The sequence below is a fragment of the Prionailurus bengalensis genome, chromosome C1 (genome assembly GCF_016509475.1).
Source record: "Prionailurus bengalensis isolate Pbe53 chromosome C1, Fcat_Pben_1.1_paternal_pri, whole genome shotgun sequence".
Taxonomy (NCBI): Eukaryota; Metazoa; Chordata; class Mammalia; order Carnivora; family Felidae; genus Prionailurus; species Prionailurus bengalensis.
In genome coordinates this window covers 184,018,086-184,090,174 of record NC_057345.1, presented here as the reverse complement: position 1 = coordinate 184,090,174, position 72,089 = coordinate 184,018,086, and the positions used below count along the sequence as shown (strand labels likewise).

The window sequence follows — 72,089 nt, the reverse complement described above, 5'->3', positions numbered from 1 at the left end:
AACTGTTATTAAGAATAATATATAAGTTGCATATTAATAAGCCTGACTAAAGAAATTAAAACTTCCCACAAAGAATACTCCAGGACTAGATTATTTCAGTGGTAAATTATATTGAACTTTCAATTCTATTGAACTTTGAGTAATACCAATGTTGTACAGCTCTTGCAGAAAGTGAAAGAGAAGATGCCACTTTCCAAATCATTTTATGAGGCAACTAATAATAGCCTAAAAGCAAAGCATGACACAGAAATTACTGACCGGCATTCCTTTTTAACACGGATGTGAGCATCCTCAACAAAATGCTAGCAAATCAAATCCAGCAATATATAAAAAGTTCTCAGGAATATAGCAAGACCAGAGAACACAAGGTCAATCAACATACAAAAAAAAATTTGTATACATTAAAAGCGTTGGGGATACCTGGCTGGCTCAGTCAATAGAGCATGTGACTCTTGATCTCAGAGTTGTGAGTTCAAGCCCCATGTTGGGTGTAGAGATTACTTAAAAAAAATAAAATCTTAAAAAAAAAAGGGTCAAGCAATTATAAAATAATTTTAATAAAATGCCATTTATATATCATAAAAATAAGATATAGAGGAATAAATTAAAATATGTATGAGACCTCTATACCAACAGCTACAAAATATTGCTTAGAGAAAAATTTAAAACACTAATATAAAGAGAAATATAGTATTCAATGATTGGAAGACTCGCTATTTTTAAGATGTCATTTTCCTCCAAAATGATATGTAGATTAAATGCATTCTCAATCAAAATACCAGCAGGCTTTTTTTTTTTAATCTACAAGCTGATTCTAAAATTTATATGGAAAAACAATTTTGAATAGTCACCACAATTTTAAAAAAGAATCACACTACTTGATTTCAAGACTTACTGTAAATCTACACAAATCAAGGCAGTTTGGTGTCGGGGAGAGGATAAATACAACAGTGGAACAGAACATTTTTATTGTCAATTGATTTTGGCGAAGGTGCCAAAACACTAATGGGGGGAAGAGTCTTTTCAACATATAGTGCTAGAATAAATGGACAGTTACCTGGGAGGAAAAAATAAACGTGGATCCTTCCTCACATCACACACAAAAGTAATCTGAGGTGAATCATAAATATAAATGTAAAAACTAAACTTAAAAGCTTCTAGAAGAAAATATAAGAATAATTTGTGACATGATAGAAAGCAAAAGTGCTTAGACAGTAAAGAAAGCAACATGATTTAAAATTTGGCAAATTATACTTCATCACAATTAAAGTCTTCTCATCAAAAGATATCATTAACAAAATATACTGAACCACCTGGATGATTCAGTCAGTTAAGTGTCTGACTCTTGATTTTGGCTTGGGTCATGGTCTCACGGTTGGTGAGTTCGAACCCCGTATCAGGCTCTGTGCTGACAGTGTGGAGCCTGCTTAGGATTGTGTCTCCCTCTCTCTCTGTCCCTCCCCTCCCTGCTCACTCTCTATCTCTCTCTCAAAATAAAAATAAACTTTAAAAAAAAGCAGAAAAAGAAAGAAAATATACAGGCAAACCACAGGCAGAGAAACATACTTCTGATAATGGGATTGTTCTCAGAATATGTAAAATACTTATGTAACTCTATCATAGAACCTCAAATAACCCAATTTTTACAAGTGGAATTTTTTTTAAAGTCATCAGGAAATATTTTAGCAGAAACTTAGAATGTCCTCACTGCCACTTGGGAGCACATTATTGTGGGAGGATTAAGGTGAAATCATCTCTGATGCCAAGATTTCGGGTAGATTATCTCAGGGCCAGACTTCCCCAATGAATGCACGTTTGAAGGGAGGAGGAAAAGTTTTGCTATTCAATTTTGCTTAAAATAACTGGATGATATCTTATGCATCTAGAGTACTAATAAAAAGCTCCCAGAATACTAGGAACTAAACATTTGGAGGGTGGGGAGCTGTTTGGGTTTTTTTTTTTTTTTTTGGAGGGAAGAGAGTTTGTTGATTTTTAAAAAACAGAACAACAGTTCACTGGTTCTATTTCAGAGCTCACAATTGATGAATAGCACCAAGAAGAGAATCATTTGCCCATTATGCCCCAAAACATCCAAAGATATGCTCATCTAAATTGTCCTCTATTTTTCCCTTCTCTGAAACTACTCTCTTTATCATGTGAAATATATGCCTGGAAATTTAGGTCATATTTTAAGAATGACTTTTCTTCCAAATACTTACCTAATTTTATTAATGGGTTAAAATATGTGGTCCATTACAAAATCATGTGACTCATGGATAGGGTCTTATCTAATTTAATGGTCTAAGATGGATCCTTATTTTCATTCCTTCTGTATCAAAAAAAAAAAAAACCCACAACATCTAGTTTTATTCACATAAAACTCAGGTTCCTAATAAACCTTTCAATCCAAATCTATTTTGTATTGTGAATTGGATGACAAGAAGCTCCACCTTTCTCAAAAGGGAATAAAGAATTTAGATCCAGCTTCTATGTCTGTCCATGTTCAATGTATTCAGGAGAAGCTAACACAGTTATAGTGAGTTATTGGGTCTTCCTCCTTCATGATTGGCCCGACATCCTAACACCTCTTGTATTAGTTTTCCTGTGGCTACTGCCACAGACTGCTAGACGTAGGTAGCCTAAAACAACAAAAAATTATGCTGTCACAGTTCTGGAGGCAAGAAGTCTGAAATCACTATCAGTGAACCAAAATCAAGGTGTGGACAGGGCCACACCTCTGGAGGCCCTGGAGGAGGCCCTCCACCTCCGGAGGAGTCTTCCTCTGGAGACTGTAGGGAAGAATCAGTTACTTTCTTCTTTGAGCTTCTGGTGGTTGCATGCATCCTTGGATTGTGGTCTCAACTCCAGAACAATATTTCCTTTTTCTTTTTTTTTTTTTTTTTGCAACAGGTAGATTGAATATTAAGTTATACTTTACTGGTCCTTTGAATATTCAAGTCAAATCAATAAATATCTATTGGTCAGCTATAGTTATCTCTTCCCTTTTCATTAAAATATGACAAGTTATAAATCTTTAGATTAACAATACAAATAGAAATGTAACAAAGCTTAAATTTCAAAAGAACATTATAATAAGCTAAGCTTCAGTTTTACCTAAAGAATTATTAATTCCATAAATATCTGTGATATGTTTGCCTACTGTATATCAAGCATTATGCCAGTGATAAAGACTGAAGAAGCTATGATAAAAAAGACTTGGTGCCTCCTTCAAGGAGCTTAGCCTTGGGAACAGTAAAACATGTGGAAGCAAATCTAGTCATTCTAATTCAACAAAGTAAGAGCTGTTGAAGTGACTAAGTGGTTTCTTTTTCTAAGAAGAAGTAACATTTGAGGTGAATCTTGAAGGTCAGGGATAAGTTCTGAGGGTATGCAAGGGTTAGAGAAGGCATTCCAAGCAGAACCAAAAGCCAAGTTCAAAGGCACTGAAATAGAAGTATGGATGATGTTCCCTGGAAAGATCACATGGCTGGAATGGTAGGATTGGGATATATTGAGGGCCTTTGCATAATGGTCAAGAGCTTAGAGTTTATCTTATGAGCATCAAGAAGCCACTAAAGGCGGCTGTGATCTTGTAAGCTTTTACTTATCAGTGTGACCTTGTTTTTCTGTTGCCTCTGCTCCAGGGTCAGTTGCAAAGCCAAAGATACTGCCAGCAACTTCAGACTCTCTGCTGCAAAAGCAGACTGACTACAGAAAAGCTATTTGCAAAGTCCTAAGGAATTGTTTAGCTTTCTATATTTTAGGAAAATTCCTTTACTCCTTTATTATGACCTTGGAGATACTGGCCTGGAATGACAGGGAAATCCAGATTGAGAGAATTTGGTTTATATCGCAGGCACTGTGTGAATCTAGATATCTGCTTTCCTGCTGTTTCTCCAAGTTGGCTTCAGATCAAGCATCATTATCATGATTTTTACCTTTTGTTGCCTCCATTCCTTCATCTTAAAGGAGAAGTAGCTTGAACTTAGGGTAGGATTGAAAAGTATGCTCTGGTTGGCCCTTTGTGACTAGCATTTGTTTCTCAGGAAGGCTGGTGCCAGGGAGGAAGATGGCCAGAGGAGGGACCATGGCAGAAGGGAAGGCTGCTGCTGAAGCCCCAGTAGGTGACAAGAAACACCTGATGAAAGCAGAGTTCCTGAGGCCAGGCAGCAAAAGCAATGCTCTTAAGGAAGGATTGCCACCCCACTTGGCCTTTGTCCCCTTCCTTTATTGATCCAGGCTCCTAGAATTGGCTCATACTCTGGTCTTTCAGAGATAAAAGCAGGGGTGCCTAGGTGGCTGTTCGTTAAGCGTCTGGCTCTTGATTTCAGCTCAGGTCATAGCTCATTGTTTGCAAGTTTGAGCCCCGAGCTGGGCTGTGTGCTGACATACTTGTGCTCTTGCCCTCTCTCAAAATAAATAAACTTTAAAAAAAAAAGGAAGTAAAAACAACTGTAACTTATTTCAAACAGAGGAAGATTTTTTGTCTTCTTAAGCATATGCATTTAACATTTTTTTAAATCTTTGAGAAAGAGAGAGACAAGCAGAGTGCAAGCAGGGGAGGGGCAGAGAGAGAGGGAGACACAGAATCTGAAGCAGGCTCCAGGCTCTGAGCTGTCAGCAGAGAGCCTGACACAGGGCTCGAACTCACCAACTGCGAGATCGTGACCTGAGCTGAAGTCAGATGCTTAACTGACTGAGACACCCAGACACCCCACCCCTTTGACATTCTAAAAGCATTTAAAAACAAAGTAAAGGATAGCAAAGAATTAAAGAGATTTCTGCATGGTGAATGACTAGAGAATTCTGAAGGTCAACTTGATAGAATCAGAGATATTTTATACAATGTCACTAATGCCAGAACGAGACAAAGGGTTAATCGTATTGTGGAGGTGTTGGAGTGTGGAGAATGTCACGGATTTTTTAAAACTAATTTTGTCACCCCTATCTGAATGGAGGAGGGAAGGAGTCCAATTTCATTGGTTTCTGGGCCTTCCCACACCTCTCCAAGGTCTCACAGGATCTGGAAATGATCTCACAGGCCTCCAGGATGAGAGGTGAGGCTTTCTTGTCCCATACAGCATGGGCACTGTGGCTCCCCTGAGCACACTTCTTCGCTTCTGTTCTGTGTCTGGCAAGAGGCCTGTGCTTCTTCTCCCCTCTTCTCTTTGGTCTTCCTTCAAACTGAAATCTGCCCACTGCCAGAAAAAATAGTCATGATTGCTATGAGCAGAAGCTGCCTGGTTTACTCTATTAATCACATGAGCAACCTTTTCACTATCTTTGAAGTTCTCATCATTAGTGAGGAAGCAGTCAATAGACAATAATTTTCCCTTTCCCTGATTCAGAGTGGGGAAAAGAAAAGGAGATTAAATTCTTGTCCCTGTTCATGATACAGCTAAACAGCTATGTCAGCTCTGTCTTTTTCTACCTATTAGAGACCAGAAGGACTTGAAAGGGTTGTATAGTCCAACAGAGATCATCTTAAAACCTCCCGTGCCTCCTGCAATATCCTCTTTGTTTAGCATCCTTTCCTTATCCGTCCTGTCACGTTGAATTTATAATCTAAGTTTATAATTTAATCAGCGCATGTTTATTGGATTTCTTTTATGTGTGTAGCCCTGTGCTGAGTATGCTGTTTTCTCCTCAATTTATAATAGAGAAATGCCAGTAAAGGTCTGCATTCAGATGCCTCTGGGTGTGGAAGAGTCTTTTGCCTAGAATATTCCAACTGCCAACTTTTATAAATGCCCTGTTTATTGACGAGTCCAAATGGGATCATTTAGACCTGAAACTAATAGTTTGGGAACCTAACCTCCCTCTCTCTAACTCTCTCTTTCTCTCTCTGTCTCTCAAAATAAATAAATAGCTTATTGGGAAAAAAAAAAGGAAGAAGAAGAAGTAAAAACAGCAGTAACATGTTACAAACAGAGGAAGGTCTTTTTTCTTCTTAAAACTACCCAGGGTTTTTTCTCCTCTCCCAACTGAATTCATTGAACAAATACTTGCAAAATATCTACTTAGTGTTATGCTAATACATTCTGGAGAAAATGTCATCATTAGCTTAATCAATAATACATTCTGCTCTTAAAGCAAATATTTAGGGGCATCTGGGTGGCTCAGTCGGTTAAGCATCCAACTCTTGATTTCAGCTCAGGTCATGATGACATGCTTCATGAGATTGAGCCCCCCATCAGGCTCGGCGCCAACAGCCCCAAGTCTCCTTGGGATTCTCTCTCTCCCTCTGTCTCTGCCCCTTCCCTGCCCATGCTCTCTCTCAAAGTAAATAAACTTTAAATAGCTATAAAAATAAAACAAATTTAAAATTAATAAACAATTAAAAACACTAGTTTTTTTTGATGGGCTCTTTTAATTTTTTTTTAATGTTTATTTATTTTTGAGACAGAGAGAGACAGAGCATGAACAGGGGAGGGGCAGAGAGAGAGGGAGACACAGAATCTGAAACAGGCTCCAGGCTCCAAGCTGTCAGCACAGAGCCCGACGCGGGGCTCGAACTCACAGACCGCGAGATCATGACCTGAGCCGAAGTCAGACGCTTAACCGACCAAGCCACCCAGGCGCCCCTTACTTTTTTTTTTTTAATTTACATCCAAATTAGTTAGCATATAGTGCAATGATGATTTCAGGAGTAGATTCCTTAGTGCCCCTTACCCATTTAGCCTATCTCTCCTTCCACAACCCCTCCAGCAACCCTCAATTTGTTCTCCATATTTAAGAGTCTCTATGTTTTGTCCCCCTCCCTGTTGTTATATTATTTTTGTTTCCCTTCCCTTATGTTCATCTGTTTTGTCTCCTAAAGTCCTCATATGAGTGAAGTCATATGACATTTGTCTTTCTCTGCCTGACTAATTTCACTTAGCATAATACCCTCCAGTTCCATCCACGTAGTTGCAAATGACAAGATTTCATTCTTTTTGATTGCCGAGTAATACCCCATTGTATATATATACCACATCTTCTTTATCCATTCATCCATCGCTGGACGTTTGGGCTCTTTCCATACTATGGCTATTGTTGATAGTGCTGCTATAAACATGGGGGTGCATGTGTCCCTTCGAAACAGCACACCTGTATCCCTTGGATAAATACCTAGTAGTGCAATTGCTGGGCCATAGGGTAGTTCTATTTTTCATTCTTTGAGGAAACTCCATACTGTTTTCCAGAGTGGCTGCACCAGCTTGCATTCCCACCAACAATGCAAAAGAGATCCTCTTTCTCCGCATCCTTGCCAACGTCTGTTGTTGCCTGAGTTGTTAATGTTAGCCATTCTGACAGGCATAAGGTGGTATCTCATTGTGGTTTTGATTTGTATTTCCCTGATGATGAGTGAAGTTGAGCATGTTTTCATGTGTCAGTTGGCCATCTGGATGTCTTCCTTGGAGAAGTGTCTATTCATGTCTTTTACCCATTTCTTCACTGGATTATTTGCTTTTTGGGTGTTGAGTTTGATAAGTTCTGTATAGATTTTGGATACCTACCCTTTATCTGATGTGTCGTTTGCAAATATCTTCTCCCATTCTGTCAGTTGCCTTTTAGTTTTGCTGATTGTTTCCTTCGCTGTGCAGAAGCTTTTTATTTTGATGAGGTCCCAGTAGTTCATTTTTGCTTTTGTTTCCCTTGCCTCCAGAGACGTGTTGAGTAAGAAGTTGCTGCGGCCAAGATCAAAGAGGTTTTTGCCTGCTTTCTCCTCAAGGATTTTGATGGTTTCCTGTCTTACACTGAGGTCTTTCATCCATTTTGAGTTTATTTTTGTGTATGGTGTAAGAAAGCGGTCCAGGCTCATTCTTCTGCATGTCGCTGTCCAGTTTTCCCAGCACCACTTGCTGAAGAGACTGTCTTTATTCCATTGGATATTCTTTCCTGCTTTGTCCAAGATTAGTTGGCCATACGTTTGTGGGTCCATTTCTGGGTTCTCTATTCTGTTCCATTGATCGGAGTGTCTGTCCTTGTGCCAGTGCCATACTGTCTTGATGATTACAGCTTTGTGGCATAGCTTGAAGTCTGGGATTGTGATGCCTCCTGCTTTGGTTTTCTTTTTCAAGATTGCTTTGGCTAGTCGGGGTCTTTTCTGGTTCCATACAAATTTTAGGATTATTTGTTCTAGCTCTGTGAAGAATGCTGGTGTTACTTTGATAGGGATTGCATTGAATATGTAGATTGTTTTGGGTAGTATCAACATTTTAACAATAATTATCTTCCTACCCAGGAGCATGGAATCTTTTTCCATTTTTTTTGTGTGTCTTCTTCAATTTCTTTCATAAGCTTTCTACAGTTTTCAGGGTATAGATTTTTCACCTCTTTGGTTAGATTTATTCCTAGGTATTTTATGGTTTTTGGTGCAATTGTAAATGGGATCGATTTCTTGATTTCTCTTCCTGTAGCTTCATTGTTGGTAAAAAACAGTAGTTTTATTTAAATGTATAATTTTTTTTAATGTTTATTTTTGAGAGAGAGAGAGAGAGAGAGAGAGACAGTATGTGAGCTGGAGAAGGGCAGAAGGAGAGCGAGACACAGATGCTGAAGCAGGCTCCAGGCTCTGAGCTATCAGCACAGAGCCCAATGCAGGGGTCAAACTCCAGAGCCATGAGATCAGGACCTGAGCCGAAGTCGGTCGCTTAACCGAATGAACCACCCAAGCACTCTTATAATTTATTTAAACAATCAGGAAGACTCCAGTCTTCCTTTTTTTAAGTTTATTTATTTATTAAAAAAATTTTTAAGTTATTTATTTATTTTGAGAGACAGAGCAAGTAGTGTAGGAGTAGAGAGAGAGGGAAAAGAGAGAGAATCCCAAGCAGACTCTGCACTGTCAGTGCAGAGCCTGATGCAGGGCTCAAACTCATGAAGTGTGAGATCATGACCTGAGCTGAAATCAAGAGTCAGACACTCAACCAACTGAGCCACCTAGGCTCCCCTGGAAAACTTCAGCCTTTGTGAATAAGATGATAATATGTGTATGTTACCTTTAGCCCATTTCTCTATTGAGAAACTCTACAGGCATAGTTCATTGTGCTTTCTTCACTTTATGACACTTCACAGATACTTTGTTTTTTTACAGATTGTAGGTTTGTGGCAACCCTGCACCTACCAAGTCTATCAGTGCCATTTTCCCAACACATTTGTTCACTTTGTGTCTCTGAGTCACATTTTGGTAATTCTTACAATATTTCAAACTTTTTAATTATTATTATATTTGTTACGGTGATCTGTGATCAGTGACCTTTGATGTTCCTATTGTAATTGTTTTGGTGTACCGCGAACTGCACCCACGTGAGAGAGTGAACTCAATAAATGTGTGTGTTCTGACTGTTCCACCAACTGGCTGTTCTCCTATCTCCTTCTTCTCAGTCTTCCTTATTCCCTGAGACACAACTATATTGAAATTAGGCCAATTAACAATCTACAATGGCCGTTTGTGTTCAAATGGAAGGGTCACATATCTCTCACTTTAAATCTAAAGCTAGAAATGATTAAGCTAAGTGAAGATGGCATATTGAAAGCCATAAGCTAGGTTAAGATATGTTCCAGTTGGCCAAGTTATAAAGAAAAGGAGAAGTTCTTGAAGGAAATTAAAAGTACTACTCCGGTGAACACACAAATGATAAGAAAGCAAAACAGCCTTATTGCTAATATGGAGAAAGTTTGAGTGGTCTGGATAGAAGACCAAACCAACCACATTCCCTTAAGCCAAAGCCTGACCCAGAGCAGGGTACTTACTCTCTACAATTTTATGAAGGCTGAGAGAGTTGAAGAAGCTGAATAGTATGTTTGAACGTGGTAGAAGTTGGTTTGTGTGGTTTAAGGAAAGAAGCCATCTCCAGAATATAGAAGTGCAGGGTGAAGCAGCAAGGGCTGATGTAGAAGCTGCAGTAAGTTATCCAGAAGATCCAGCTAAGATAATTAATCAAGGTGGTTGCACTAAACATTTTTTAAAATGTAAATGAAATAGCTTTCTATTAGAAGACGATGCTTTCTAGGACTTTCATAGCTAGAGAGAAGTCAATGCCTGGTTTCAAAGCTCCAAAGGACAGGTTGGCTCTCTTATTAGGGGCTAATGCAACTGGTGACTTTAATTTGAAGCCAATGCTCATTGAACATTTTGAAAATCCCAGGACCTTTAAAAATTACGCTACATCTACTCTTCCTGCATTCTGTAAATGGACCAAAAAAGCCTGGATGACAGCACATCTGTTTACAAGATGGCTTTCTGAATATTTTAAGCCCACTGTTGATACATACTACACAGAAAAAAATCTCCCTTTCAAAATATTACTGCTCATTGACAATGCACCTGGTCTCCCAAAAGCTCTTATAGAGATGTACCATGAGATTAATGTTGTTTTCATGACTGCTAATACATCTACTCTGCAACCAATGGGTCAAGGAAATACCTGTCATAAGGCCATAGCTGCCATAGATAGTGATTTCTCTGATGGATATGGACAAAGTAAATTGAAAACCTTCCTGGAAGAATTCACCATTCTAAATACCATTAAGAACATTAGTGATTCATGGGAAGGGGTCAAAATATCAGCATTCACAGGAATTTGGAAGAAGTTGATTCCATCCCTCATGGTTGACCTTGAGGAGTTCAAGACTTCAGTGGAGGAAGTTATTGCTGATGTTGTGGAAATAGCAAGAGGACTAGAATTAGAAGTGGAGCCTGAAGATGTGACTGGGTTGCTACAATCTCATGATAAAATTTGAGAAGTGGGGGGTGGGGGGGGGCACCTGGGTGGCTCAGTTGGTTATGCATCCGACTTTGGCTCAGGTCATGATCTCATGGTGAGTTTGAGCACCACGTCAGACTCTGTACTGACAGCTCAGAACCTGGAGTCTGCTTTGGATTCTGTGTCTCCCTCTCTCTCTGCCCCTCTCCCACTCGCAGTCTGTCTCTCTCTCTCAAAAATAAATAAATATTTGGGCGCCTGGGTGGCTCAGTCGGTTAAGTGTCTGACTTCAGCTCAGGTCATGATCTCACTGTCTGTGGGTTTGAGCCCCGCATCAGGCTCTGTGCTGACAGCTCAGAGCCTGGAGACTGCTTTGGTTTCTGCGTCTCCCTCTCTCTTTGCCCCTCCCCTGCTTGCACTCTGTCTCTGTCTCTTAATTATAAATAAACATTTAAATAAATAAATAAATAAATAAACTTTAAAAAAAAACTTGAGAAGTGTGTAAAATTCTATCAAGTAGCATCACATGCTGTGGATAAATCATGAGTTGAAAGAAAGAGTCAATTGATATGATGAAGTTCATTTTAGTCTTATTTTAAGAAACTGCCACAGCCACCCCAAAGTTCAGCAACTACCACCCTGATCAGTCAGTAGCCATCAACATCAAGGCAAGACCTTCCACCAGCAAAAACATGACTCGCTCAAAGTTCAGATTATGGTACCCTTTTTTTCTTCTTTAGCAATAAAGCATTTTTAAATTAAGGCATGTACATTGTTATTTAGACATAATGATCTTGCACACTTAATATACTATTGCATAGTGTAATAATAACTTTTATATGCACTGAGAAATGAATAAATTCATTTGACTCACTTTCTGGTGGTATTCACTTTATTGTCATGGTCTGGAACCTAACCCACAATATCTCTGAGGTATGCCTGTAAATACTTAATTTAAGAAATGAAAAGGGGGGGAAATTAGTTGTGTTTTTATACAAATGGAGATAAAGTTAAAAAAATATTCACAGATAAATGGCTATGAAAATCTATTCTAATTTATTCACTCTTTCCAAATTTAAAAAGTGTATCATCTAAGTATTGGGCTCAATGTGCACGGCATTGGGAATATAAGGGTGAGCACTGTCTAAGGAGTTTACAATGTAGTGACTTTGCTGTAATCTCATTAACAATTTAACACTTAAGTATCATTAGGTGCTTTAACTTCAAAGTCCTAGAGTTTTTTTTTTTAATTTTTTTTTTTCAATGTTTATTTATTTTTTGGGACAGAGAGAGACAGAGCATGAACGGGGGAGGGGCAGAGAGAGAGGGAGACACAGAATCGGAAGCAGGCTCCAGGCTCTGAGCCATCAGCCCAGAGCCTGACGCGGGGCTCGAACTCGTGGACCGCGAGATCGTGACCTGGCTGAAGTCGGTCGCTTAACCGACTGCGCCACCCAGGCGCCCCAAAAGTCCTAGAGTTTTAAGGACAGATGAGGCAATGGAATTCCAGGATATTCATTTACTCACTTAGCCACTGACATTTAAACAAATTCAAGTCTCTCCCTGGACACCTTCCCTTCCCATCACTCTCCTCTCCAGTTACTTCCTTTTTCTTTCCTTGTACCATCCCTCCTCTTCATCTGCTCACTCCTAATCTTTTGCCTGCGTCTACCAGCACTAATGCCCCATGGACCCTTCTCAACCCTCATTTTACCCAGTTCGTCCTTTCTTAAGACATTTTCCTCTCTTGTTTCAATACCATCCTGGTTTCCCCTACACAAGGGTCTCCTTGTGTAGATTCCTGCATATGGCTGTTCTGTGTAAAAACTTCTCAAAGCTCAAGTCCTAGACCTCCTTTTCTCATTTTCTAATTTTTAATTTTATGTTTACTTATTTTTGAGAGAGAGCTAGACAAAGAGCAAGTGAGGAGGGAGCAGAGAGAGAGAGGGGACACAGAATCCGAAGCAGGCTCCAGTCTCTGAGCTGTCAGCACAGAGCCAACCCATGAACCATGAGATCATGATCTGAGCCAAAATTGGATGCCTAACTGACTGAGCCACCCAGGCACCCCTCTAATTTTTTAATTTTTACTGAGGTAATCTCATCCACTTATATGCTAGCAACTCCCACATTTACATTTTTTCCCCAGACCTCCCCTCTGAGCTGCAGACCTATGTATCCCACAGTATACTTTCCACTCCTCCACCCCTTGGAGATCTTGTTTTTTCGTTGTTGTTGTTTGGTGTTTTGTTTTGTTTTGTTTTGTTTTAAGTAGGGGCTTCATGCCCAGCACAGAGCCCAACACAACCTCAGATTAAGACCAGAGCTGAAAGGCTGTCATTCAAAATAGAAGGAGAGATAAAAAAATTTCCCAGACAAACAAACAGTAAAGGAGTTTGGGATCACTAAACCAGCCCTGCAAGAAATGTTAAGGGGGACTTTCTGAGGGGAGAAAAGATGAAAATACATATATAAAAATAAATAAATACCAAAACCAACAAAAGATCAGAAAGGACCAGAGTACACCACCAGAAACTCCAACTCTACAAGCATCAAAATGGCAATAGATTCATATCTTTCAGTAGTCACTCTAAACTCAATGGACTCAATGCTCCAATCAAAAGACATAGAGTAACAAAATGGATAAGAAAACACGATCCATCTATATGCTGTTTACAAGAGACCCACTTTAGACCTAAAAACACCTTCAGATTGAAAATAAGAGGATGGCGAACCATCTATCATGCTAATGGTCAACAAAAGAAAGCCGGAGTAGCCATACTTATATCAGACAATCTAGACTTTAAAATAAAGACTGTATCAAGTGATGCAGAAGGGCATTATATCATAAGGGGTCTGTAGACCAAGAAGTCCTAATAATTGTAAACATTTATGTGTCAAATGTGGTAGCACCCAAATATATAAATCAATTCATCACAAAGAAACTCATCAATAGTAATACCATAATAGTAGGAGACTTCAACACCCCACTCACAGCAATGGACAGATCTGATCAAAAAATCAACAAGGAAACAATGGCTTTGAATAACACACTGGACCAGGTGGACTTAACAGATATATTCAGAACATTTCATCCTAAAGCAGCAGAATATACATTCTTCTCCAGTGCACATGGAACGTTCTCCAGAATAGACCATATACTGGGACACAAATCAGCCCTAAGTAAGTACAAAAAGATAGAGATTATACCGTGCATATTTTCAGACCACAACACTATGAAACTCGAAATCAACCACAAGAAAAAATTTGGAAAGGTAACAAATACTTGGAGACTGAAGACCATCCTACTAAAGAATGAATGGGCTAACCAAGCAGTTAAAGGGGAAATGGAAAAGTATATGGAAGTCAATGAAAATGATAACACCACAACCCAAAACCTCTGGGACACAGCAAAGGCGGTCATAAGAGGAAAGTGTATAGCAATCCAGACCTTCCTAAAGAAGGAAAAAACATCTCAGATACACAACCTAACCTTATGCCTTAAGGAGCTGGAAAAAGAACAACAAATAAAGCCCCAAACCAGCAGAATACAGGAAATAATAAAGATTAGAGCAGAAATTAATGCTATCGAGACCAAAAAAACCGGTAGAACAGATCAATGAAACCAGAAGCTGGTTCTTTGAAAGAATTAACAAAATTGATAAACCACTAGCCAGTTTGATCAAAAAGAAAAAGGAAAGGACCCAAATAAATAAAACCAAGAATGAAAGAGGAGAGATAACAACCAACACAACAGAAATAAAAACAATAATAAGAGAATATTATGAGCAATTATATGCCAATAAAATGGGCAATCTGGAAGAAATGGACTAATTCCTAGAAACATATACACTACCAAAACTGAAACAGGAAGAACTGGAAAATTTGAACAGACCCATGACCAGTAAGGAAATCGAAATAGTAATCAAAAATCTGCCAAAAAACAAGAGTCCAGGGCCAGATGGCCTACCAGGGGAATTCTACCAAACATTTAAGGAAGAGTTAACACCTATTTTCTTGAAACTGTTCCAAAAAATAGAAAGGGAAGGAAAACTTCCAAACTCTTTCTATGAAGCCAGCATTACCTTGATTCCAAAATCAGACAGACACCCCTCTAAAAAGGAGAACTATAGACCAGTTTCTCTGATGAACATGGATGCAAAAATCCTCAACAAGATATTAGCCAACCAGATCCAACAATACATTAAAAAAATTATTCACCACGACCAAGCGGGATTTATACCTGGGATGCAGGGCTGGTTCAATATCCGCAAAACAATTAATGTGATTCATCACATCAATAAAAGAAAGGACAAGAACCGTATGATCCTTTCAATAGATGCAGAGAAAGCATTTGACAAAATACAGCATCCTTTCTTGATAAAAACCCTCAAGAAAGTAGGGATAGAGGAGCATACCTCGAGATCATAAAAGCCATATATGAACAACCCAACGCTAATATCATCCTCAATGGGGAAAAACTGAGAGCTTTCCCCCTAAGGTCAGGAACAAGACAGGGATGTATGCTCTCACCACTGTTATTCAACATAGTATTGGAGGTCTTAGCCTCTGCAACCAGAAAACACATAGAAATAAAAGGCATCCAAATCAGCCAGGAGGAGGTCAAACTTTCACTCTTCGCAGATGACATGATACTCTATATGGAAAACCCAAAAGATTCCACCCGAAAACTGCTAAAACTGATCCATGAATTCAGCAAAGTTGCAGGATATAAAATCAACGCATGGAAATCGGTTGCATTCCTATACACGAACAATGAAGTGACAGAAAGAGAAATCAAGGAATCGATCCCATTTACAATTGCACCAAAAACCGTAAAATACCTAGGAATAAATCTAACCAAAGAGGTGAAAAATCTATACCCTGAAAACTGTAGAAAGCTTATGAAAGAAATTGAAGAAGACACAAAAAAAAATGGAAAAAGATTCCATGCTCCTGAGTAGGAAGAATAAATATTGTTAAAATGTTGATACTACCTAAAACAATCTACATATTCAATGCAATCCCTGTCAAAGTAACACCAGCATTCTTCACAGAGCTAGAACAAATAATCCTAAAATTTGTATGGAACCAGAAAAGACCCCGACTAGCCAAAGCAATCTTGGAAAAGAAAACCAAAGCAGGAGACATCACAATCCCAGACTTCAAGCTATACTACAAAGCTGTAATCATCAAGACAGTATGGCACTGGCACAAGGACAGACACTCCGATCAATGGAACAGAATAGAGAACCCGGAAATGGACCCACAAACGTATGGCCAACTAATCTTGGACAAAGCAGGAAAGAATATCCAATGGAATAAAGACAGTCTCTTCAGCAAGTGGTGCTGGGAAAACTGGACAGCGACATGCAGAAGAAAGCAGAAGAATGTTTTCTTACACCATACACAAAAATAAACTCAAAATGGATGAAAGACCTCAATGTAAGACAGGAAACCATCAAAATCCTCGAGGAGAAAGCAGGCAGAAACCTCTTTGATCTTGGCCGCAGCAACTTCTTACTCAACACGTCTCTGGAGGCAAGGGAAACAAAAGCAAAAATGAACTACTGGGACCTCATCAAAATAAAAAGCTTCTGCACAGCGAAGGAAACAATCAGCAAAACTAAAAGGCAACCGACAGAATGGGAGAAGATATTTGCAAACGACATATCAGATAAAGGGTTAGTATCCAAAATCTATACAGAACTTATCAAACTCAACACCCAAAAAGCAAATAATCCAGTGAAGAAATGGGTAAAAGACATGAATAGACACTTCTCCAAGGAAGACATCCAGATGGCCAACTGACACATGAAAACATGCTCAACTTCACTCATCATCAGGGAAATACAAATCAAAACCACAATGAGATACCACCTTATGCCTGTCAGAATGGCTAACATTAACAACTCAGGCAACAACAGACGTTGGCAAGGATGCGGAGAAAGAGGATCTCTTTTGCATTGTTGGTGGGAATGCAAGCTGGTGCAGCCACTCTGGAAAACAGTATGGAGTTTCCTCAAAGAACTAAAAATAGAACTACCCTATGGCCCAGCAATTGCACTACTAGGTATTTATCCAAGGGATACAGGTGTGCTGTTTCGAAGGGACACATGCACCCCCATGTTTATAGCAGCACTATCAACAATAGCCAAAGTATGGAAAGAGCCCAAACGTCCAGCGATGGATGAATGGATAAAGAAGATGTGGTATATATTCACAATGAAGTATTACTCAGCAACCAAAAAGAATGAAATCTTGTCATTTGCAACTACGTGGATGGAACTGGAGGGTATTATGCTAAGTGAAATTAGGCAGAGAAAGACAAATGTCATATGACTGCACTCATATGAGGACTTTAGGAGACAAAACAGATGAACATAAGGGAAGGGAAATAAAAATAATATAACAACAGGGAGGGGGACAAAACATAGAGACTCTTAAATATGGAGAACAAACAGAGGGTTACTGGAAGGGTTGTGGAAGGAGAGATGGGCTAAATGGGTAAGGGGCACTAAGGAATCTACTCCTGAAATTATCGTCGCACTATATGCTAACTAATTTGGATGTAAATTTAAAAAAATAAAAAATAAAATTAAAAAAAACAAAATAGTGCAAAATATACTTTCAAATAAAATTTAAAGAAAGAAAAAAGAAAAAAAAAGACCTGAGCTAAGATAAGGAGTCGGACACTTGGGGCTCCTGGATGGCTAAATCTTTTAATTAAGCCAGTGACTCTTGATTTTGGTTCGGGTCATGTCATGGTCATGAGATCGAGCACCTCCATGGACTCTGAGCTGGGTGTGCCGCCTGCCTGAGATTCTCTCTCTCCCTCTACCTCTCCCCTCCCTAGCTCGCACTTGTCTGCATGTGCACACATACTCTCTTTCTCTCTCACACACACACAAAAAAGAGCCAGATGCTTAACTGACTGAGCCACCCAAGGTGACCCTCCACCCCTTGGAGATCTTAAAGTCTCCTCAAAAACAACATGTCCCAAATGGAACTCATGATCTTTGTCCCTCTATGCCAATGTTCGATATCTCAGTGAATGGCCCTGTCATCCATTCAGCTATACAATCCTGATTGTTCTTGAAATTCTCTTCCCCTGAGTTCTACCTTCCATAGTATTCAGGACATTGCCAGTACCTTCTAAAATATCTCTCAGATCCAGCCACATCTCTGTATCTGTGATGCCATCCTAATCCAATTTAACATCTTCCTGCCTGGATTACTGCAATAGGCACCCAACTGTTCTCTCACATCCCTCTTTTCTAGCTCTATCTGCCCTCACTGCAAGCAGAAAAATCTTTTAAAACTGCAAATCTGAGCAAGCTGTTTGGATACTTAAAACCCTTCAATCAGCATTGCTTGGGGCAGAAAGATCGTGATCTGACTACCTCTCCAACCCCATCTCACAGCACAGTCCCCCCTCTCTTTCTGGCATTGTAATTTATCTTCATTTGCTCCGATGTGCCATGTTGCTTTCAGCCAGAGTCTTGTTTGAAACTCTAGTCCTTCTGTCCTTGCTAGGTTGCCTAGGTAACTCCTACTCACCTACTAGATGTAAGATCACTTCTTCACAGAAGCCTTCCCTGACCCCTGAAACTGAATCATATCCCCCTCTGCTACAGTCTCACAGCACCCAGTTTCTCTTCATAGATATTATCATCATTTGTATTTATGCATTTTGTTGTTTAATGATTTGATTAATGTGTCTTGCCCTCTAATGTATTAGTTTAATAAAGGCAGAGCCAATATTTATTATTCTTACCATTTGATCCTCAAAGCCTACTTGAACAGATGGTGACCACACTCATCATGGTAAGCTTTTCATAATGTAATTGTCAAATCACTATGTGATACACCTGCAACTAATATAATGTTGTATGTCAACTATACCTTAATTAAAAATTTTATAAATACATAAGGTCGTTACATTTAAAAAAAAGGCCTATTAGAGTGCCTGGCACATAGTAGGCACTCAATAAAAGTTTGTTGAATTGGGGCACCTGAGTGGCTCAGCCAGTTAAGCATCCGACTTTGGCTCAGGTGGTGATCTCACAGTTCATGGGTTTGAGGCCCGTGTCGGGCTCTGTGCTGACAGCTTAGAGCCTGGAGCCTGCTTCAGATTCTGTGTCTCCCTCTCTCTCTGCCCCTCCCCTGCTTGTGCTCTCTTTCTCTCTCTCTCAAGATAAATAAACATTAAAAAATTTTTTTAAGTTTGTTGAATTAATTAACAAAGGAATAAATAAATGAAGGTCATTAGTGACTTGCCCAGGATTGATATAGCAAGACAGACCATGGCCAGGTATTCTAAATTTTAGTCCATGTTACTAGCCTTCTCACAAAGACCTTGTCCTCAATTGTTCTGAATTATTGCAACCAAAGCAACTTCACAACTCATGTCCAATTTCTCGACCCTACCATTTTCTAAGGATGGAATTTATGCAGCAAGGAGATGCGATATGTATAGCAATTTTTTTCCAAGAAATACATGCTATCTTTTTGCTCTATTTCGAAGGGTTTTTTTTATGATAAACCATGCCGCTATTTAAAACTTGTAAAGCTTTTTGAGATTCTCAGAAGAAATATAAGGCATAGATCACAAAGAACAGTTTTATCTCTTGCAATAGGATTTCCTGTTCAAAAAAATGATGTTAGTTTGAAAAGCTGATACCTCCAAAAGAGCATTCTATTAGGTGGGTAATCATCATCATATTGCCATCTGCTGTGTATACCCTTCTCTTAAGAATGAAAAAGTAAAAATCCACTTTGTTGTATACAAGTGCCTTGCGTGTTTTATAAAATCCACATAAAATGGTCAGTGGTTGGAGGAGAGGCTCCTGTATTTATAAGACAAATAAGTTCACTGTCACCCCTGAAGAAACTTGAAGATATGATTCTCAGGGGTGTTTGGTGCCTTGGATGAAAATGGAATCATTATTTTTCAACTTCCCCTGCTCACGTCATTGACTCCCACCTGCAGCCGGTCCATTGGTTATAAGTAGCCATAAATGGCCTTGCAGATTGTAAGCAGGGTAGCCAACCAGGACCAGCAAAGCCAAACTCCTGGTAAGCTTTATTAGCCCTTTCTGTGTATTTCATTTCCATGTCACATTTTGGAGTCAGAGACAATCCATACTTATGCTGATGTGGTGTGAGTCTGTCTGAGATGTGTGTATAAGGTGCATTTCTCAGTTTTTGGTATATCTTTTCTTTTTTCTCCTCCTCCTCCTTCTCCTCCTCCTCCTCCTCCTCCTCCTTTGTTTATTGAAACTGCTATCTTAATACATGCGTATGCTTTTTTTTTTAACACTTGCACTTTCTTTGGAGACAACAAAGTGCATTTTTTTCGAAGATGAAAAAGCGTACTCAGACTTTCTGGGTTGTATTCATAATTGCTTTGCTCATCACTGTATAATATTATCATCATAGACTCCTTTAAGCTAATAAACTGGATTTGGGGGTCTTCATTTGCAAATAAACATGGGGAAAAAAGGGCTGCAAAATTCAGGTGCACCAATATACTATTTTTTCCTCCCTGTCTCTCTTTAAAAATGTTTCCTCTTTCTCTTTTTACTTTCGCCCTCCCTTCTCTCCTCCTCCCTCTTCCTTCACCTTCCTCCTACCCCTCCAACTCCTCCTTCTTCTTTTCTTTCCCTCTTTTCTCTCAGACCATTGATATCTCCCTGATCCTGCCTTCCACTCAGCTTCGTTCCACCATGCCCAAAGCACTCCTGCTGCTGTGTGTTGTCCTGGTGCTACTTGGGCTTGTGCCTGGAGCCACAGTGAGAAACGGAGAGAAATGGAAGCCGCTCAACAATCCCCGGAACAGAGAGCTGGTAAGAGCATACTCTGGGGCATGCTGGGCTGCAGGGTGAAATTGGCACCTCTCTGGATTTATGCACACTGCACTCTGTTGGAGCACGGTGGTGAGGAGGCTACCAAGTGCCAAGGCGATTCCTGCCGAGAAACCTGGTCAAGGGCTTTGCTACCCTGGTAGCTGGTATCCTTTTGTTCTTCTGCCCAATTTATATCTGTCCTGTAAGGAAAAGCAAATTTATATATAGTAATGATTTTATGTACACACGACACCTTACATTTGTAAATGATCGTACATACACATTGACTTTATAGCCTGTATTTCTCACACATATACAAAATCAAGAGTATTGTGGGGAATTGATTTTTGCATAGCTCAGACTGAACTGATAATAAAATCAATTCTCATATGACCAACACGTGCAAAGCTCAATTACAAAAACTGAAAGTTGACCTGCATTCTTTTCAATTTACCAAGCATTCTTTTCTTTATTTTTTTTTAACATTTATTTTTAAGTAATCTCTACGCCCAATGTGGGGCTCAGTACCACATCCCTGAGACCAAGAGTTGCACGCTCTACCAACTGAGTCAGCCAGGTGCTCCCCAAGCATTATTTTCAAGATAAATCTATCTAGGAAGTAGAATTCAGAACATCAGTAAAAATTCTCTTTTGAAAATATGCCAAATACAATAAACATGCTGACATTACTATTTCAAAAAATAGTTTCCCTAAAGAAAATGATGTGAAATATGACAGTATAGGGTTAAAACAACCAAGCAGCCCTTTGCAAGCTTCTATGTATCCATTTTATAAAGGAAAGCTTTTTGAAAAACGCATGCCTGAAAGAATTGGTGCAGAAGACAATGGCCAGGATCTCACCTTCAGAGAGGAGGCCCAGAGCTTGACCACTGTGAAGTTCCATTTAATCTCTGACCTAAGTGGTTCAGAGGTGGTTTACAAAGGACCCTCTGACCGTGATGCTATTAAATAATTGATGTTCCTCTCTCAATCTCCACCAAGAATGTTGAATTATCTTGTTTAGGGTTGAAATGTCAAAAACAAGGCAGGGTAGGGGCACCTGGGTGGCTCAGTCAGTTGAGCGTCCGACTTCAGCTCAGGTCATGATCTCACACTCCGTGAGTTCCAGCCCCGCGTCGGGCTCTGTGCTGACAGCTCAGGGCCTGGAGCCTGCTTCGGATTCTCTGTCTCCCTCTCTCTCTGCCCCTCCCCTGCTCATGCTCAGTCTCTCTCTGTCTCAAAAATAAATAGAAACATTTTTAAAAATTAAAAAAAAAAAAAAAACAAGGCAGGGTAAAGGACAGTGGAGGGGAAGTAGGAGAAGTAGCTAAAGTTTGTACTTGTATTTCTGGATTTTCTACCTCCTGCCTCCTAGATTAGCCCTAAAGTCAATTCACGGAGGAAAAAAGAGGGGGGAAATATCCGTCTCTGAGTATTTTTTATATTTAATTTACACACCGCATTGAACACTTTCTTTCTCTCTTCAGTTTTTCAGAACCCTTCAGGCATATCTTAAGGGAAGAGGTCTTGATCTTGGGAGATTTCCGAACACTTTCTCCATGAATGAGAATCCCAGACCCCTCTCTTTCCAATCAGAACTTCTTGCTTCTGCATTTGCAGATTATGAGGAGCAGAAAAACTCCTTTCCTAATTACATCAAAGGCTGAATGTTTCCTCTGAACACAGGTAAGTTATCCCTTTATTCCCAGGATCTGTCCAATTATAACAACTCAGTCATAAAGAGATTTTGAAAGTATTTATTTGAAAAAATGATTTTATTTCCTCATAGAAATATGTGCTCAGTTCTGATGATACTCATCACCGTTAATATTTGGATTTGGTTCATGTATTTCGCTGCCTGGTTTTAAAAAGAAATGAAAGTTGGGGTGCCTGGGTGGCTTGGTCAGTTAAGCGTCCGACTTCGGCTCAGGTCATGATCTCACGGTCCGTGGGTTCGAGCCCCGCATCGGGCTCTGTGCTGACAGCTCAGAGCCTGGAGCCTGTTTCAGATTCTGTGTCTCCCTCTCTCTCTCTGCCCCTCCCCTGTTCATGCTCTGTCTCTCTCTGTCTCAAAAGTAAATAAACGTTAAAAAAATTAAAAAAAAAAGAAAAGAAAAAAAGAAATGAAAGTTTATAATTTTATAAGCATAGTTTTCTGGGAAGAGATATATTAAAATAGAATGATCACTCTTTTTTTTTTAATTTAAAGTAGTCTGTATGCCCAACATGGGGTTTAACTCACAACCCCGAGGTTAAAAGTCACCTGCTGTATGAACTGAACCTTCCAGGTGCCCCTAGAATTATCACTCTTAATAGGATTAGTAAATATAGTGGAATATCACACACTTTTACCTATCTTTTTTGAATACCAGCTCATATAGCTAGTTATGTGGAAATCATATACAAAGAAATAAGGTGGGGCATCTGGGTGTCTCAGTTGGTTAAAAACATCTAACTCTTGATTTCGGCTCAGGTCTTGATCTCACAGTTCATGAGATCGAGCCTGGATTCAAGCTCTGAGCTGTCTGCTTGGATTTTCTCTCTCTCCCTCTCTCTCTCTCTCTGCTCCTCCCCTACCCTCTCAAAATAAATAAGTAAACTTTAAAAATGTCAAATTGTGCAGTTGGATTTAATAGAAAGAAAGGTTAAAAAAATTGTCTTCTTGGAAAAAAGTAATAAACATATATTTGAGCTTGAACTTCCTCACCTAAAGAAAAAAAAAGTAAAATATTGTAAAGATGGCACTTTCCTCATGGAAAAAAAAATTAGAAATTTATTTATGTTTAAAATTTGTGTTTTATTATTCTTTTCTTTTTGAGAGAGAGAGAGAGAGTGAGAGAGAGAGAGCACACATGCGCAAGCAAGCAGGAAAGGAGAAAAGAGAGAGAGAGAGAGAGAGAGTGAGAGAGAGAGGATCTCAAGCAGGCTCACGCCCAGTGTGGAGCATGACAGTGAGATCATGAGCTGAGCTGAAATCAAGAGTTGATCACTTAACCAACTGAGCCCCCCAGGTGCCCCTATTCTTATTACTTGAGCATTCCTATCAAATAAATATTTACCATTTAGGAAAAAAAAAAAACAACAAGAAACAGGTATGGTGTACTCCAAGAAAACACAATGTGATTCTAGTCTATTAACTTTTTGTTTGGCTAAATAATAAAGGGAACTGAATCATGATTAGAATCCACTCCCATTCTTCCAATGGGTAGGGATGAAATTGTGAGGAACATACATACTATTGCTGTACTTTATTGTGTATGGGAAAGCATTTTGATTATTAGTTCCTTTAAATGTGATGATTTTTTAAAATAATGATTGTTATTCTAAATGGAAGATGCAATTTACTATGTGGCATATGTGCTTGAAAGCTCTTACAATGAGAAAATGAAATAGAATGAACGGGAAGCCATTATGGAAGGGTTGCCTTGACTAATATTCACTCTTGGGCCCTAGGCTATTAAACACTAAAGTAAAGAATAGTTATTAATATCACAGTATCTGCTTTAGTATGAGACAGAATTGCATGAAATCTGGTTGTGAGCCTTAGTTTCTTCATTTATAAATTGCAGACACTGATCTCTAACTCACAGATACTATCAGAGAAAATATCAAATAAATAGTGTCATGTGAGCATGGAATGAGGTAATGTTTAAGGGCAGGAAATGGAAAAAACACCAAGTTGGTAGTATTGTAATGTGATGGGAATTTTTCAACTTTGTGAGAGAAGTTAAGCTTCTACTAGGAGAATATTTCAATTTTTTTAACGTTTATTTATTTTTGAGACAGAGAGAGACAGAGCATGAACGGGGGAGGGTCAGAGAGAGGGAGACACAGAATCTGAAACAGGCTCCGGGCTCCGAGCTGTCAGCACAGAGCCCGACGCGGGGCTCGAACCCACAGACCGTGAGATCATGACCTGAGCCGAAGTCAGACGCTTAACCGACTGAGCTACCCAGGCGCCCCAGGAGAATATTTCATAATTACATGCGCTCCTTTCCTAACATCTCTGATTAGAAAAGAAAAACAAAAAGAGTCTTTGTTGAAATATGTTGCCCTTTGGGTCATTGTGTTGCTTGAAGAGTCTTCACTTTCTATTTCATGATAACATTTTCTTGTTCTTTCAGGTGTCTGGCTATTTTAAAACTACAGATCAAGCTTCTCGTCAGAAAAATTCAATCATGGTCATGGCTAAACCTTTTCCCCCTCCACTTTTGTCAATTTATAATGGTTTTATTCTACATTTCCAGATTTACATATAAATGGGTCGAGCTTTGGGACATATGTGACTTATGTGCATATTTTTGGAGTCTTTTTTTCCATTCTATAAACCATAAACATCAATGTAGAGCACTGGACATATTTCTAAGAGTTACAAAAATACTGTAGAGTCCAAAGAGATGATGATCTTTCAAATTACCTTTCCTTTAAGCTTGTCTTTCAAGCTTGTGTGCTTATTACCTTTTATCAATAAACATTAAAAAAAATTTTTTTTTAATGTTTATTTATTTTTGAAGGAGAGAGATACAGAGTATGAGCGGAGGGGAGGAGAGAGAGAGACACGGAATAATGATACAGGAAAAGCAGCTATTCCAAATGAAAATATGAGAGTCAGAATATTTCAGCCTAAGTTGGTGGAGAGAGGAGAATGTCAGTTGGTTGTAAAAAAAGGGACCTGTTTCTACTCCAGGCTCCAGGCTCTGAGCTGTCAGTACGGAGCGCGACTCGGGGCTCGAACTCACGGACCCCACAGACCATGAGACTATGACCTGAACCAAAGTCAGACCTTTAACCGACTGAGCCACCCAGGTGCCCCTATCAGTAAACATTTTTTACTGGAAAGGGACTCTGCTCATTTTTAGTATCGTTCATTATATATAATAGAGATTTGGGCTTAAAATTGCTCTTTTTCCTGAAAAGAAGCTGCATTCCCACATTCAGCATATGCCACTGAAAGACCTCACAATGTTTGTTTCACACCAAGGGAGAGGTAGTGATAAATATCCACAGTTAAGTTGAAATGGAAAGCAAAGGCACTGGGGATTCTAGGAATTGCTAGAGTCTTTAGGAGATGTTCCCTGTCATCGTTCAGAGGTGGACATTGTGTTACACCAAATATCCCAGCTGCACTCAGCTCTGGTTCTTCTGCACACACAGCTTCTTAAGAATGGCGAGTGGAAACAGGTGGAGTAGAAACACGTCCCTTTTTTACAACCAACTGACCTTCTCCTCTCTCCAACAGCTTAGGCTGAAATATTCTGACTCTCATATTTTCATTTGGGATAGCTGCTTTTCCTGTATCATTATGGAGAGCCACATCATTTTCTCTGTGATTCTTGAAAAACGAACATTATACTAGAATGCAAAAACATTGGCATCCTAGAAACATTAGTCTGTACCTTTCACAATAGTCTTCTGTGGCTTTCTTGTGGATGATTGATACTGAATATCAATAATAAAATATTTATGGGAAAATAGATTTCTGCATCTGGTTTAATCTGTTCTGTTTTAACTAGTTGTGTGTGTGTGTGTGCGTGTGTGTGTGTGTGTGTGTGTCTTTTCTCTGGAGGGTTGTGAGGTCTTTGGGAGCAGAGATCATATCTAAGCCATTTTTATTTCTCCAGCACCTAGCACAATGCTCTACATGTAGCGAGTGTTTAATATGTGTCTAACTGAAGGTGTGCTATTGTGCTATTATATGGTAATAGAAGCTGCTTCTAGTTTATATCAAGATTATGGGTTTTTTTTTTTTAGCGTTTAAATTTTTTTTAAGTTTATTTCTTTATTTTGAGAGAGAAAGAACGTGAGCAGAGGAGGGGCAGAGAGAGAGAGTGTGAGGGAGAATCCCAAGCAAGTTCTGTGCTGTCAGAGCAGAACCCAATGCGGGGCTTGATCTCACGAACCATGAGATTATGACCTGAGCCCCAAATCAAGAGTTGGGTGCTTAATTGACTGAGCCAGCCAGCTGCCCCTGTGTTTAACCATTTAAAAGATAGAACTAGGGGCACCTGGGTGGCTCAGTCAGTTAAGCATCTAACTCTTGATTTAGACTCAGGTCATGATCTCAGGGTGGTGAGATCAAGCCCTGTGTTGGGCTGCGCGCTAGGTTTGGAGCCTGCTGAAGGTTCTCTCTCTCTCCCTATACCTCTCCCACTGCCCCCCTATTCACATTCACTCTTTCTCTCACTCACTAAAAAAATAAGTAAAAATAAAAGACATAAGTAATTACTGACAATGAGCTATTCCTCATAAAAAATAAAGTATTCAAATAAAGGGTAGAGTAGTAAGGAGTGTTGTACCACCCTCTAGTTCCACTCAAGTAGCAGTGACTGGTTTTCCTTTCCTTTTACCAGCCCTGTTCTGGGTGTCAGTACTGCCACAAAGGGAATACTTATTAATTCCAGGGCCTTGAAAAGCAAGAGCATCCACATGGACTTTTAACTATGAGCCTGCAAAGTCTCAAGGCAGGAGCATGCATCCTTCTGCTGGAAAACTCACATTGGGAGATAGCTGTTGATGGATGACCTACACTCCATACTGACTGGAGTTTCTTGGTGGTGATGCCATTGGCCATTGGGGAAGGACAAGTCTCCACTTGTATGACCATTTAGCACACCTGGTCCTCAGACATTGTATGTCAGTCATTTCCCCACCCCTACCCTATTATTTTGACAACCAAAACTTCCCTACACACATTTCTAAAAGCCCACTTGGGAAGTGATTTTTTTCTTGGCTGAGAACCATTGCTAGGTAAACAGCAGAAATGTCATGTTTCTTCCAGTGAAATTCAATGCTTTGCAAGTGATCCAGGCTCTCCGGGGCCCATGGTAATTCTCTACATAGTCCTCTGACAGCCTTTCAACACTGACTCTGCTCCTCTTTAATGAGTCCCACATTCCCAGGCCATGACCTGTTGTCCCCTACCCCAGAACTAGGGTAGTCAAGAATTGTTAAGAGGGGCGCCTGGGTGGCTCAGTCGGTTAAGCATCCGACTTTGGCTCAGGTCATGACCTCACGGTCTGTGAGTTCGAGCCCCGCGTCGGGCTCTGTGCTGACAGCTCAGAGCCTGGAGCCTGCTTCAGATTCTGTGTCTCCCTCTCTCTCTGACCCTCCCCTGTTCATGCTCTGTCTCTCTGTCTCAAAAATAAATAAACATTAAAAAAATTTTTTTTAAAAAAAGAACTGTTAAGAGTGTGACTTCTAAGTCACACTTAGAAGTGTGACTTGTAAGCCGCACACTACCCTACTACAGTTTCACAGATTCTAATAGACACATGAGACCCCTGGGTCTGAGGCAGCACATTTTATTACTCATGGCACTGCAGGCAGCATGAGTTGTACATCCACATTGGTTCTTATACCCGAAGTATCATGGGAGCCACATGGAGGTGAATCCAAGCACCTGCTGCACATGAGTGTGTTTGTGCTGAGGAACCCCAACTTAGGATATCCTCACTTTTATATGGGGCTACTAGCAAACATGCCCAATCTTTGCCCCAGATGGAAGCATTGTATCTATTGTACTGGCCAGAAAACAAATCTGTCCTCTATCACAGAGAAAGACAATATGTCTGTCTTTCAAGGTTGTTTGTTCTACAGACATCTTTGGAAATATAGCCCAGATTGAAAGTTGTCAAAAACTTTTGCAGAAAAGTGAGAGAACTATGGAAAAATTGTCTCCCCAAAAGGGTCACATCCCATTGTAGTTCGACCCCTTGAAAAGGAGAAAGGATGGAGTCACCTCCTCCCTGTGTACTCTTAATTCTACTGTCATGGCACCCATTCAATGTTCTGCTTCCTTCAGACATTCCATTTTGATTCCTCAAAAATCAGTCAGAAAGTCTGAAAAGTTTCTTCTTGCTATTTTTATTACCGCTGTAACAATTTCACTTCTTCTCAAAGTAATGCGGATGCCTCTGACTCACCAGGGTACAAATCACTTTCAAGGAAGTGGATAAAAGAAAAACAGAAAGATTACAATTTTAAAATATATTGCTACAATGTGACCTGTAAAAGAACTTTCATGTCAACAAGGTGTTCCATAGCAGTGTTAAAAACCAAATTCAAATTTTAAAGTAGATTTTAAAGATTTTATTGGATTTATTCAATGAACCATGAATTGGGCATCATCTAACAAATAGAAAGGAGCTCCAAAGAGCTGTACAAAATGAAAGACTTTGTAGCCAGAAGAAGGTGGGACAAGGAAGTCACCAAGCAGAGAGTGGATTGTTTGTAGCAAGGTCACTTCCCTTTAGGGGACAGCAGAGGTCTATCATGCAGTGAGGTCTATTACCTCACTAGCGCTGACCATGTAATTCCAGATTGACCACTCCTAAGAGAGGTTGAAACTGCAACTAAATTATGTATTAAGTCTTGGTTCCTGATGTGGTTTTTAGCACAAGTGATTTTGGGTCTGTTGTCTCTTTAATAACGGCATAAAAACTATCCTTTTATCTCTTTCTCCTTGTTCCCTATTCTCCCCCAACATGAATGGATAGCTGCACAACTGTTATTCCATATTCCAGGCAGGTGATAGTGAAACAACCTAGTCTAAGCCATCTGGGTCTTAGTAGAGAATTCTCCTTATGAGGTACCATCTTTCTTGCCTTTGACTCCCTTCTTTTCCCCTAGGAGAGTTAGGACCAGAGTTTTGACTTCTTAGATGCAGTTCCCTGACTGCCTGGAGAAGGCAGGGAGAATTTCCCTACAAGTGATTTTTGTTGAGTTCCTTAATCCAACCTTTCCTACTAGCCCCCATATTTTACACCCAGGTAGAGTCCTGAGGATCCTTCATCATGAGAAAGTGATGATTTTTAGCTGTGAGATTTTTTTCCCCTCTTATCTAGAAGTCTTGGGGTCACAGCTGTCATTCTGACATTCCTCTGTTCTTATCCTCATCTAGATTGTAACAAAGAGGTACCAATGGCTAAGTGATAGGCTCCCTGTAACCTGTCTCTAACCTTAGCTTTATATCGAGCTTCATTGTCTGTACCTAAACACTCTTGCTCATTTCTAAGGTACTCTCAATTCCACCCAGTTTAATTCATAAACGTGTTTTAAGCACGGATTACTAGAATTCACAAAGATGCATCAGGTAGTACTGTTCTCAAGATGTTGACAGACAGTGTGTCTAGAATCGGACAGCAGAGAAATATTTATAACACAAGGTAAAATATAAACCACAGGAGTGTTCAGCAAGTGAAGAATAGTTCCATTGAGGGGAGGCCATATGTCATATTAATTCCAACGCATGGGATTTGGGGTCAGATAGATCAGGGTTCACATCCTGGCTCTGCTACTTATTAGATATAGGACTTTGGCATTAATAATAGCAACATCCTCTGGTGCCTGGGTGGTCAGCTATTAAGCCCAGCTCTTGATCTCAGCTCAGGTAATGATCTCACAGTTTGTGGGATCAACCCCCCCCCCCCCCCCCGCAGCAGGGGGAGTCTGCTTGGAATTCTCTCTTCCTTTCTCTCTGACACTCCCTCACCCCCACCCCGGCACAAGCACGAGTTTGCTCGCGCTCTCTCAAAACAGATAGATAGATGATAGATAGATAGATAGATAGATAAAAACAAAATGAAAGCAACATCCATTTTTAAGGATTATTTTGAGCTATGTATGTAATATGCATAAGCCAGTACATGACCTATAGTAAATGGGCAAGAGTGTGTAGTAACCACATCAAGCATTTGATTCTTTCTAAAAGTTTGACTGTTAAGAAAAGAAAACTTGGGTGGGAGTGATAGGTGGAACGTGAAGTCCCGATAAACTTACTTACAGACTGAGGAGCCCTGAAGAAAGGGAGAGTTTGAGAATTTGTGGAAGACGGGAAAACTAATGCTGGAGGAGATGAGACTCAGAGCACAAATTGGGAGAGGACTTTAGCTTTCTGTGGCAGGAGAAAAATGGAAAATGAAACATGCACATGGCAGTGCAGTTGGTTAAATCAAGAAAATAATGCACCAAAGATCAAATTAATTTAAAGAACAAACATTCATAAAAGGAAGCGGATTAGGAGAATGAAGAATTGAGGGAAACGATCTAGATTAAGGAACATTTCTTTCAAGCATTTTTTTTTTTTTTTTTTTTTTAACTCCCTAACCCTCTTAAACAATACATTTGAGCCAGGGCAGCAGGCGAGGACCCGAGCGGCCGGCTCCGCCCCTCTCTCGCCTCGAAGGCTGCCGGACCATATGCGCCTGCGGAACCTGAGCGCAGCGGCTGCGGCGCAGGCCGGGCCCGTTTCTCAGGAGGACGCCGGGTCGCTTTTCTCGCGCCCGGGAGCTGGGTAAAATCTAGGAAGTCTCGCTTTTTCCGGTTCTCTGTCCTGGTTCTTGTTGCGGCGTATACGCACCCCGAAGCAGGAATGTCGGGTTTCAGCCCAGAGCTCATCGACTACCTGGAAGGGAAGATCTCCTTTGAGGAGTTCGAAAGGCGGAGAGAAGAGAGAAAAACCCGCGAGAAGAAAGTGAGGCGATGGCCAGGCCAGGATGCCCCTCACTGTCGTGTCGCCCTAATGCAGCTAGATGTGGGGGACCCAGATGACCCCATTCGCTGTGATGGAGCGGGCCGGGACTTCCTAGCAGCTTCTTCCCCTTCTTACCCAAATGCGGGTTCTCACCTCTCATCCCTGTGTTAATCTCCTCTTAAGAAATATCTCCCACCAAAAAGCTTGTCTTTGTGGTAACCTCTTCTGTCTCTCTTCCCTCCTCCCCCACCCCCCTCCTCCCCCACCCCCTTCCTCCCCTACCCCGTCAGTGTTTCTGATTCTAGTAGTAGTTTTGCCACCGATTCTTTTTGTGTTCGGGTGAGCAACTCACCTCTCTTCTTTAGGCCTCAGTTTATTTTTAAACCGAGGGGTTCGAGCTCCCATTTCTGAGGCGTCTCCCAGTGGTGTGATGTAATCTTCCACAAGAAAGCGAGTTTTCTTTTCTGATAAAATCTTCACTCATATTTTTTGATACTTTAGAATATCTGAACTTTACATATCCTCTCACTTATAAGAAGTCCGAGGGAAAACAAATATCGCACTCTTTGAAATTAATTGGTGGATTCGTTCCTAATTCATGCACCTAATAAAGACCCATCTCTTTTCATTTAAAAAGCTAGGATATAATGTGTAGATTCATGAAATAATCCAGATGTAGTAAATTATTTTTTACAAGTGACTGATTCAGACAGTTGTGAGGGATGAGAATATGAAATAGTTTCACAGTATTCAAACTTATGCAAAGCTCAAGTTTTATAGAAATAGAAAATGAGGCAAATGCCCTATTCCCATCTGGAGAGAACTAAATCTGCATTATTTTTTGGAATCATTAATTTTCAATCACAGAGTGTTCAGGAAAAAGGAAAGTTATCAGTTGAAGAAAATCCACATGACTCTGAAGTTCCATCATCATCAGGAATTGACTCCAGCAAATCGCAGGACAATGAGGTCAATGAAGGTATGCTAAAATCATTTGCTACTTGCATTACATGTTACAAGTACCTAATAATTTAATGAAAACATTGTTTTTTCATTGCAGTGGTATTCTGGATTATCTAGTTTGTCAGTAGCATAATAATAGTGCATGGCATATAATAGGTGCTCAATAAATATTTGATGAGGTTTTGAATATGGTGATGGTTAGTTTTGTGGGTTATTTTTGTGGAAAAGTATTTCAAATTGACATCAGTATTTGGGAGCCTTTGTAGAGTCACTGTTTTTTAAACTGGCCCTTTTGGTTACTAATATTTCCAGACTATACTCCCCCAATGGTAATGATTTATGCTTCTAAACAAAGTAGCTTCCAAACCACTGCATTAGTCATAGGAGATAAGATAAAAAAATGCCAGTGTGGAAGTCCAGTTGGCTGCCCCAGATGGGTCCTTACACACAGTATAGATTTCTTGGTATGCTGCCTCGTTCGAGAATCCAGTCCTCAGCTCTGCAAGTGCAGATACCAGATTTGGTTAGTCCCATCTAATTACAGCCATCAGAGTCTAATTGATGAACTAGTTTGCAAATTCATTAATTTCCAGTGATTGACATACCTTCCTCGTGAACAGAATACTGATAATAGTTCATAGTATCCATTTACCCATGACAAGTTATGTGGGATACTGAAATGTCAATTAGAATGTAGCTTTGTGTATAGTATCTGAATGAGAACTAAATTAAACTTTCTAGTTCTAGGGGTAGAAGTAGAGGCTGGTTCTTTTCCCTGTGAATAACTCTTTTTACACAGAGTATACATGCAGAAAACCAGCTTTATTCCTGCCTCCTTGGACCAAGTGGAGGTTTCTATTGCTGATAGAAAACTACGAGTAATTTTTGTATATTAACCTTGTATCCAGGAACCTTGCTTAATTCATGTATTCTGGCCGTATGTATGTATATTCTTTTGGATCTTCTGTGTACATATTCTTACATTTATTTAGGATGTTCACAATTCTTGAAGCTGGTCATTATGACTTTTTAAGAATGATTACTTATTTGTTGTTCAGAATATGTGGGTTTTTAAAAATTTTTGTCCTTCCTCAAACATATTAACTATCTTGTCTATCCAGCATCTTTGGGATTTGACGTATTTCATGTAAGTGAATAAGCTTGCAAATTTTTTAATACAATTATGTAAAATTATATAAAATGTGTATAAAATTTTAACTGTTTCATTGGAGTTTTTCTAAAATATGTTACATGTCTCTGCTTTAACAGAAAATTGGCCTCAAACTTAAGCATTACATGATCATTTAAGGTTATCATTATGAACTTGCAAAAATTATTGTACTATAGTGGCATCCTCAGATAAAAATGAATTATGTCATATTATTTTGTTCCTGAAATGATAATACTATTTTAATAATAGCATCTATTAAGCTTTTACTGTATCCTGGGCATTATTCTAAGTGCATATATTTAAAAACTCACCTCATCCTTAGGGTAAGCCTAAAGCAGACATTATTATTATGGTACTGTATTTATTTATCTACCTATTTATTTAAATGGTACAACCACTATTTATGTATGTTTGTGTGTATGTATGTATGCATATAAGCTCTGTGCTCAGCATGGGGCTTGAACTCCCAACCCCAAGATCAAGAGTTCTTTGGTCTTTCTGACATTATTATTTAAAAAAAAAATGTTTTTTTTAATCTTTATTTATTTTTGAGAGAGAGAGAGAGAGTACAAGTGGGGGAGGAACAGACTAGGGAGACACAGAATCTGAAGTAGGCTCCAGGCTCCGAGGTGTCAGCACAGAGTCCGATGTGAGGCTCGAACTCACGAACCATGAGATCATGACCTGAGCCAAAGTCAGACGCTTAACCGACTGAGCCACCCAAATGCCCCTGTCAGACATTATTATTAACCTCTTTTACAAATGAGGAAACTGAGGTTCAGAGAGCTTAAGTAATTTACCCAAGGTTATACAGTTAGTGATAATTGGAGATGAAGTTTGAAATCAGACAGCTTGACTCTGGAGGCCTTATCTTTAATCACTATGCTATGCCACCTGGTGTGTACCATCAGACTTGTTCAGTTTTTAGGTCTGTGTCTTACAGTTCTTTTATTTATTTATTTTTTCCTCTCTGCTTTTAAGTGTTAACTATGTACATTTCTGATTTCCCACTTAATTCTCCTGTACATCTTAATGAGGCCTAAAGGTTGAGTCAGCAGTTCCTACAGAGTAAAATATATGACTTTGTAACAGATTTCTTCTTTGGGTTGTGTTTTGGAATGTTTGTTCTCTACTTTTACTTCCAGAAAATACTGGATTATTTTTTTTTCCCTTTTGACTACCGAGTGTTCTAATGAGTTTTTGTTTGTTTGTTGGCAATCTCCATGTGTCTTTCTTCAGGAGAAACGTCAGATGGAGTCAGTAAATCAGTTCACAAGGTCTTTGCTTCCATGCTTGGAGAGAATGAAGATGATGAGGAGGAAGAGGAAGAAGAAGAAGAAGAGGAAGAAGAAACACCTGAGCAACCCACTGCAGGCGATGTGTTTGTATTGGAGATGGTTCTCAATCGTGAAACCAAGAAGATGATGAAAGTAAATAATTTATTTTAGTCTTTATAAACATAATGTAAAAATGTGACATAGTAATTGAAAAAGAAATCTTTATTCAAACTGTAAAAAAGGAAATATCATGAGACAACTGTTACGTTTCTTTTTTTTTTTCTTTTTATTTATTTTGAGAGAGAGAGAGAGAGCCTGTAAACATGAGCAGGGAAGGGACAGAAACAGAGGATCCAAAACAGGCCAGTGAGATCATGACCTGAGCTGAAACCAAGAGTCAGACGCTTAACTGACTGAGTCACCTACTTTCTTATGTTTCACCATAGAGATTTTTTAAAATGTAAAACCTTAATTATTGCATGTGTCAAAATACGCTATAGTTTTGCTATTAAAAGTTCCATATTATAACTTTTTAACCAACTTTCTTCTGAGTAGATAAATTAGAAGGAAGGAGGATCTTCAGTAGGTTATAAGTTTAGTGGCACATAAATCCATTTTGCAGCATCAGGTTCTACATTTGTTATTATTCTAGTTAGTGATTAATAATTCTTGACCACTTTGATTTTTACTTTCTTTATATACTTCACTGTGGTTTGAACTTTCTACTGTAGGAAGTTTGTTTTAGTTTTCTGAGGTGTTCCTTTTTGGATAATGTTATACAATATTTCTTTTTCTTCTTGAGATTAGTTTTAGACTTTTTCCTGACATATAGACTTTAATATTAATGGATTAGAATTATAGTCATTTAGTCCTTATTTCTCAATTTAGAATATTGAGAAATTTTAAAGGGAAATTTCAGTTTCATTATGTTCTGCATTTATTAATTTGGTTGGAATTGAAATCTAAGACACTACTATATTTTAGTCTAAATGTCATTTTTTTTCTATACAGGAGAAAAGACCTCGAAGTAAACTTCCCAGAGCTCTGAGGGGTCTCATGGGTGAAGCCAACATTCGCTTTGCTCGAGGAGAACGGGAGGAGGCGATATTGATGTGCATGGAAATCATAAGACAAGGTGTTTTCTGTAGGGGGGATTATTGACAATAGCAGTTTAATAGTGTGCCTTAAAACAAGTGGATGAGCACTTCACTGTACTATTTGGAAAAAATATTCAGAAGCTTGGAAATGATTGTGATAATAGTGATTTGCCATTTTTCATTTTCAGTAGAAATCATTACCAAGAAAATGAAAATCATAGACTTAATGAAATATTAATATTTATTGAACTCATATAGCCTTTTTTTTGTTTTTGTTTTTTAATGTTTCATTTTGGGGTTTTTAGACTTTTGGAGCATTAGTGTTTTTTAAATATGACATGTGTTGAAACCACTTAAAAAGTGTTCTTTTTTTTCTTTCATTTTCCAGATTAGGCAGAGCTAGATTATTTTAATCTACTTTTTGGTAAAAGGCACAATTTACATATGTCATTTTTCATTAAACTGCAAATCTTGGGCTCATTGAAGGATATCTTCAGAAGTGACTCTTTGATTAATCACTTATATTTGTCATTTTGTTTTCCTGACGCGTTGCCAAATGGTGACCTGCGTAGTGGCTTGGGTAATTGTAATACAGTGAACTGTTCATTTATCTTTTCAGTATTTTGGCATTTCATCTTATCTGGGCAAGGGTCCTTTTAGAGGTCTTTGTTTTTTTCTTTGTTAATTTTATTTTTTCATCATGATAAATGTACTCTTTAATCCCTATACCCTCTTACTCACCCCTATCCCCTGACCCACCTCCTTTCTGGTAACCATCAGTTTGTTCTCTATTAAGAATCTGTTTTTTGGTTTCTCTCTCTCCCTCTTTTTTTCTTTGCTCATTTGTTTTGTTTCTTAAATTCCACATATGAGTGAAATCATATGGTATTTGTCTTTCTCTGACTGACTTATTTCACTTAGCTTTATACTTTCTAGCTCTATCCGTATTGCAAATGGCAAGATTTCATTTTTTTTTATGGCCAAGTAACACTCACTCACACACACACACACACCATCTTCTTTATCCATTCATCTATTGATGGACATTTGGGCTGTTTCCATGGTTTGGCTGTTATAAATAATGCTGCTGTAAACATTGACGTGTATGTATCCCTTCAAATTAGTGTTTTTGTATTTTTTGGGTTAATACTCAGTAATACAATTACTGAGTCATAGGGTAGTTCTGTTTTTATTTTATTTTTAAAGTTTATTTATTTATTTTGAGAGAGCAAGTGAGTGGGGGAGGGGCAGAGAGAGAGGGAGAGAGAATTGCAAGCAGGCTCCATGCCTAGTGCAGAACCTGATGTGGGGTTTGATCCTACAACTGCAAGATCATGACCTCAGCCAATATCAAAGAGTTGGTTGCCCACCTCACTGAGCCACCCAGGTGTCTGCCCCCCTCCCCCCCTTTTTTTTTAATAAGCTCTACACCCTACATTGGACTTATGACTCCGAGATCTGGAGCCACATGCTTTACCAGCTGAGCCAGCCAGGTGCCCTTGGGATTGTTTTCTTGATTTCACTTTCTGCTGCTTCATTATTAGTATATAGGAATGCACCAGATTGATGTACCTTGATTTGTATCCTGTGACTTTACTGAATTCATTTATCAGTTGTAATAGTTTTTTGGTGGAGTCTTCAAGTCATCTACAAATAGAGTTTTATTTCTTCCTTACCAATTTGGATGCTTTTTATTTCTTTATATTGAATAATTACTGTGGCTTGGACTTCCAGTACTATGTCGAATAAAAGTGATGAGAGTGGACATCCTTGTCTTGTTTGTGATCTTAAGGTAAAAGCTCTCAGTTTTTTACCATTGAGTGTGATATTGGTTGTGGGTTTTTCATATAAGGCCCTTATTATGTTGAGGTATGTTCCCTCTAGATCTGCTTTGCAGAGGATTTTTATCATGAGTGGATGTTGTACTTTTTCAAATGCTTTTTCTGCATCTGTTGAAATGATCATGTAGTTTTCATCCTTTCTCTTATTGATGTGATGTACAATGTTGATTTTTTGTGAAAACTGAACCACCCTTACATCCTGGGAATATCCCATTTGATTGTGTTGTATGATTTTTTAATGTATTGTTGGATTTGGTTTGCTAATATGTTGAGGATTTTTGCATCTGTATTCATGAGAGATACAAGCCTGTAGTTCTCTCTTTTTGTGGTGTCTTTATCTTGTTTTGGTATCAGGGTAATATTGGCCTCATAGAGTGAATTTGGAAGTTTTCCTTCCTCTTATATTTTTGGAATGGTTTGAGGAGAATAGGTATTAACTCTTCTTTAAATGTTTGCTAGGGGACACATGGCTGGCTCAGTCGCTTAAGTGTCCAACTCTTGGTTTCGACTTAGGTCATGATCTCACAGTTTGTGAGATCCAGCCCTGCATCAGGCTCTGTGCTGACAGCATGGAACCTGCTTGGGATTCTTTATCTCCCTCTCTCTCTGCCCCTCCCCTGCTGATGTGTGTGCATGCACACTTGCTCTCAAAATAAATAAACATAAAAAAAATAAATATTTGGTAGAATTTACCTCTGAAGCTGTCTAATCCTGGACTTTTTTGGTTTTTTGATTACTGCTTCAGTCTCATTACTGCTATTGGTCTGTTCAAAATTTCTATTTCTTCCTGCTTCAGTCTTGGTAGGTTATATGTTTCTAGGAATTTATCCATTTCTTCTAAGTTGTCTAATTTTTTGACATAAAGGTTTTCATAATCTTCTGTTACAATTTTTGTATTTTTGTGGTGTTGGTATTTCTCTCCTTTCGTCTGTGACTTTGTTTATTTGAGTCCTCTCACTTTTTTTTTTTCCTTTTTTTGATAATTTTACTAGAGGTTTATCAATTTTGTTGATCTTTTCAAAGAACTTAGCTCCTGGTTTCATTGATCTGTTCTATTTTTTTTTTTTTTTTTTTTTTTAGTTTATCCTTTGTTTCTGCTCTAATTTTTTTTTTTTTAAGGTTTTATTTTTAGGTAATCTCTGTACCCAGTGTGGGGCGTGAAATCACAATCTGAGATCAAGAGTATTGTATACCCACTGAGCCAGCCAGGTGCCCCTCCACTCTGATCTTTATTATTTCCTTCCTTTTGCCGGGTTTGGGTTTTATTCTTCTTTTTCTAGCTTCTTTAGATATAAGGTTAGGTTGTTTATTTGAAAATTGTCTTGCTTCTTGATGTCCTGTATTGCTATAAACTCACTCTTAGAACCAGTTTTGCTGTGTCCGAAAGATTTTGGATCATTGTGTTTTCATTTGTTCCCGTGTAGTTTTTGATTTCTTCTTTGATTTCTTGGTTGACCCACTTACTGTGTAGTAGCATGTTATTTAGCTTCCATGTATTTGTGCTCTTTCCAGATTTTTTCTTACAGTTGATTTCTAGTTTCATAGTTTTGTGGTCAGTAAAGATGCGTGGTATGACTTCAATTTTTTTTTAATTTGTTGAGACTTTCTCTGTGGCCTAAAATGTGATCTGTTCTAGAGAATGTTCCATGTGCACTTGAAAGGAATGTGTATTCTGCTGTTTTATTATGAATGTGTGTGTTAAATCCATCTGGTCCAGTGTGTCATTCAGAACCACTGTTTGCTGATTTTCTGTTTGGATGATCTGTCCATTGTTATAAGTGGACATCACTTACATCCTCTACTACTATTGTATTATTACTGGTTATTTCCTTTATATTTGTTATTAACTGTTTTTATGTATTTGGGTGCTTCCATGGTGAGTGCATAAATATTTACAATTGTTATATCCTCTTGTTGGATTGGCCCCCTTATTATTATATAATATCCTTCTTTGTCTCTTTTTAAAATTTTTAAAAATATTTTTATTTATTTTGAGACAGAGATAGAGAGTGAGTAGGGAAAGGGCAGAGAGAGAGGGAGACCAAATCTCAAGCAGGCTCTGCGCTGTCAGTGCAGAGCCCAATGTGGGACGCAAACCCACAAACCATGAGATCATGACCTAAGTTGAAATTCAAGAGTTGAATCCTTAACCAACTGAGCCACTCAAGCTCTTGTCTCTTTACAGTCTTTTTTTTTTTTTAATTAAATTAAATTAAATTTAATTATATATATTTTTGTAGATTTTATTTTTTTTAAGTAATCTTTACACCAAATGTAGGGCTCATACTTACAACCCCGAGGTCAAGAGTTGCATGCTCTAGTGACTGAGCCAGACAGGTACCCCAAACTCTTTGTTTTAAAGTCTGTTGTCTTGCTACCCTGGCTTTCTTTTAACATCGATAACGATAAATGTTTCTCTATCCCTTCACTTTGAATCTGCAGGTGTCTTTCAATCTGAAATGAGTCTTTTGTAGGCAGCATATACATGGGTGTTAATTTTTTATGCATTCTGTCACACTGTCTTTTGATAGTGGCATTTAGTCCATTTACATTCAAAGTAATTATTGATAGATATGTATTACTATTTTGTTACTTGTTTTGTGGTTGTTTCTGCATATTTTCTCTGATTCTTTCTTCTCTTGCTCTTTCATGGTTTGTTGGCTTTTTTTTTTTTAACTGTTTAATGTTTATTTATTTCTGAGACAAAGAGAGACAGAGCATGAGTGGGGGGGGGGGGGTGCAGAGAGAGAGAGAGGGAAACACAGAATCCGAAGCAGGCTCCAGGCTCTGAGCCATCAGCACAGAGCCTGATGCGGGGCTCGAACTCACAAACCATGAGATCATGACCTGAGCCGAAGTCGGTCGCTCAACCGACTGAGCCACCCTGGTGCCCCTGTTGGCTTTTTTTAATGATATACTTTGATTCCTGTCTCTTTATTTTTTTGCATATGTATTACTGGTTTTTTATGTGTTTGGCATTAGGTTCGCATATAAAATCTTTTGCAAATAGCAATCTATATTAAGTTGATGGTCGCTTAAGCCCATTCTTATCTCCCCTCCATGTTTTAGATACATAGTGTCATATTTCACATCCTTTTATTTTATGAATGCTTTGACTTATTTTTGCAGAAATATTTTTACTTTTGTGTTTTTTACTTTTCATACTTTCATGTAGGGTCTTTGATTTGCATTCAAAGAGTCCCCTTTAATTTTCTTGTAGGGCTGGTCTAGTGGTGATGAACTCCTTTATTTTTTGTTTGTCTGAGAAATTTTTTATCTCTTCTTCTATTCTGAATGATAGCCTTGTTGGATAGAGTATTCTTGTCTACAGATTTTCCCCTTTTAGCACTTTGAATATATCATGCCACTCTCTTACAGCCTGTAAAATTTCTGCTAAAAAATCTGATAGCCTCATAGGGTTTCCCTTGTGTGTAACTGTCTTCTTTTCTCTTGCTATTTTTATATTTTTTCCTTATTAGTGCACTTTGCTATTTTAATTACTATGTGTCTTGGTGTGAACCTCCTTATTGAATTTTTGGAGGTATCTCTGTGCCTCCAGGAGCTGGATCTGTTTCCTTCCCCAGATTGGGGAAGTTTTCAGCTGTTATATCTTCAAATAAAATTTCTGCCCCCTTCTCTCTCTTCTTCTGAGATCCTTACAATACACATGTTATTATGTTACTATGTTATGGTTGATGGAGTCATTGAGTTTCCTAATACTTCCCAATTTGCATAATTTTCTTTCCTCTCCTTTGCTCAGCTGGGTTACTTACCATTACTGTGTCTTCTGGGTCATTAATTTGTTCTTCTGCTTTATCCAGCCTGATATTCCATTAAGTGTATTTTAATTTCATTTATTATGTTCTTCATCTGTGATTGATTCTTTTTTAGCTCTGTGTTAAGGGTCTCACTGATGTCTTCCATTCTTTTCTCAAGTCCAGTGAGTATCTTTATGATCATTACTTTAAATTCTGTATCAAGCGTATTTGTATCCATTTTGCTTTGGTCTCTTGCTGTGGTTTGGTTCTATACTTTCATTTGGGAGATACTTCTCTGTCTCTTCATTTTGTCTGACTTTCTGTGTCTGTTTCTTTATGTTAGGAAAATCAGCTACTTCTCTTGCTCTTAACAATAATATCCTTATGAAGAAGAGGTCCTGTAGCACACTGTAGTCCAGTGTCCCCTGTTCCCCAGGGCCTCGTGCTTCAGGGAGTGTCTCCTATGTGTGTCTTGTGTGCTCTGCTGTTGAGTCTTGGCCTCTTTTTCTTTCAGTTCAGTTGTCTGCAGAGGCCCTCTTTGCCTATTGTGGGCATTGTTTGGTCCCCAGCAGAAGTGGATTGCATTTTAACAAGGTGTGCAGTGGTCTGCTTGCAAAATGAGACCTGCCACCACTTGCAGCTGCCGCGTTTGAAGTCCCACACAACTTGCAGGTTGGGAGATGTGGTGTCTGTGGTTTGCACTGATCTTCTGGGGGAAGGGCCTGTAACGGGGACTAAGGCCAGCTTGGCTAGGAAGGGTGGATCTGCCAAAGTGCAAGGGGGCAGGGCTTGCTTTAAACAAGTTAGGTAGCGAGTGTTGGTTCCTGCAGGTGGTTGTTGTTTATGCTGGGGGTAGATGGGTAGGGAGATGACGCCTGCTCGTGGAGGGGTCTCCCCGTGATCCCTGTCTCTCTGGGACGTGCTCTGAGATGAACAAATCACTCTCCCTTCCATCTGCCCCTGGTGTCTTTCAAGCTGCTGGTTCTGCATGGTATCTGCATGGCCTGTTTTTTGTGCTATCTAAGGGTAAGGACTTTGCTTGCTAATATCCTCTCGGGTCTCCTAGAGCCATGCTGGTGGATTTTTAAAACTGCAGACTTTAAGTCCCATTGGTTATAAGAACTCAACGAAACTTGGCTCCTCTCGCTTTCAAAGGCAAATATGGGGATTCACCTCCACCGTATGTGGGCTCTCCAGTGTGAAGGTTCCTTCTTTGCACCACTGGCTTCCTTCCTGTTGCAGACGGCCCTCTTTGTCTCCCAGACTGTGTCTTCACACTTCATACCTTCTTCATTGTGACCTCTTCTATACCTTTTATTGTGGTTTTTGTTCTGCCGGTCTTCAGATCGTTTTCTGGATTATTTATGCTGATATCAGTGTTATCTAGTTGCATCCATGGGATGAAGTGGAGTTAGGGTCTGCCTACTCTACCATCGTCCCAGCCAACCTTCCTGAAGGCTTGTTAAACATTTCCTGGATTGGAGCACCTGGCTGGTTCAGTTGGTAGAGCACGTAACTCTTGATCTTGGAGTTGTGAGTTTAAGCCTCACATTGGACATACAGTTTACTTTAAAAGGGGCGCCTGGGTGGTGCAATTGGTTAAGCACCCGACTTCAGCCAGGTCACGATCTCACGGTCCGTGAGTTCGAGCCCCGCGTCGGGCTCTGGGCTGATGGCTCAGAGCCTGGAGCCTGTTTCCGATTCTGTGTCTCCCTCTCTCTCTGCCCCTCCCCCGTTCATGCTCTGTCTCTCTCTGTACCAAAAAATAAAAAATAAATGTTGAAAAAAAAATTAAAAAAAAAATTTCCTGCATTGCTTATTAGGATAACTTGAGGTCACTGCTTTTTCTTTTCTATCTGAGAAACAAGATTAACCACTTTTTTCTTGAGAATATTTTGTTTGGTTCCTACATTGCAATATTATCTTTTCCTTTATATTAGTTTATAGTTGTTTATTTTTGACAATAACTTTGACTTTAATTCCTTGTGATTTTAGAACTTCATTTCAGAAACATTTCAGAAATGCAGATCAACTATTCATTTTGATATCCTGGATTTAGGTGCAGTTTAGATATCCTCAGTCCATTCATTCCATATGCCTCTGTTTGTTGGATCATGAAGATTCAACACTGATGTGCTGATGCTCATTGGGATGAATTCACTCAGTTATTAAGCCATGTTTAGCCTTAGCAAAGGGGGATTTTCATAAGGAGCACATAGTGGAGAATAGAGTTTTTCATGAAATGATACCTTCTAAATTCCATCAAGTAGTTTGTATAATTCTGCTAGGGTGTTTAAAAGAGTTTAATTATTACAAGATCATAATTTGAGCCATAGGATTGCATCATCTCATGCTTCTTTCCTCAGTCAGTGGAATTTGTTTTTTTTTAATTCGTTATAGCTCCTCTGGCTTATGAGCCATTCTCTACTCTGGCCATGATATATGAGGACCAAGGTGACATGGAGAAGTCTCTGCAGTTTGAGTTGATTGCTGCACATTTAAATCCCAGTGACACTGAAGAATGGGTTAGATTGGCAGAAATGTCTCTGGAACAAGATAATATTAAGCAGGCTATTTTTTGCTACACAAAAGGTAATTAAAATGTTTTTCTTATTTTGTTTGATAAAAATGTTACATAATATATTTTTTGATAATTGTACTTGCTACTCTGGGGTGATGTTAGCTGAAATGTATTTATTCCTTGTATTCTGTCGTCCCTATATTCTGTCATCCCAGGGTTAAGTATTTGGAGCCTGTCTGCTTTCATGTTTATCAGCAACTTTATAGTGTGAGCTAATATGGCACAAAAGTTGGTAGAACACTACCTTCAATTTCCTACTGAGATCATTTTTGGTTCTAAGCTGTTCCTTGAGGGTTAACATCACACTAAGTTACCAAATGAAGATTAATGTAGAGATTCAGGTTCTGTCTGGTCTTAGAGTAAACCTAACTGAGAGTTCCTGTGAAGATAGATTTGTTCCAGAGTAACCCACTTAGTTCTATTAGACAATTAGTTTAGAGGATTCATTTATTTTCTGAAAAGAGAATTGGTCATACCCAAGTATCATGAACACCTTTTTGTGATAAATCCATAATTTGTATTCTCTTTTTTCTTTTTAGCTCTTAAATATGAACCTACTAATGTCCGTTACCTGTGGGAGCGATCAAGCCTTTATGAACAAATGGGGGATCATAAAATGGCAATGGATGGTTATAGGCGTATTTTAAACCTTTTATCTCCATCTGATGGAGAACGTTTTATGCAGTTGACTAGAGATATGGCAAAGTAAGTTTGGAGTGAAGTATGTATAGATGCTCCTGATAATCATCTTATTTTACACGTCAAAGCACATATTTGAAGTAGAATATATTTTTTATTGAGGTTAAAAGAAGTGTTTTATTTCCTATATTTTATATTGTGCTTAAATATAGAGGTGGTTTTTTTTTTTTTTTTCAGTAATTTTCTGTTTCCAAGTCGACTGTGTGATTACTTAGAAAAATTTGTATTTACAGTTACCTTCAAGTGTTCTGAAGTTTAAAAATGGGGCATGTTCTAAAAGGATGATTAGGTTCCTAGGTTTCCATAACTTAGTTGATGTACATTTGCAATAATATTAGATTAGTTGTAAATATGCTATTGAAATGTTTGTGGTCTGGGGTTTTCTATAATTGTATCTTTAGTTAGTACTAGAATAACATCTTAAAACAAAAATTTTTCTTTGTGGTTGACACAGCACTGACTGTGGTATATATTTTATTTTAAAATATCCCATTTTCAATGATGTGGATGGAACTAGAGTGTATTATGGTACATGAAATAAGTCAGTCAGGGAAAGACAAATACCATGATTTCATTCATGTGGAATGTAAGAAACAAAACAGATTAACAAAGGAGAAGGGAATAAAAAGAGAGGGAAGCAAACCACAAGAGACTTAACGTTATAGAACAAACTGAGGGTTGATGGAGGGAGGTCAGTGGGGGATGGATTAGATGGGTGACGGGTATTAAGGAGGCACTTATGTTGAGCACTGGGTGTTATATATATAAGTGAAGAATCATTAAATTCTCCTGAAACCAATATGACACTATATGTTAACTAATTAGGATTTAAATAAAAATTTTAAAATAAAAATAAAAGATAAAATATTATATGCTACTATACTTCTCTGACATGCTGTACATCAAAGCAAAGCAGGAAACATTTTGGCTAAATAATGTCTTGTAAGCTCTCTTTTCTAGAGGTGTCTGTCAATGGTATTTCAATCTAGGATCAACCATCTTGATCTGGTTAGTGCAGTAATCTGTGGAAGGGATAATAGTAGCCTGGACCAGGATAAAAGTGCAGGTGGTGAGAAGTAATCAGATTCTGGGTGTATTTTAAGGCTGAACTCAACGATTTTCTAATAGGAGATGGGTGGGTGTGTGTGTATGAAAGAGAGAGAGAGGGAGACACACACACACACAGACAGACAAGGGAAGAGTTCTTAGGACTAAACCCTGAGGCACTCCAGTGTTTAGAAATCAGGAAAATCAGGAGGAAGCAGCAGGGAGACTGAAAGGAAATGGGCAGTGAAGTAGGAAGAAACTAAGAGAACATGATATGCTAGAAATGCATTGAAGAAAGCACTGCAAGGAGGAGGGATGAAATAGTCCAGATAGAGCATGTAAAATGAGGACTGAGTATTGACGTTGGAGATGGGGTGAGGGTTCCTGGAGTATTGGCAGCTCTGGAGAAATTTATAAGGGGAGCAGAGGAATGAGAGGATAATTAGAATGGGTTGTAGGGGTAAGAGATAATTTTTAAGTTGGGAAAAATTACAATGGATTTGTATTCAGCTGGTGTAATCCACAATTGAGGAACACACTGAAGATTCATGAGAGAAGGGACAGTTGCTTGAGTGATATCCTTGAGTAGGTTGGAGAGAATGGGATCTAGTTGGGGGTTTGCCTTATAGGTGGAGAATGTGGAATATATGGCCATGGGTGTGTGTAAGTAGGAAGATGTATTGGGAGTGTGTGGGATGTCATGATCTGGTTCTCTGCAAACTAAGAAGCAAGGTCATCAGCTGACAGTGAGGATCAGAGAGTTTTGGAGGTTTGAAGGGAGAGAGGAGAAGCAGTTGTCTAGGTCTTTGGGGCCTTGGTGCAGCATTTGTATCACCTAGGAGCCTGTCATAAATTAGAATCTCATTCCTGCCCTAGCTCTACTGAATCAGAATATGCCTTTTTACAAGATGCCCAGTTACTTTGTATGCATATTCAGGTTTGAAAAGTACTGCACAAGGTAACTGTAGCAAGACTGCTGATAGCACCATGGGCCCTCTTGAGGCTAGTGATCATTAATTTAGAGTGAGTCCAGTCAGCATGGTCAGCTTGACAAGTGGTTGTGAAGAGTAGGCATATTTGGATTAACAAGGGTTGGGATTTTATCACATGACTTTATCAGAAGGGACAGGAGGACAGGAGAAGTGAGGAGATGCACAAGGGAGTAATTACAGTGTTGGTCTATGGAGAAGGAGGAAAGTGAAGACAAGAGGCTGCAGGACAGTGAAACAGGTAGATCGATGCTTTGTAGACCCCACTGAGGTGGAACAGTTGTTGGAGTTGGGTGATAGGATGAGCTGGAATGGTATGAGGTAGCTTTTGTAGAGTGAGGGGCTTGACATGATGGCATTGTCAAATGGGCATTGCCCATTTTTCTCTGGATCAGCTATGATTATGATTTTAAGGAAAAGTTTTTTCTCCTCTCTGATTTTAAGAAAATGGAAATCATAGGTAATGGATGGTCTGAGCAAGGATGTGAGTTTTATAATCTGAATTAAATAAGTATTCATCCATTTTGTCATTTATTTTTTCAGGAGTTACTATGAAGCCAATGATGTTACTTCAGCTATTAACATAATTGAAGAAGCTTTTTCAAAACATCAGGGTCTTGTTTCCATGGAAGATGTTAATGTAGCAGCTGAACTATATATTTCTAACAAACAGTATGACAGAGCTTTGGAGGTAGGAACATGTAATGTGTTTCTCTCTTAGATTTAGGACACATTTCTGCATTTTAGAAATTCTTACAAATTGACAATTCGTCACTTGAGTTATAAAAAATTAAATTATTTATATACTAATTTACATTTGTAAAGTCTATATGGAAACAGATTTGTAGATTCTATAGTAATTCCATATGAAAGGTAAAGTATAGTTATATGATAAAAGCTCTCGCCATTATCACAGGTGCCAAATAGCCTGTACTTCAGGGTAGCAGGACTGAGCAGCCAGACCAATTGCTGTGATTCCATTCCTAAGCTGTTGGGAACAGTAGTTTGGTTTGATATAGGGGAATTATGTATCTTCTGTTAAACATTTAGTTAATATGATATAAAAATGTTAATATATCACAGTGGTTCCTTATTTTAAAGAGATTTGTTGATGCTTTTTATAGTTCATTTAGGATGAACTATATATTATTTGAATTAACTGTACAAATCTTTGCATTGTGAAAAGGTTTTTCATATGTATCTATTATATCATTTCCTTTTTTTCTTCCATTCTTTTAGGTAATAACAGATTTTTCTGGAATTGTGCTGGAAAAAAAAAACTACAGAAGAAGGCACTTCAGAAGAGAATAAAGGTTGTAGTTCCTTCTGCGTAGAGTGGATAGTATACATAATCCTCTCTTTTTTATAATGTGGCATTTAGAAATTGATAGTTAAATGTTCTCATAACAAGTTGTCCCAGAAGCATTTTTTTCTTTATAGAGATTTCATATCCTTTTCCTATGGATATTTACTCACAAGACATCTTTTTAAAAAATTGTTTTCGGTCCCTTTTTACTTCTCAGTACATCCATTTGAATATGGCATTTCTCATTGATCCAGGTCTTTTTAGTGATACGTGAACAAAGAATGGATTACTGAGCAGCTATCAAAAACATTTGGATATAAAGCAATTTAATTTTTAGGAAGGACTTAAAATACTCTCCTTGAATAAAATCTACTTCAAACTTAAGCATTCACATAAAAAGTAGAAACTGATATGATTACTATCTTTGAAAACTTAAAATATGTAGTTAGGGATCTGGCTAGAAAGTCATACCTGAAGTATGGCTTGCAGTATCTCTTTCAGCTTTTTCCTTTGTATCACACCCAGTAACCTGTTCTGTGCAAATATTAGCATGCAAGACCCTGTCTGAGGTTGTAATAAAATTGAACTCTGGGAAAAATAGATGTCCCTTTTCTTGTGAGGAAATTCCTATGTAGTACCTTCCACCTCTACCCCATGAGGCTTTTGGTGGTGGTGGGGAAGTGGGAAGACACTTGTTACCTGAGTACTGCCTGCTTCAAAATACTTCTCTCCCTGGCAGTCATGAAGCCTAAAAATTCCATCATTATATAATTCTTTGGGTTAAGGTATAATTATTCAAAAACAAAAGCCTTTTTTTTTTTTAAAGGATCTATCCTAATGTAAAGTAGTAATTCATTTTTACAGTCAATTTGTGTGCTAATTCATAGAGAACAAGGCACAAATAAGACACGGGAAAGATAAATATTGAAGTGAAAAGTTGTTGGGGAATGAAGAGCCCAGTTCAATAAGAGTTTCTTATAAGATTCTATGCTGGGTGTGTGGGGAATATACAGAGGATGAGTATATTTCCTGCCCTTAAGGACATGGGGGAGTGGGATTCAAATGAAATGTATACAATTTAATTTTAATAGGAACAGTGTGATCATCTCTGTAGTAAACCTGACATTATGGGAAAATAGAGAAAAGCAATATACTAAGATCAGAGGAGGTTTCTAGAAGTATAATTTAAGTGAACACCCAAGAGGAGGTGCATATCAGACTGAGGTCCCAGGGTGTAGGAGCACTACTTGGTATGGACAGGATTAGATAAGGTGCTTTGGTTGAGGATCTTGGATAATGAATGAGTAGTGAATGAGTAGTAAAGAGTAGGAATTATAATGCCATGAGAGCATGCATTAGGGTCTCTGAAGGACTCATGTCAATTTTGATAGTTTTCTTGGACCTGGCCTAAACTAGAGTTGAGTCTCAGTTAAGTTGTTTTGCAGCCATAATTTTTCTTTTTTTTTTTAAGTTTATTTATTTTGAGAGAAGGCATGAGTGGCGGAGGGGCAGAAAGAGAGAGGGAGAAAGAATTCCAAGGCTCCGTGCTGTCTGTACAGAGCTCAAACACGGGGCTCGAGCCCATGAACCGAGAGATCATAACCTGAGCCAAAATCAAGAGTCAGATGCTCAACTGACTGAGCCACCCAGGCGCCTCTGTACTTTCTGTTTGAGATCTTTCTTCTAAAAAATTAAGTCATGTTGAAATATACTGCTATTATTTTGAAAATATTAAGGAAAAATAGAATTATGTTCAACTTGTAATTGTAAATATGTTTGTTAGTCATTTTGTTTAATATATTTTGCTGAGTTTCATTGGCCATTTCTCCTTCTTCCTTCCTCCCTACCTCCCTCCCTACCTCCCTCCCTCCCTCCCTTCCTTTCTTAATGATTTAACATATATGAATTCAGGAAACATCTTAACATAAATCAACAACATGTCACAGTTAAAGTAGTGGTGTTTGTCTCTCTTAGTATATAAAATAATGGTGCATCTGAAATCGGGCATCTTAGAGTTGATAAAATAACTTTAAAGAAAGAGATAATCCAGACAACTAGGACATTAAAACACTTTCAATGTAAGCAAAATTTGTTTTTCATATGCATTTTTGAAAATGAGAACATTTATTGGTGGATTAATAAGATTTTCCATTGAGGTTCACAATAAAATGAGGTTTAAAAGATACTGCTCTTAGCACGGAGCCTGCTTGGGATTTTCTCTCTCCCTCTCTTTCTGTTCCTCCCCTACTCATGCACACACACACTCTCTCTCTCTCTCTCAAAATAAATAAATTTAAAAAAAGATACCACTGCTATATGTTAGTTGATAAACTATTATTTAAACTGTAGGGGCTGTAAATAATACCTACTGCCTTCTTTAGCATTGTCAAATTGCCACTAAAGTGTCTAAATAATTATTCTCAATCTCTGTACTTACCTGATAGAACTGGTAACTGCCTGTGGACCCCTATAGGCTTCAGACTTCCCTTTGAGTGGCACTGTCCTATAGCATTATAATATTTGTTTATTTTGAGAGAGAGAGAGAGAGCGCACGCAAGTGGGGAGGGGCAGAGAGAGAGAGACAGACACAGAATCTGAAACAGGCTCCAGGCTCCGAGCTGTCAACACACAGCCCAACGCGGGGCTCGAACTCATGAACCATGAGATCATGACCAGAGCCGAAGTCGGACGCTCACTGACTGAGCCACCCAGACACCCCTGTCCTATAGCATTATAAAGTGACCCTCTTATTTCTATTAAAATATAGTTCATCCAAATTCTACTTTGTCTGATGAGATTGTGACCCCTGCTTTCTTTTTGTTTTCATTTGCCTATTGTATCTTTGGTTTGCCATTTTGTTTTCAACCTTCCTGAGTTATATGATTTCAGGCATGTGTCTTATTTTCAACATAACATTGAGTTTTACTTTGTGATTATTCTTGAAATTAAATTTTTGATTTACACATCTGTACACTATATCTTTAATAGGTATGCCATAGCCACTGTCTACAGAAGAAATAGGCTGTGCATATAGTTGTGAGTCAGATTAGTCCTTATCCTCGTGGAGCTTATGGTCTAGGTAAATTTAAATTTTAGGACTCTGTTTGAGGAAAATAAATGTCTTAAGTTGGTTTCCTGTAACAGTTATTATATTGGAGCTTAGAGATAAAAATAATCTCTTAATTAAACTTGTCCAAATCCTTCCAGGACTTCATAGTTTTAGGGAATTCTATAATTTATATGGCAAATTCTATAAAACATGAGTTATTTCATTTTAATATAATTGTAGGTTTTATTCTGCCACTTAAGATCAATCTCTGATGTTTCTCTATGCTTCAGTGTTTTTTTGTTGTTGTTGTTCTGAAATGGAAACTTACTCGGAACTTACTAGACTTTACAAAATACAAAATATTTTAAATGTGGATAAAAATTCCTTTGACTGATTTCTCAGGGCTTTAAAAATTGTTTTACCTTGGGGCACCTGGGTGGCTCAGTTGGTGAGTGTCCGACTTTGGCTCAGGTCATGATCTCGCAGTTTGTGGGTTTGAGCCCCACATCAGGCTCTGTCTGTGCTGACAGCTCAGAGCCTGGAGCCTGCTTCAGAGTCTCTGTCTCCCCCTCTCTCTGCCCTTCCCCTGCTCAAAAATGAATAAACGTTAAAATTTTTTTAACTGTTTTACCTTAATGAAGTTTTAGAAAATAACACAACATTTAATTTATTCCTTTCTTAGCCTCTTTATCATAAAGACTGAAATGAGGCTTTTGAATTCAAAAAGAAAGAGTGTATATATTCTTGTTGGTCATTTTTGTCTTTCTCTTTTTTTTTTCTCTGTAGATTTGATAGAAGGTGTGGGAGTTTCTGTAGGTTTCAGATAAGTGGATAAAGAAAGTATTAGGAAAAGAATTGGAAGGATAATTGCTACCAAAGGACAGACTGAAGAGAATATAAAAACCTAGTAATAAGAGTTGGTCCAACTTAGAATTGACTACAGAATCATTTGCTCTGAATGAAGTAAATGAGATCTTATGTAGAAGATATAGAGCTTGCTTCATTTGCCCTACATTCTAAGCTTGTATATAGGAACTGCTTTTTGCCTGTCTTTCTAATCCATAGCTGGTGAAAATGTTACCTGCACTATACCTGATGGTGTGCCAATAGATATCACAGTGAAGTTGATGGTCTGCCTTGTACATCTCAACATTCTTGAGCCACTTAATGTAAGTAACATTAAGATCTGCACTTGAGATACTTCAGATAAAATCACATTATTTTCTTTAGATGACAAGTAATTGTAAGTTTACCCTAGATTTCACATTTTTCAGTAACCCAGGAAGTCACCATAAGCATCAAATTATTTGTGTGTGAATATCTTACAAAAGCTGAACTGGGCTTGTAATAATTTGTTTCTCTTTTCTTTTTTTAAGTTTATTTATTTATTTTGAGAGAGAAGGAGAGAGTGTGCGCATGTGAGCTCAGGAGGGGCAGAAAGAGATAAGGGAGAGAGACAACCCTAAGCAGTCTCTGCAACGTCATTGCAGAGCCCAGTGGGGGGCTCGGACCCACGAACTGTGAAATCATGACCTGAGCCAAAACCAAGAGTTGGATGCTTAACCAACTGAGCCACCCAGGTGCCCCTTTTTTCCTTTTTAAATGAGAACAATCCAGAGATCAGAATTTGAGATTGGGCTTTTTAGACAGTTGGTAAATTCTGAAAGTTCTTCCCTTTTGCCAGCTTTGGAGTATTTCGTTGAATAAAAAATTTATTGGGCATCTGCTTTGCAGACCTTAGGATAAGGTATTGAATATAATACACAAACCCTGCCCTCATGGATCTTTTATTCTAATGGGGGTAAATGGATAACAAAATAAATATGCAATATATAGGATGTTAGTTGGTGGTACATACTCTGGAAAAAATCAAACAGTGAAGAACAGAGAATATTGGGAGTAGGAGGGCGGTCAGGAAAGCCCTCTCTGAAAAGGTGACCTTTGAATAATGACAGAAATATCAGCAAACACAGAGGCCCTGAAGCTTGGGTATGTTTGTCTTAGCAGAGAAAGAGCACAGCAAGTCAGTGTTATCTTAGCTCCTGCCATGTCTGCTTACACCAGACCTTCAAAAGTAATGTGTGGCTCAGTCGGTTGAGCATCTGACTTCAGCTCAGGTCATGATCTCACAGTTTGTGAGTTCAAACCCCACGTTGGGCTCTCTGCTGTCAATGCAGAGCCTGCTTCGGATCCTCTGTCCCCCTCTCTCTCTGCCCCTTTCCCACTTATGCTTGATCTCTCTCAAAAATAACTAAACATTAAAAAAAAATACTTTAAAAGTAATATGTTGAATGAGTGATGGTAGTATGGTTCTTTCTAATAGAGAAATAGAGATTCAGAAATGAATAGAAAAATGGTTATTTAAAACTGTTTTCATTAAACCTTGCTCCTTTTTGGCTTGCTTCAAATAACTGATAGACGTGTGAAAAGAGAAATATACCTACATGTCCATATTTGTAATGATTGTTTGACTTCAGACTTTTATTTTGGGGTCTAGCCTCTCTTGACAACACTAGTGGAACAGAATCCTGAAGATATGGGAGACCTCTATCTAGATGTTGCTGAAGCTTTTCTGGATGTTGGTGAATATAATTCTGCACTTCCCCTCCTTAGTGCACTAGTCTGCTCTGAAAGATACAACCTCGCAGTAGTTTGGCTTCGGCATGCAGGTAATACTTCTTTGTGGGAGGGAGAAGTTTTAATCATATAAACAGGCAAGAACTTACTTTCCAAAATGGTAATAATTATTTAAAATATTAATGTCTTGGTAAAAGTGAAAGTATTTCTAGTTTCAGGGCAGTTTTTTGAATATCAGTTTCTTTTGTCTGCTTGTTTTTTGAGTATAGTTGACACACAGTGTTACATTAGTTTTAGGTGTACAACATAGTGATTCTGCAACCCTATGAATGTTAGTATTTTAAATTGTCATGGTATGCCACTATATGATTTCCCCCACATTAATGCTTTGGAAGAAAGATTTACTTAATGCTACCGGAATGAAGTAGGACTAACCATGTCCCTGGTAAAAATACTTTATACAAGTCATTTACCTGTCTTAACCATAGGCTCTGACTTCTAGTAATAGATTGTCAGACTTGGGGTGCTGTCTAATTTTGAAAGAGTTTTTATGGATTTATATTTAATATTTTATTTTGAGAAAAAATTTCATGTATTTTCAGTGTTCTTTGAGCTGCAAATGTGTGCTCAAGATTGGGTTTTATGTATCATTTCATTTTATTGTATCTAAATTTATAATAATCTGAAATAAATCATTTAAAGTAAAAAAATAGCTTAAGAAAAACAACTAAATTTCTTAAACGTATGAAATCCAAAAATATTCTAATGGGATTTTGTATTGAATCAACATAAAAGATGCATTAAAAGTTGAATAGTTTTTGTCTAAAATATTACATGATAGCAGAAAGTTCTAATAGTTCTTAAAATATTATATAATGGTAGAAAGTTTTCTATAACTAGAGAAGCATTGATTGACAATTTGGGTTATTTTGAGACCTATCACAATATGAAATTGCTAAGAACACTTAAAGATAACTCTTTACTGTTTGGATGAGTGAACATGAATACAAATGTAATAACCATCATAAAAACATTATTTGTGATATTTGAATTTAAAAGACATGAGCAGGGAGATGGAGTTTTTATTGCTTACTATCAAAGTTTGACCTAAAGATGATACTCGGGAGAGAGTTGAGAAATTTGAGATTTGAGAAAGCAATTGAAAGCGAAAGAACCATTTTAGGAGGTAATTGTAATGAAAGGGAATGAGATGGAAAAGGCCTAGATTAGTATTGTCGCTGGAGAGTTCAACTGGTAGGATTTAATGACTGATTGGCATAAAGTTTGAGGAATAGAGCCCAGTAACTTCCCTTCTGAGAACTTACCCTGAGGAAATAATTGAGTGAGATGAGGGGAGGTAGTTTATATTGGGTATCACAAAACTCAGGAGCCTGGCAAATAACAAAAATGAGTGAAGTGGGCAAGTGAAGAGGTGCAGGGCTTGGGGGGAGAACTGGAGAGCCCTCTCCAGAGGATGCTGCTGTTTCTCAGCATAGGCTGATGTGCCATGTGGGAACAGGAGAGTGTTGCCAATTCAGATTTGTCAAAAGAATCCGGTAACTTAGAGTTCATAAAAATCCGAAATTTAAAAAATGGAGGCCATGTATTGTTTTTAACAGCACTGTGGCCTAACAAAACACCTCTGTGGGTTAAATAGGTTTGCCAGTTTTTAGACATGGCTTATATACGTGAAAATGTTTACTGCATTGCTATGTATTAGAGTATAAATTCAGAAATAACCTAAATATCAGATAATATGGTTAAATAAATAGTTGAATGTTATAACCATTCAAAATGCTAAGGAAGATGTGGGAAATGTTGAAAGTATAATGCTAATAAGTAAATAAAGCAGAACCTCAAAGTGTATGTATGTGCTGATTACATCCTTGTAGCAATTTGGATTTAGAGAAATCAATAGATGGATCAATCAGTAGATGGAGATTAGAAGGAATGGCTGTTTTAAAGTATTAGAAATATGCAGACATTTCATTTTTGTTATAATTCTTTAAAGTGGAGTATTTTATATTTAATATATTTTATATTAATTTTATATTTAATATAAGAAATATTTAATATTTCTTTAAAGTGGGAAAATAATTTTGGCAAGCTTACAAATCTGTAGATCATATTTATTATGCTTTATTTTAACATTATCTTAGAATGTTTAAAGGCCTTAGGCTATATGGAACGCGCTGCGGAAAGCTATGGCAAAGTGGTTGATCTGGCCCCCCTTCATTTGGATGCAAGAATTTCACTTTCCACCCTTCAGCAGCAGCTGGGCCGTCCTGAGAAAGCTCTGGAAGCTCTGGAACCAATGTATGATCCAGATACTTTAGCACAGGATGCAAATGCTGCACAGCAGGTAGGCCATGTCATGTGAAAGGAAGTTTTCCTTGGTGGATTGTGTTTTTGAACTTTTTCCTCCGTTAAGGATGTGTATACAGTTTGTATCCAAAAGATTTATTTTAGTGTATTAAATTCACTGTTTTTGAAAAGTAATTTTGAATTTAAGTTTCAGCCTCTTGTTAGACACTGTAAGTTATGTGTCTAAAATGTTGGATCTTAAGTTGTGAAAGATCATAAAGCAAATGTTGTTAAGGTTTGGTTTCTAAAAGAAAACTCTTCTGGGGCGCCTGGGTGGCTCAGTCGGTTAAGTGTCTGACTTCGGCTCAGGTCATGATCTCACAGTTTGTGAGTTCGAGCCCTGTGACAGCTCGGAGCCTGGAGCCTGCTTCAGATTCTGTGTCTCCTCTCTCTCTGTCCCTCCCCCCACTTGTGTTCTGTCTCTGTCTCTCAAAAATAAATAAATGTAAAAAAAAAAAAAAAAATTTTTTTTTTTTTTTTTAAAAACTCTTCCATGCAGACAAAACAACTTACAGCAAAGGAATCTTGTCACATTCATTATCATGTGCTTATTTATTTAGGAACTGAAGTTATTGCTTCATCGTTCTACTCTGTTGTTTTCCCAAGGCAAAACGTATGGTTATGTGGATACCTTACTTACCATGTTAGCCATGCTTTTAAAGGTGGGTAATGGTTTTTCCTTATGTTAGTACTGTTGACTGTTTAAATGTTTAGAATTTGATTTAAACATAGATTATAGCTATTTTATAACTGTTCTGCTCTCAAACTTTTGAAAATGAAAGTCAGATATAGACAAAAGACTTAGAGGTTACTGGTATGTTACTGGTATGTATGACCTTTGAACAACATGGGAGTTAGGACCATCAACCCTAACACAGTTGAAATTCGCATATAACTTTTAACTTCCCCAAAACATAACTACTACTAGCTGACTGTTGACTGGAAGCCTTACTGATAACATGAACAGGTGATTAACATATATTTTGTGTGTTAAAGGTATTGTATACTGTATTCTTAAAATAAAGGAAGCTAGAGAAAAGAAAATGTTGTTAAGAAAATTATAAGGAAGAGAAAATACATTTATAGTACTGTACTATAAAAACCCATGTATAAGTGAACCTGTGCAGTTCAAACCTGTATGGTTCAAGGGTTGACTGTAACTGAAAGCTCTACATGAAAGTGTAAACTTGACTGTAGGTAGAGTAAGTGAAATAAAGTCTTTGCTAGTACAAATTCAGAAAAGTGAGAACAATAGTGTTATCAGTTACTGGCTTTGTAGACAGTACCACGTGCCAAAATTGTTCACTTTGCAAAAATGTTTTCCATGTGTGACATCATTTCCAAGTCTAGCCTTTTTTCAGGGAAGTGGTTATGTGTGCATGTACATATGTTATAAGTTAATGTGAATTGCCTTCTTTTTCCCTGCTAAGGTAAGCAGTGTGATCTAAATTCCCTTGGGAAGAAAAAAAATAAGTCTGTTCTTTTTTAGGTGTTTAAATACACAGTAATTTGGCCTTTTTTTTTTTCCCTACTAAAGAAGATTTCAGGTATACCTGTGGTACTTGTGACCCATAGATTTTCTTTAAAAAATTATATGACTGGAGTGCCTGACGGGCTCATTTGGAGGGGCACAAGACTCTTTATCTTGTGGTTGTGAGTTTGAGCCGCATGTTGGGTATGGAGATTACTTAAAAATAAAATATTAAAAAAAGTATATGACTAAAAAAATCTCAAATTGTTATTTTAAATTCAGGTAGCAATGAATAGAGCTCAAGTTTGTTTGATATCTAGCTCCAAATCTGGAGAGAGGCATCTCTACCTTATAAAAGTGTCAAGAGACAAAATATCAGACAACAGTGACCAAGAGACCGCAAATTGTGATGCAAAAGGTAATTACTTTCATTTGCTTTATTGCATAAAATGTGACTGAATTCAAAAAATATTCATGAAATAATACCTGATAGTAACTTAATTGAAAATATACCCTTTTCTGGGGCACCTGGGTGGCTCAGTCTGTTGAGTATCTGACTCTTGATTTTGGCTCACGTCATGATTTAGCGTTGTGGGATGGAGCCCCACGTCCGGCTCCCTGCTCAGCCATAGATCCTACTTAAGATTCTCTTTCCCTCTCACTTCCTCTCTCTCTCTCTCTCTCTCTCTCTCTCTCTCTCTCTCTCCCTCTCCCTCTCCCTCTCCCTCTCTCCCTCTCCCTCTCCCTCTCTCCCTCTCCCTCTCCCTCTCTCCCTCTCCCTCTCCCTCTCCCTCTCCCTCTCCCTCTCTCCCTCTCCCTCTCCCTCTCTCCCTCTCCCTCTCTCCCTCCCTCTCTCCCTCTCCCTCTCCCTCTCTCCCTCTCCCTCTCTCCCTCTCTCTCTCCCTCTCTCTCCCCCTCTCTCTCCCCCTCTCCCTCTCCCTCTCCCTCTCTCTCTTTCCCTCTCTCTCCCTCTCTGTCCCCCTCCCTCTCCCCCTCTCCCTCTCCCTCTCCCTCTCCCCCTCTCCTCTGCTCTCTCTCTCTCTCTCATAGAAAAAAAAGAAAATACACCGTTTTCAAATAAAATGAAATTTCTAATCCAGATCCTTCAAGTATAATAAACTCATTTGATGTTAAAAGAAGAAAAGGAAGGCTACATGTAAATACTTTACTTTTTAAAAATTAGAAGGAAACCATCTGCTTGGATCTCCCTGTGAAAAAACTAAACAGAACTTTTGACCTTTTAAGAAGAAAATATGTTATTTTAAGAAATTTGTGAAGATTAGATGGCAATATAAATTACTATATTTGTCCAGTCACTTCAATTACATGTATTTCATTCTCTGTTAAATTCATTTTTGATAAATGTAGCAATAGTCATAGAAACCCTAAAATAAATTGCTTTGACCTAGTCTCGAGTAATTTGATTTTAAAAGGTGTCTATATTTAGTAATGCCTCAAGTATGCCTCAAGTATGTTTGGGTGAGGTTGAAAAGAGAAACTTGAAAAGAGTCTAAACTGGAGGTATCAGTCTGTCAGTGTGTGCAGTGTGCAATGGGAAAAGGGTTTTAAAATCCAGAAGAGCTGAATCTCTGTAAGCACATTATGAGGACCTAACATAAGTAGGTTTTGCAGGGGAGGAGAGTCAGGAAAGGAATGAGGATCAGCTGCTCATCTAGATATAAATGCCTCAGAAGCCTATCTCTACAGCTCATGGATTCTGGGCCCATCTCAAAGGTAGACTCTGCTTCATGTGTTTAAGACTATATTTTCTTATATTTTTCTCTATATGTGATTCTGTCAAGTTTTCTCTTTCAGTATTTTCTCATTTCAGGTCCATTGTTGGTTTTTCTTAGGTTCATAAAGGGGTTATTTTGTTAATTTCATCATGGTAAGGATCATGTTACATTTGTGTACCAGGATAGGATGAACAAGTTCTCTTTATGTTACATGCATCTTTGTACTTTTTTTTTTTTAAGTTTATTTATTTTTTTGGAGAACGCATGAGTGAGGGAGAGAGCACAAGTGAGGGAGAGGCAGAAAGAGAGGGAAAGAGAGAATTCCAAGCAGTCTCTGCGCTGTCAGCATGGAGCCCAGTGCAGGTTTGAACTCACAAACTGTGAGCTGAAATCAAGAGTCAGATGCTTAACTGATGGAGCTACCCAGGCATGCCTGTACTCTGATTTTTTCATTCAACATTTTCTCACATATGTTTTCTCATGCTGGTCTCTTCATAGCTATTATCATTAAGGAATGTTTAATACTCCATTGGATAGCAATCCCATAATTTAATTATTCCCTTATTATTTTTTGATATATGGTTGTTTCTGATAATTTTCTTTTATAAATAATACTATGCATTTATCCATATTTTTGACTATTTGTATAGGGTATATTTTCAGGAGAATTACTGGGTCAAAGACTAAAAAATTTTTATGGCTTTTGATATTTCTCGAGTTATAAATTTATAAAAAAGGACGCTCTTACAGACGAGATTTTGAAGGAAAAGAAATTTTGAGGCAGAGAAAATATGAAGATTATAAAAAGATCAAGAACAATCTAAATCTTGAAGTCCTTTGCTAAGCAAACTTTTGAATTCCTTGTATGTGCAGAATCCTGTATCTGACTGCAGTCATGGAATACTCACTTACTTTTTCTGCCCTGGAGGACCATATATCCTAGCTAGCACTGACAGATACAGATGACATAGCTGGACTTTGTAGAGGACAAACCAGAAGTAAGAATTACCTGGGGTTGTGGATTGTTAGGCAGAGCAGAGGGCTGGTGTTGAAGTAGTGTAAACAGAAAACTATCCACTTCATCATTGTCTAAAGAGTGTTGGCAAGAATTCAGGCCCATAGGAATGTGGGTATTAAATTTAGCCTTAAAATTGATCATAGGGATTTTTCTAATATTGTTATTTCTGAAAATACAGTGTCCTAACTGATTTTCACTGGTATCATTTTAGCAATATTTGCTGTACTCACAAGTGTCTTGACAAAAGATGACTGGTGGAACCTTCTGTTGAAGGCAATATACTCCTTATGCGACCTATCCCGATTTCAAGAGGCTGAGTTACTTGTGGATTCTTCACTGGAATATTATTCATTTTATGATGACAGGCAAAAACGCAAAGAATTAGAATACTTTGGTCTGTCTGCTGCAATACTGGACAAAAATTTCAGAAAAGCATACAACTATATCAGGTAATTTTCCAATAACTTTAGATTCTTTGAAAGAGGATGTGTATTTACTTTGATTTAGTCTCTCATACTCAAGAATTAATAAATTGTTTTAACTCTCTTGTGGCTTACAGGTAAATTCAAATCATTGATGATTCTCAGAGGCATGCCCTCTCATATATTTAACCTCTTGTACCTCAGTCTCCCCATTTATAAAATGGATATTATCATATTACTTCCTTGTAGGATTATTGTGAGAGTTAAGTGAATTATTATAGATATGGCCTTTTAACAATGTCTGGCACACACTGTTATTAGCTGTTACTCACTGTTCATTGTACTGGAGCTGTAGTGGGCTGGGGGAGAATAGGTGAAACTTAAACTACTTGATTCTTTTTTTTTGGTTTAAAAGTTTTGTTAAAAAGAACAAACAAGATGTAGAAATACTAACTTAAGTAGCATCTTCTGGGAAAAATCACTGTGTGGGTGTTTATGCTTAAATATGTTGCAATAGTCTGCTTTTCATTGTAGGAAAATGTTGCTGCGCTGAATGAAGTATTTCATTCTTAGAATCAGAAGTTTTTCTTTTTACATTATTTTTACCCTCCCTCTCTGTCTGCAATTTTAGGGTGATGGTAATGGAAAATGTCAATAAACCTCAGCTCTGGAACATTTTCAATCAGGTTACCATGCACTCCCAAGAGGTACGACATCATCGCTTCTGTCTTCGCCTAATGCTGAAAAACCCAGATAATCATGCCCTGTGTGTCTTAAATGGACACAATGCATTTGTATCTGGTAGTTTTAAGCACGCGCTTGGTAAGTGTCCTGTATGTGACTTTGTCAAGTGTGGATGGTATGATGGTTAACAGCCGGGCCTGGAGCAGAAAACTACCTGTGTTTATGGTTTTTGTTTGTTTGTTTGTTTATTTATTTTTGAGACAGAGAGAGACAGAGCATGAACAGGGGAGGGGCAGAGAGAGAGGGAGACCCAGAACTGGAAGCAGGCTCCAGGCTCTGAGCCATCAGCCCAGAGCCCGACACGGGGCTCGAACTCACGATCTGTGAGATCGTGACCTGAGCTGAAGTCGGACGCTTAACCGACTGAGCCACCCAGGCGCCCCTACCTGTGTTTAAATAGCAGCTCCCTCATGGCAAGTTATTCTACCTCCCAATGCTTCAGTTTCTTTATCTCTGAAATGGAGGTAATAATTGGACCTGTCTTACAAATTATTGTGAAAATTAAATGAGTTAATGTAAAGCATTAAAAAAAAAATGCCTGGCATATACAGTAAGTAGCTGTTAAGTGTTGGCAGTAATGATAATAATATTAGTATTTTTTTTTTTTTTTTTACAAAGCTTTGGTTCAGAAGGCTGAAGTAAGTTTTATAATTCATTCTAAAGGTCAATAATTCTCCTGCTTAGACTTGTTTGTTTTCTAAATAATTTTCATTAATTATGGATGCTTTGCAGGGTGCCTGGGTGCCTCAGTCGATTGAGCATCTGACTCTTGATTTCTGCTCAGGTCATTATCCCAAGGTCATGGGATTGAACTCTGTGTCAGGCCTCTGTGTGGAGCATGAAGCCTGCTTGAGACTTTGTCTCTCTCTCCCTCTGCCCCTCTCCCTGGTTCATGCGGTCTCTGTCTAAAAAAAAATATGTGTGTGTGTGTATGTGTGTGTATGGATTCTTTGCTACCTGATTTTAATTTGCGATAGTACAAAAATGGATTTAAGATTTACTGATAGTTTGTTCCTTAAGGAGACAAGTCTTTATACCAAGATCTATTTACATTGTGCTTGCTAATTCTAATTAAACTCAGGGAAAATTAATCACTTGAAGTTTTCTATAATAGGGAATCAGAAGCAAATTAGAAAAATACCTGGCCAAATGTTTAAATTTAAAATGAGGCATGTGTCTCTTGCTGCCTAAGAGCTAGTGTTGCCCAACTCACTTGACAGTAACCTTGAACATCAAATGTTGAAACTTACCTCTGGTGTGTGTGTTTTGGAACTGTTTGTTTAATGGTAAGAAAATATAAAACAGATTTATATTATTTTCCTATATTTAGGACCTTTTGCAGAAGGTAAAAATAGGAAGTGCAAATGGCAGTCTACCATCTGTGCTGCTGAAGAGATTCTGTGGTGCCATGTCTTCTGGCACAGAGCTGGGAAGAATAGAAGTTTTTACCTATGTATGATAAATTATAGATCATCCCTTTATAAAAAAATTTGCTTATCAAAAAAAATAAAAATTTTGCTTAAATTCCCCTGTCTCATATGGATAAACTTTTGACATGAAGCAGTTACATATGTAAATACATGGAAACAAGGAAAACATGTTTTTCTCAGGAAAAACAAAGTAGTGCTCCATTTGGGAAGCGACACCCATAACCCTGAAAAACAAAACAGAGCTATTTTTCTTTTTTTCATCTCCATGATCTATCACATTTGAATTTATAACAAAAGAATTCACCAAAGACACATTCCCTTGTTTCTTTTAAAATAGATTTAAGATCTTAAAATAGACTTACGATCACAATTGGTAAATTATTTTGGAAGTATTACTCTACATGGAAATGTCTAGCTGTGCCTAAAAGAAGGTTTTAGTTGCTCATATTTAATCTGGGTGATCAGGATATATTTACAGGTAAATCCTCCTAATTTTGTTATATTTTATACATTGTTTTAAAATTTCAAATTAATGTGCATCTGATTGATATTTTAAAATGTACACCTTGCATATGTTAAAAATCAGTACTGTTTAGCAATAAAGTATATTTGAATAACTGAAGAAATAGGGAACTATGCTCTTGTCACACCCATCTGACACCACTGTTCTTTTTTCAGGACAATATGTGCAAGCCTTTCGCACCCATCCCCATGAACCTCTCTATAGCCTGTGTATAGGCCTAACGTTTATTCACATGGCCTCTCAGAAGTATGTATTAAGGAGACATGCTCTTACTGTGCAGGTAATTCATTTAGATTTCTCATTACTTGGTTTTATGTTCTTTAAAAATGAATATATTTAATGCTTTTGTTGTCCTGCTTTAGAAGGAATACCTGCTTAGTATACATACATGTTGGGAGTTCCAACACCTATCCCTCTGTTTAGCACTCAGCATGGACTCAACATCTAGTGGTGGTGCTCCTGGCTAAGACTTATGTAGCCATGTAGAAAGGGTACACAGCCAGATCACAAAGAGGACACAGAAGAGTCTGGAGGCTTCCTTAAGACTTTGGAGCCCCTAAGACCTCCAGTCTTCTAGGTCCTGATGACTGATTTATTGTAAATCAGTTTTAAAAATACATGATATATATATTTAGTAATGTATGAATATGTGACTGTGTTGACTGTTTCTTTACATCACCACCAACAAATTGCTCTTTTAAAGTTTTCATGGTTGTAGTCTTTTTATTTTCTTGTTTACTTTTTTATATAGTTTGTCTTCTCTAATAAGAATGTAAACTCCAAGAGATCAGGGATTCTATCTGTCTTGTTTACCACTGTATCTTTAGTACTTTTGTGTTGTTTTTATATGTTTGACTCATGTAAAGACATGTTTTTTAAGTAGTTATGGAAGGAAAAAAATGTTGACTTGAATGGAATAGCAGGATTTAGTAAAGGAATTTTTCATGTGGGTTTGGTTTTTAAAGTAAAATGTTAAAAGAAAGCCTAAATTCAAATGATGATAATTGTTAAAGCTAGGTGTTGGGATTCATTATAATGTTCTCTTTACTTTTGTATGTTTGAAATTTTTCATAATAAAAAGTAAAACCAAAAGACAATTGTGATATTTATCCACCTCTTGCTCTAAGTTTTTTTCTCTCTTAATGGATACTTTTGCTGTTTTAGGTAATGTAGGATTGTTTATAAATTAAATATATAATGAGCACCCACTGTGCTAGGAGTGGGGATATAGTAGTGAATGAGTATACAGGCAGAATTCCTTACCCTCATGAAGCTTATATTCTGGTAAACATTAATAGGAAATTTTTATGGATTGACTCATTATTAAATAGTTAAAATAGGGGTGCCTGGGCTCAGTTGGTTGAGTGTCTGACTCTTATTTCAGCTCAGGTCATGATCCCAGGGTTGTGAGATCGAGCCCCACATCAGGCTCCATGCTGAGTATGGAGCCTGTTTAAGATTGTTTCTCTTACTCTGTCTGCCCTTCTCTCCCACTTATGCTCTCTTTCTGTCTGTAAATAAGTAAATAAAAAAAATAGTTAAAGTATGTAGTTTTCGCCTGGTAGGGAAAAAATTTATGTACTGCACAGTAATTTAGAAGCTGACTTTCAAATCACTGGTATATTTAAACAGCAGTGTTTAATTGGTTGGAGATTGAGATAAAACAAGAAGTGATGGGTATATGGGGGTTTGTTGTCCTAATCTGTCTACTTTTGTGTATGTTAAACATTTTCCATTAAAAAAAGTTTCTAAAAACAAGTTTCATTGTAAATACCGTGATTCTTAAATTGTTTTAATTTCTTGTGAATCTATTTCCTTATGCTACATGATCATAATTAATTTTCCTTTGGAGTAGTTAAAAACAAACTAATTTCATATGTTTTACTATCTTTCCTACCTTCTTATTATACTGTGAAAGTAAATCTTATAATTCTGCCCGTATTTAATATTTTATGTACAGTGTATATTACTTGGACACTTTAGTGAATAATGTGACAAAAATGTTTGAAAGTAACACAGTTAATGTAAAAAGGACTCTTTTATTTCTATTCCATTAAATTTTTTGTTTGTCAAAACTCTTATCGCCTAAGAGATAAAGTGGCTGTCTCTATTACCTAGTTTTTAAATCACTAAATATTTGAATAGTGTTTCAGTGGTCTCCTAAGTTTGTTAAAAATTTCTTAAAATGCAGCAGGTAATTCAAATCCTGTTACTGTATCAGAAGACCTACAAGTTTATTTGGGTTGCAGTAATTCATCTGGGCTTATTATTCTTTCTCAAATTTTTATCTTTAAATTTGTCATCTTAAAATAGGAAGATTTGCTGTTTCTCTGAGACTAATAGTTTGTCTGCTTTACTTAACAGAACCATGATTTTCAGTGGAGTAGAAGTTATAGTCACCTATAAATATGGGTTATTTTATTATGCAGAAAGTATGAGTTTAGTGAACATAATTATTTTTATTCCTAAAATGCATTAATTCTAAAGAATTCATTACTTTTTTTTTTAATGAAGAAAAATTTGTGACCATTTATCAGAAAGCAGATCACCCAGGAAATAGTTGCATTTTATAGTCTATACTCACAGCTGGAGATTATATTTATCTAATTACTTAACATAGGACACTTGCACTTTTGCAGTCGGTAACTTTCTGCAGCTGGTAACTTGAAGATGCATTAAAGGGGAAAATGAATACAGTAAGAGATGAAGCAGGTGCTTTTTGGACACTGTGACACACGTGGAGCCTGCAGTATTCTATCTGTGTTCTGATATTTTTTCCATAAAGTCTTTGAGTCAGAAGCTTTCAGGGGAAGAATTAATCAAGTTTTTTGGGTTAAGAGGTTATTAAGGTCCTGAGAGGTAACTTACAAAAAAGGTACCATTGACCCAGAAAGTTTAGGTATACTTAAGTGAGTTTGTCCCTGAGAAGAAACCTTTCTAAAATTACCATTTTAAGAGCTTAGATTTTATATTTTGCTCAAGCTTTTAGACATCTTGAATCAAGAAGTTTATTGGCCTCAGGGCACCTGGGTGGCTCAGTTGGTTAAACATCTGACTTCAGCTCAGGTCATGATCTTGCAGTGATGGTGCAGATGGTGCTTGGGATTCTCTCTCTCTCCCTCTCTCTCTCTCTCTATGCCCCTCCCCCACTCATGCATGCGTGCTCTCTCACCCTCCCCCCCCAAAAAAAGAAAAAAAAAGTTTATTGGCCTCTAATGTCACAAAAGCCAACTTGGAACCTTAAAAACAATCCTGTGTTCTTAAAGATTATGGATCTTTGACAGTTTTAACATCGGACTTTGTTTTCTGTAAATATTTTTGTCCTTAAAAAAAATAAATCTCGGGGCGCCTGGGTGGCGCAGTCGGTTAAGCGTCCGACTTCAGCCAGGTCACGATCTCGCGGTCCATGAGTTCGATCCCCGCGTCAGGCTCTGGGCTGATGGCTCGGAGCCTGGAGCCTGTTTCCGATTCTGTGTCTCCCTCTCTCTCTGCCCCTCGCCCGTTCATGCTCTGTCTCTCTCTGTCCCAAAAATAAATAAACGTTGAAAAAAAAATTAAAAAAAAAAAATAAATAAAAAATAAATCTTTCCTTTATATCTTCGGAAGAGCTCTAGACTAAATTGTGATATAGCACTATGCCACAGACATATGTTCTTTCAGGATGAGATTGTGTCTCTTTTAGAGAGAGCACAAGCGGGAGGGGCAGTGGGAGAGGGAGAGAGAGAAGCAAGCAGGTTCTACGCCCAGTACAGAGCCCTACATAGGACTTGGTCTCATGACCCAGGGATCATGACCTGAGCTGAAATCAAGAGTTGGACACTTAACTGACTAAGCCATCCAGGCGCCCTTTTTTAAATACTTGTATTCTGTACAGAATATACCTGGCACATATAGTTGTTTAAATATATACCGGTCAAATGAGAATAATAATGAATTATCTTTTTGTTTTGGGTAGGGCTTTTCCTTTCTTAATCGATACCTCAGCATACGTGGGCCTTGCCAGGAATCATTCTACAATTTGGGCCGTGGCCTTCACCAGCTGGGGCTGATTCATCTTGCAATCCACTATTATCAGAAGGCCTTGGATCTCCCTCCACTTGTGGTAGAGGTATTGTATGATTTGCTTTAAAAACTGAGGAGTCATTTCATTTCATTTCATCTAGAGAGAAGTGCAGTTAGCTTATGTTGTGGTCCAGATAGTGAAATAAATTACATATTAGAATTGATTTTTTCCAGGGGCACCTTGGTAGCTCAGTTGGCTAAGCCTCCGACTCTTGATTTTGGCTTGGGTCATGATCTCGTGGTCGTGAGATCAAGCCCTGTGTTGGGCTTTGCACTGACAGTGTGGAGACTGCTTGGTATTCTCTATCTGTCTCTCTCTCTCTCTCTCCCTCTCCCTCTCTCTCTGCCCCTCCCCTGCTCATGCATGCACATGCTCACTCTCAAATAAACATTAAAAAAGAAAAAAAGAATGCATTTTGTCCATATTGAATGTGTTTATTTAGCAACAGGTAGATCTTGGACATTCTTACCTTATGACCTGATCAGCAACCATGTGAACACATATGACTTGTGGTGACCATTTCAGTTACCCTAAGGTAGCCTCTGTGGTTATCGGTATGAGCTGGGAGACAGAAAGCCTGAATATTGAGTAATATAGCCATTGTTCATTTCAAAGTTCAAGTGTAACGAACATATTTCTTTATAAAAATGAAAGGCCAGTATGAATTTAGTTTTAAGATACTGTATAGGGTAAAGTGTTGCCAATACTATGATAATCTGTGTTTAAAGTCTAATTCTTATTTTAATTTGTGAAGAATTTATTTTTGAGAGAAAGAGACACAGAGTGCGAGTGGGGGAGGGGCAGAGAGTGAGCGAGACACAGAATCTGAAGCAGGCTTCAGGCTCCAAGCTGTCGGCACAGAGCCCAACACGGGGCCTGAGCCCACGAACTGTGAGATCATGACCTGAGCCGAAGTCTCACACTTAGCTGACTGAACCACCCAGGCACCCCTAGTTGCTAATATTTTTAAGTTGCATTCGTAATCCTCACATGCCCTCACAACTGTTTTCTATTACTCTTGTCCATTGTTAGTCATTAAACAAATAAATACATATTTTTATAGTTACGCTGATGAAATGCATACACTTTTGTATTTTTTATTTCATAAATGCCTTTAAGTATTGCTCCTTAAGCTTTATAGGTATCATTTTTAATTGTTGCAGATATTTTTACAGTTGACTCCAAAACTTTGTATTGGGGAAGATTAGTATAGATCTAACCTACTCCATTGAGTTCATTGCTTTGCTATTAAGTAGAAAAAAAGGTAATAACACCCCTAGGGTAATTATTATTATTAATTTGCTGTATGCCTTCCTAGACTTATTCTTTATATGGCTTTCTATTATATAGTACAGGTATTTCCCATCTGGTCATTTGTGTTATGATTTCTTTTTTAGATGCATAAGTTTTACATTTTTTAATGAAATCGTATTTTTTCCTTTATAGTTTCTACTTTTGCCATTGTACTTAGAAGGGCCTTTCCTACCCAAGATTATATTATTATTCCACTATATATTTTTTTCTTTTATGGTTTCATTTGTTTATTCTTTTTTTTTTTAATTTTTTTTTCAACGTTTTTCATTTATTTTTGGGACAGAGAGAGACAGAGCATGAACGGGGGAGGGGCAGAGAGAGAGGGAGACACAGAATCGGAAACAGGCTCCAGGCTCTGAGCCATCAGCCCAGAGCCCGACTCGGGGCTCGAACTCACGGACCGCGAGATCGTGACCTGGCTGAAGTCGGACGCTTAACCGACTGTGCCACCCAGGCGCCCCACATTTGTTTATTCTTAAAGGCTTAATTCATTTGGAATTTTATTCTGCTATGGCTTGTGGATGAGACTTTTTCTTTAACTTATTGGTTAGACATTTAAAATAATTTAATTCTATAGTTGTTAGAGTGATTAACTGAATCAGTATTACCTAGTAAAAATTTAGAACCAAGGTATATATGCCTAGTTTTGTACTTTTTTTTTAGTATCATGAATGTTAAGCTTTTTGAATACTTCTACTTAATGAAACAGTATATATAACTGTTTATAACAGTATATAATTCATTCATGTATTTTTCCTCGTAGGGTATAGAAGTTGACCAGTTAGACTTACGAAGAGATATTGCCTACAACTTGTCTCTAATTTATCAGAGCAGTGGGAATATTGGAATGGCTCAAAAGCTTTTGTATACCTATTGCTGTATATAAAGTACCTCAGCTGAGAAAGAAGCATTGGTGCTGTGTGTGGACCAATATTTTCTGTCTAAGGGCTAAGTATTAACTAAGTATTAACCTGAAATAGAAATGACAGTTTGAGAATTATCATTGTATTTAATTTTTAATATGTGATAATGATCTTTTGATAGATATGCAAAAGTATCATTCCAAGAGTTTGTACATTGTTCTATCATTTTCTTTTAGCATTATTTTTAGTAAAATTGTCCCCAAAGGTGAAATGGAGAATGTTAGCCTTTAAGCCAGCTTTGAGCTAAATGTGCTCATTTTTTACTCATACCATTTATTCATCTGTGCATTCATTACTATGTATTAAACACCTTTGTACCTTGGAATGTAGTAAGACAGATGTGACCTCTCAATACAGTTCTCTAAATACAGAACTTGAGCAATATATTCATTTGAAAGAAATGTTTGCTACATTTCTACCTACATTATCATTGACCTTTCCATTTCTTAGTGCCCTGTTACTATTGCATGGGCAGTTTATCAGGTACATAGAAAAGGATGTTATTGAAGGAAAGACAAGTTGGGACTCTTTTTCATATCAGCACAATTATGTAATTGACTTAGCTCCTAAGAAAATTATTTGAAATGGTTATATAGTAGGAAGACACATAATTGAGTTAATCTTTTACTTTTCACCTCCATGTGTCTTAGTTGTATAGATTGCTTAGTTGTATAGATTCAGAACATCCTGTTCCAAGACAAATTAAAAAATGCATTACAAATGTTGGTGGCTTTCTGACAAAAAAAAATGTAGAAAAGAGAGGACCACATTTAATAATATGACCTAGCTTGCATTTCAAGATCACTAGGAATGTAGGAAGATTAGAGAATTCTATGTATGGAGTAAAGTATTGCTGTGATAAAGTTAAAAAAATAGATGAAAAATTTTTACTTAAATACGTTATGTTCTTGAATCTAAGATAACAATAGTTTTAAGATATACTTTTGGTTTACTAACAGTTTTTGAGAGTTTCTTTTTAGGGGAAAAAATGCTGTAATAAGTGTGTGTTTGGATTATATGACGTATTCTAATTGTGAGAGGGAAACACGTATGAGACTTAGGATCAAAGAAATAGTATGAGGGCTTTTTAGGAATTCTTACCACTACAAAGTAGTTGAAAAGCAAAATTTGTATATAATAAGTAAATGTATCATGTATTCTGTGTGTGTGTGTGTATTTAAATGTGTATATAATTTAAATAAATTGTATTTTTATAATTGTTTCACATGCTTATATATTTTATTTCATGCCATTTGCAGGTAATGATGAAGTTAACTGATAGAGTATAAGTTAGATTTGCCTCTTGGAATCTTAGGGAATTGAGTATTCTGTGTTCTGAGTTTTTCTCTTGAATTAAACTCAACTGGCTGTGACTCCAGTTGATCTCCTGAACAGCCTTGGAGGAAATAATAAATCTCTCTAGCAGTCTTCTAAAAAAAAGTTGATATTGCATGAATTTGTTTAGCATTTAAAGTCATAGCTACATTGCTGAGTGTTTACTACGCTACTCTGTGCCAAGTACAGTGCCGGATACTCTAGATACATGATCTCTGGTCCTCTCAGAGAATCACCTGCAAAGTAGGTGTTATTGTTGGTCTTACTATTATCATCTCCATCTTATAGATGAGAAATTAAGTAGCATGTTGAAGATCACTAGCAAGCTCCTTGCTCAGAGACATTCCTTCATGGGAACACAATTCCAGTTCAGAGTTACAACATAAAAATTGAGCATAAATTTATTTTAGAAAGAAAAAGGAGAATGGCACTTATATTTTCTATCCTTCAGGACTTCAGCTTATTAAAAGCCCCTGTAGTAAACATCTTTGGGGGTCTTTTTAAAAGCTGATACTCACTTTCTTATCTACCATCCTCACTCCAGCCTTGGAATTCTGACAGCCACTTTAATACAATGAGATTGTTTTCTACTGGTCACTGTTGATTCAGCTGGGAGTCTGCTCCTATACCAAGCTGGGCCAATCGAGTTTCCTTGCTCCTTCTCTGGGAATTTTAGAATTGAGATGAAGTCTTGCTGTAGGGTTGGAACATGAAAGCTATGAGGACATTTTCTGCTTTCCCTGTGGGCCAACCAGCAGTTAACCCCTTATGTTGAGAAAGAAAAATAGAGCCTATGCATTAAGAGAAGCAGAGATGAGAGATGGAGAGAATGCTGTGTGTTCCTAGAGATTTTCCAGTTTTCTATTCCCATGCTTTCTGAAATTGTGTTCCAACCCTTGGGTTCTTTCTATAAATATATCCAGTTCTATAATTCCACTTTATACTAGCTGGAGTTCTGTTATTTGCACCAAAAATAGTCCTAACTGATAAGCTATCATTCCTTCTTTGTTTTCATTGAGCATTCATGTGTTCTAGCTATTTTCACAAGAAGGAAGGGCATATAGAAACCAAGGACAGTGTCCCAGAGTTATAAGTAGTGTCATGAAGTCTAATCCACAATAAAGAGGCTTTTAAAAACTTTAGGCAAGAACAGTAGGAATGTGTCTATGGTCTGGTGGTGTAAAGTCAACAGTAAGACCATAGAATTGTTCAATTTCTGTGCTTGGGGTAGTTAACACTATAAAAGCACAATACTCAAACAGGATGAGGTAGAAAAGCATGGGAAAAAGCGGTAAATCTGAGGCTGTGACAAGAGAGACCTATAAATGTTTCATTTCCAAGTCCATAGTCCCAAATCCAGTTGCTGTTAGGTTATGAAACT

At 37.9% G+C, this 72,089-nt stretch overlaps 2 protein-coding genes and 1 pseudogene across 2 annotated transcripts; all 3 read left to right on the top strand.

Annotated features, from left to right (window-relative positions):
• Window positions 1-3,388: 3,388 nt before the first annotated feature.
• On the top strand, window positions 3,389-10,728 carry LOC122479509 (annotated as a pseudogene).
• An 8,167-nt stretch (window positions 10,729-18,895) lies between these two features.
• On the top strand, window positions 18,896-24,825 carry CC1H2orf66 (chromosome C1 C2orf66 homolog). The gene is made up of 3 exons (XM_043573445.1): window positions 18,896-20,539; window positions 22,027-22,225; window positions 24,664-24,825. The coding sequence occupies exons 1-2, from the start codon at window positions 20,255-20,257 to the stop codon at window positions 22,204-22,206; spliced, it is 465 nt and encodes a 154-aa protein (XP_043429380.1). The 5' UTR covers window positions 18,896-20,254; the 3' UTR covers window positions 22,207-22,225; window positions 24,664-24,825.
• Window positions 24,826-30,817: 5,992 nt separating this feature from the next.
• GTF3C3 (general transcription factor IIIC subunit 3) lies at window positions 30,818-70,595 on the top strand. The gene is given in 19 exon segments (XM_043577376.1): window positions 30,818-31,010; window positions 31,878-31,989; window positions 34,384-34,574; window positions 35,433-35,556; window positions 43,518-43,709; window positions 44,238-44,403; window positions 46,977-47,124; window positions 47,673-47,705; window positions 47,707-47,746; window positions 51,854-51,957; window positions 53,286-53,457; window positions 55,525-55,727; window positions 56,290-56,391; window positions 57,483-57,618; window positions 60,166-60,403; window positions 61,008-61,198; window positions 63,229-63,353; window positions 67,029-67,181; window positions 69,214-70,595. Coding segments are annotated over 19 exon segments (2,655 nt in total). The 5' UTR covers window positions 30,818-30,908; the 3' UTR covers window positions 69,337-70,595.
• The last annotated feature ends 1,494 nt before the right edge of the window (window positions 70,596-72,089 follow it).

Excerpts from the sequence above, each read along its gene's own strand:
- CC1H2orf66 (XM_043573445.1), top strand. The coding sequence starts at position 20,255 with ATGTTTCCTCTTTCTCTTTTTACTTTCGCCCTCCCTTCTCTCCTCCTC. Across the intron at positions 20,540-22,026 it reads ATCCCCGGAACAGAGAGCTG|TTTTTCAGAACCCTTCAGGC; the intron begins GTAAGAGCATAC and ends TTCTCTCTTCAG.